The sequence below is a fragment of the Mustela erminea genome, chromosome 13 (genome assembly GCF_009829155.1).
Source record: "Mustela erminea isolate mMusErm1 chromosome 13, mMusErm1.Pri, whole genome shotgun sequence".
In the NCBI taxonomy this organism is placed as follows: domain Eukaryota; kingdom Metazoa; phylum Chordata; class Mammalia; order Carnivora; family Mustelidae; genus Mustela; species Mustela erminea.
Genome location: NC_045626.1, coordinates 2,075,247 through 2,146,538, shown reverse-complemented (window position 1 = coordinate 2,146,538; position 71,292 = coordinate 2,075,247). Strand labels below are relative to the sequence as shown.

General features: G+C 48.5%; 1 protein-coding gene across 2 annotated transcripts; it reads left to right on the top strand.

The window, feature by feature from the left end:
• The first annotated feature begins 22,491 nt into the window (after positions 1-22,491).
• On the top strand, positions 22,492-44,418 carry GALR1 (galanin receptor 1). Of its 2 annotated transcripts, none has more exons than XM_032311089.1 (3): positions 22,492-24,128; positions 28,655-28,720; positions 44,205-44,418. In XM_032311089.1, the coding sequence occupies exons 1-3, from the start codon at positions 22,575-22,577 to the stop codon at positions 44,313-44,315; spliced, it is 1,731 nt and encodes a 576-aa protein (XP_032166980.1). In that variant the 5' UTR covers positions 22,492-22,574; the 3' UTR covers positions 44,316-44,418. The 2 variants fall into 2 exon arrangements, with proteins under 2 accessions (XP_032166980.1, XP_032166979.1); XM_032311088.1 differs by lacking the exon at positions 44,205-44,418 and adding an exon at positions 35,798-36,842 and having other exon boundaries at positions 22,494-24,128.
• Positions 44,419-71,292: the final 26,874 nt, after the last annotated feature.

Genomic DNA, 71,292 nt, shown 5'->3' with positions numbered 1-71,292 from the left:
AGGCTAACCTTCATTAAAATAGCCCCTCCTTTTGTGGTTCTCAAATTTGGCCCTGTGTGGTAATTGTCAGCATGATACAATTTAAAATTTTAGGATATTATATGAGCGTGCAATATGTGTTTATTAACGCTTACTTAAATGCTAACAGCTTTTACTACCCTCTGGATAACACTTATGTATGCATTTTTAATACTTTAATTAAAAAATTAAAATGTGTTAAGATTTTATGTCTGTATTTATCAACAGTTCCTGTTACTCTCCTACTTAGATGTTGACCGAGGATCCCTCTGTAGCCAGAGCGCAGTCTGATGCTTCCCGGGCTTCTGAGCCCCATGGGAACCCCTGGGCTCGCCTCCTCAGTGTCCCTCCCTTCACGTGTCCTGTACTTGGGTTCCCTTCCAGGGTAGATGCTCCGTGTCTTGGACCTGCTGGCTGTGGGTCGGGGCCACGGCTCTTGCTGTCTTCCGCTTCACGTGTTCTTTCCAGACCTTTGTCTGACTGTTCTTTTCTCTGTATGCAGGCTCAGCTTACCTGTCACCCTCTTAGGCAGACTTTCCTGGCTCCTACCTGAGCCAGGATCCTTGCAACCCACTCAGCGACATCCGTGATCACTGTCTGTATGATTGTCTGTCTTCTCCCCTTAGCGTATGAACTCATTCTGGGATGGGCGTTATTACTTTGAATACTGAACTTATAATAATTAGGACACAGACAGACACATAGTAGCACCCAGGAAGTATTTCTTGACCAAGACCCAGGGAGTCTTGAACATGATCTAATTGCCTCTCAGGGCAAGGCTGTGTGAGAAACAAAGTAACCACTTACTAAGAGAACATCTTCACCTTCTTAAACAGCAGCAACAGAGTGTCGAAACTGTGAAGATGGAAGTGATGCCTCTGTCTTGGCACCATGATTATTTAAAAGTTCTCAAAGTAGCGATCATTTGTCCCAGGTTCAGTTGATATATGGACCAGAAATAAGCAATCTGAACATGACCAGACACAGATGAGAGGGGTCTAGTTAAATGAATGATGATAAAGAAGTTGTATAATAAGCAAGGACCCAGGTGATCCGAAGATGAAGGTCGATCGTCATTGGTTGATGGGGAAAGATTTTTAAGAAATAATCCATGAAAGAGAAGCAAAATCCAGATTTTTGTATGTGCCATCTTCCTATTCATGCAAATAAAATACATTTACACTATATATTTATATGTAAGGGTCTATATGCATATACTATTTTCCTCAGAGGACACTTGCCGAACCATTTCAGGTATTGTTTTGGGAAGACAGACATGGGCTAAGGGGAAGCAAGCTTTTATATCCTTTATTTGGTTCTCTTTATGTGTTGCCAATATTTTGAGCTTATATTATTTTGGTTAAGTACACATCAAATGCACCCTTCTGACCATGATAAAAGCACACAATTTCTGGCAGTGTTGTGTAGTCATGACAGCGTCCGTTCCCAGAATGTCCTGGCCTCCCGGACTCAGCTTCTGTCCCACCAGATGCTGGTTAGTCAGCCCTGGCGGACCCGTCTCCACAGATTTGCCAATCTTAGGTGCTGTCCCCTGTATGCCCTTCATTCCTTCTTGAGTTTTCTAGCCCAGGGTTGCCTCCATTTCTTACCAAGTATCTATAGGGGTTGTCAGAGTGAAAGGAGAGAGGCCATGTTTGTTTTCTACTTAGGCTTTCCTGGTTTGTTTTCCTTCAGCAGCATGTTTTTATGGGTTACAAATAACAACAGTCCATCCTGCTACTGAAAAAAATTTAGATGAAATATTAGCAGCACCTAGAAATTTAAAATGAAAATTAAGAATTGGGAGTAAAAACATATCTTATAAAACAATGAATGCTGGAATACTGAAAAGAAATAGAATAAAATAAAATAAAAGCAATAGGATGTAAAGAAAAACACACACACACAAAACAAAGGCTCATCTAGTTTTCACTTGGCAGAAATCTTTTTATGCTTTCAAGTTTTACATCTTCCCAACCAGTGTTCTTTTACATGATCTCATGGAGAGCAAGGCCATGGAATATCCCTGGGCCAGAGAATGAATCCATATACCATTTCTTTCAAAATATAGGAAGATGCTCATCTCTGAATAATTCCCAAGGATATTGTATCTTTACTGACCAGTTTATGGGACGCATTGTGGAAAGGGGTTATTAGTTAAACCACATATATGATGAGTCATTCAGTTGAACTTCATTGTAACAAGCTGGTTGGGATAGTAGGTCATGAAACACGAGACACCTCACATTTTGTGATGAAAGAGTTAAACCACCTTAATGAATAAAAGAGTAGGGATATTAAATTAGCAGAAATTAATTGAACTGGTTTAGTTTTTGATAGCATAATTGCCAGTGGTCTAAGCACCACCTATAAAATCACCACACTCCCAGGTGTCTCTCCTAAGGACGTAAGCCATCACAAGAAATGATTTCTATAAGCACAATTGCTCATTGTGACCTTGTTCCAGGATTTCATCATTATGAGGAATCCACATACTTAATGAAAGGAAGATACTAATACGTCATTATATGCCACTCAGTGGGTTTAAAGCTGTAGCTAAGAGGAACGTAGAGTATGTAAAGTCTTTTAGGGCTGAATAGATAAAGCAGGACGCATACATTTGTGGATGCTCTAGTTGTAATTATTCAAAGAAAACCCACTGGACCTGACCTCTATGTAATCAACAGCTGCTTCGTTGCTGGCTTCAGTAACCTGACTTTCAATCTTCAGTCTTCCTGGCTTGTGGATAACTTTCACAGCATTGCCCGTGGTCCGCGTGTGGAAGTTCTCTCCTCACTGTGTGTGCGTGGCACCTTTCTCTCTCTCTCTCCCTCTCCCTCTCTCTCTCTGTGCCCCGACCATGCTCCTTCTACATCTATGACTCTTCCTTCTCACGTCACTTTTTTGGTCGCTCTGGTTCTTATTCCCTAAACTCCGTATTCTTCCAGGCTTTGGCATTAATCATCGTTCTTGTCACCCTACACACACAGCATGGGCTGACCTGCCCCAGAGTGTTAACTGGGGCTGGCGAATATTTGAGCAGCTCTATCAAATACAGATAGGCTTACTGTTCGTACAACGTTCTGAGTCTCTTCTCCTTGGTGTTGTCAGGGACCAGGCTCTCACTTCCTTGCAGGGAGAGGGCATAGTTCTAATGTGTGACAAACGAGGTTGTGCAGTCCACAGTACTGTGGGAAGTCAGAGAAGGGAGAGAAGTGGGGGGTGGATGGCAGCTTGAAGGGACACAGAATTAAAGGAAAGTTTCTTTCAGGATGACTTGCTCTTGGCCTCTTTGTGGGTCGAGGAAGAGGAGCTAAGTAGGGGTTGGGAGCTCTGAGACCCCTTAACGTACCTGAGACGCCTCAGCTTCTGGGGCGCAGGGCGGATAGGCCCACAGGAATCAGGTTAGCTCGGGAGGGTGCTTGCTGACTTCTCCGACAGAGGAGAGCACACGCACTTCGAAGCGAGGTGGAGGGAGACATGGGAGTCCGTTATGCTCAGGGCAGATGTGCGCTCAATGTTTCTGTCTTATGTCCTGAGCCAGGAGTGAGGATCTGCGCTCAGTGGCTCTTGGAGCTTCCACGCACGTGTTGCCCACAGGCAGAGCCCCACTCTTATAGGGCCAACGCTGAAGTTTTGGTTTGATGACATTTTCTATGACTTTTTGTTTGGATGATTTTGACTTTTTTTCCTTTTTTTCTGGTAGAAGAGGAAACTATTTTTTTTGTAAAAGAGGAAACTCCTACCTTTAGTTTTCAGTTTATTGTGTCCTGCAAAATGAAACAATGGGTCTTTCTTGAGAAAGAACTTTGGAAAATTTCCTTCATTCTTTTAGATGAGAAAGTGTCTATTTACTGTAAGTTTCTGCACCTGTTGGTAGATACCGGGGAGCCCGGTTGCTGCATCGCAGTCAGGTCTGTGTTTAGCTTTATGAGAAACTGTCCACAGCTGTGTGCACAGCGATCGCCCTGTCCTGCGTCCTCGCCGGCTCCACGTCCTCGCCGGCACGTGGTGGTGTCCATGTTCCACATTTTGGAGCGTTGTTTTAACTTCTGGTCCTTGGTGACCTGTGATGGGGGGCGTCTTTCTTACGCATAGTTCCCACCTGTGCTTCCTCTCTGGTGTGTGTGGGGAGGTCCATTCATGTCTTTGGCCCATTTTTCAATTGGGTTGTTTCTTTCTTATTATTGACTCCTAAAATTTCTTTGTGTATTTTAGTTAGATCTTTATCAGATGGATCTTTTGCAAATATTTTTCTCCCAGTCGGTGGCTTGTCTTCTCATTGTCTCGATACTATCTTTCACTGAAGAGTTTTTAATTTTAATAGATTCCAGCTTACCAGTTATTTCTTCCACGGATCATGTCTTTGGTGCTGAATCTAAAAAGGCATCACCACACCCAAGTTTCCTGGTTTTCCCCGGAGTCCTTTCTTGTTTCTCATTCATGTACCAGTCTGTTTGCGGAGCAAAAGTTTTCAATTTTAATAAACCCCGACTTACCAAGTGGAAGTGTCTTCTTTCTTGTATCACCCCTTGGACGGAACCGAACTCAGGCAGATTTTCTTCTGTCTTATAGAAGTTGCCTAGTTTTGTCTCTAACATTTAGATCTGTTGTCCATTTTGAGTTAAGATTCATGCAAAGAGCCATGTTTGTGTCATCTTTTCTGAAATTGCCTTGGTATCTTGTCAAAGACAGGTTGTGTATATTTGTACGGGTCTATTTCTGGGCTCTCTATTCTATTCTACTTATACATGTGTCTATTCTTGTAGTCACACCATGCTGTCTTGTTCCTGTAGTTACAGAGTAAGTCAAGAACTTGGCATTGTGGGTCCTCCCTTCCCGCACAAACAGTGATGTCTGTTCTATGACCTCCGCCTTCCAGACCTGTTTTAAAATCAGGTGCTTGATAACTACAGAAAAGCTTGCTGGGGTTTTGGGCAGCACTGCAGTGACTCTGTCGCGCAGTTTGTAAGAGCAGACATCTTGACAATGTTGAATCTTCCTACTCACGAACATGCGGTATCTTTCCACTGGTTTAAATTTTCTTTGACTTTTTCATTCATGTTTTTATAATTTACAGTTACAGATCCTGCACATATTTTGTTGTATTTGTACTTATATTCCTTAGTTTTCAAGTGTAATTGCAAATGGAATTTTTTTTTTTTTTTTTAGTTTAAAATATTCATTGTTCACCGCTGATACATGGGAAAATGATGGGCTATTGTGTAATTGCTTTGCATTCTGTGATCTGGCTAAACATACTTAGCTCTGGAGATTTCCTGTGGGTTCCTTGGGTGTATAGGGGATTTTCTACATAGACAATCATGTCGTCTGTGAATAAAGTCAGTTTTATTTTTTTTCTTTTAAATCTGTGTGTCTCTGTATCCCATTAGTGCATTTTTCATTCCAGTGATTGTGTTTTCAGGTTCCTGATTTCTGTGTGGTTCCTTTTTATACCTTCTCTGTGTTTACTGATGTCTCTACTTGGGAAGACCTTGCCCTCTTGGTTTCCTCTTACTCTTGGCATAATTAAGAAGTTGATTTAAAGGCATTTTCTGGTGAGTCCAACGTCTTGACTGCCTCAGTGGAGGTTTCCACTAATTGTTTCCTTTCCTATGAATGGACCACACTTTTTGTTTCTTTGCACGTCTTGTGACTTTTTGTTGAAGACTGGACAATGTGAATGTTATAATGAAGTGAGTGTGGAAATGACCCCCTCCCCTCCCCGGAGTTGTTGCTGCTTGCTGCGCATTTTCTGAAGTTGCTTGTTTGCTTAGTAGCTTCTAAAGGAGCTCCGTAAACTCTGTGCATTCTTTATGCATTTGGCCGCTGAAGTCTGAGTTTTGTTAATGAGTGGACAGCTTGTGTTTTGACAGTGACTTCCTTAAACACTTGGCACCCAAAACAAGAAACCAAGCAAAGAAACAAACAAGAAATCTACTCCCCTACTCCTTATAAATCATTCTGGTGGGACAAGCTCCCATGTGTAGCTGGGGTGTTGTCTGTTACTCTGCTGTGGTCTTGCTTTTCTGCAGCCCAGAGCCGAGGTCAGCGCGGGGCTAGAGCTTGGGGTCTTCTCTGTTGTTTCCTGAGTACGTGCCCAGCACCGGACATGCATATGGCCTTGGATGTCCTGATACAGGCGGACATTTCCAAGTCCTTATTCCTCCCATGCATCTTCCTTTTCAGGGGGTTCAGGCTGTCTTTTGCTTGCCTCAATTATTATCCTTGGCCACATGTGGCCATGACTAACACATTTGCCTTCAAATAGTTTCGACAAATACTACCTGGAAACGCACTTTTGCCGTGGGGGACTCCAAGGCAGATGAGACAAGGACAGCCCTTGAGCTGATCCTCAGGGAGCCACAGACCTTGGAACTGCACAACCACTGCGGACTGGGCGGCTTCCTCTGGCCCCAGCCACCTGCGCAGCAGCCGGCCATGGCCTCATAGTTGTCTCACTAAGACTCGGTGGCTTTTCGTCCTGGAGCACACCCTCGTCATTTTAAACTCTTGATTGTATCCGGAGTTCTGAAAACGCTGATTCTGACCATTTTCTATCAGCCGGTCATGGCCTTGGTGGGTGAACGTGGTGTGGCGTTCCTTGCTCCTGGTTTGCTCTGAGACCGCTCCCCGCCTCACTTCTAAGCTCCTCCCCTTCGTGCTACCTTTCAGGACGGTTTCCTCAGCCTCTTTCCTTCCTTTCTCCTTTTCCTCGTTCGAGGCCGGCACTCCCAGGCCTCGGTGTCCTTTCTCACCGCTGCTTATTGTCAAGAGATTTCTCCCTCCCCTCCCCCGCCCCTGCCCCTCCCCCCCCCGCCCTCCCTCCACCCCCCGCCCCAAGAAGGCTGTATTTTAGCATCGATCAAGGCCACACACAAAAAGAGGAGAATCACCCCTGAGACTTTCGGCAGTACCGACAATCCCGAATGGCACGCATGTTCTAGGGGCGAGGAAGCCTGCCTGGCTGGACAGATATTTTGGGAAATGGTGACGGCTGTTCCTATCCTGCATACGGCAGGCGTGCTGAGCTGGAGTTCGGTTTTCCAGGCATTTCTTGCCGGAAGTTGTAGTAACGGTACCGACCCTGTCCGCGGTGAACACCTTCTGGACTTTGTCCTGGGGGCGACGGAGCAGGACGGAGCTGGGGTGGCCGCGGGGGGAGGGCACCTGGGTGGATCCTGAGTCAGGGATTACCCTGCTGAAGTCACAGTTCTGCAGACCCGTGCTCAGTTCAAAGGCTGGCCTGGAACTCCATCTATACTTATTTTCTGGTAATTAACATCATCAAAGGGGCACCTGGCAAAGTAGAACCTGTCTCACCTTGATAACAGGAGTGTGCCTGCATATCCCGGAATCTTGGGTAAAATTATGGCTTTTTACAATACACACAGGTTCTGGTTTGGAAGCAGGAATCTTATATTGAGGTCGCGACACTGAGCTCGTTTCCAGGTGTGCGTCCTCTTTGGGGAGGCTTGGCTGCGAGCTGCGGTGGTTCTGTCTTCCTGCAGTCTGGGTGGGGCTTCTCCTGGGACCTCCCATGGCCTTGACCTCTGCACACCTGTGACTGGCAGGTGCATCCCGGGTGCGGGTGCCTCGTGCCGGAAGGTCACCACAGCGGTTCCTATGGCTGTCGCTGCTACTGCGTTCCAGACAGTGCTTGAAATGCAGCCTCTCTCATAATTTTGAAAGCAAACCTCTTTACAGATTGATTAGCTGAGGCCTCGGGAAACAGTGTTGGTCGCCCTGCCACAGTGAGCCTGGACGCGCTGCAGTTCTGTCTCCTGCCAAATTCATGCCCTTCACCGCCAGGCTGTGGTGCTTTCCTTGTCCTGAAGGTGTGAACCTTCTGCAGGGCTCTTGTTGGCGACTGTTCTGTGTCCGTGCAGTCATCACAGTCACCGTCACAAGCGTGCAAGCAGCGCATTACAGTCGTAATCACACCCCGTGGTGTCCAAGATGGTGGTACGCCTGGGGCTTTCAGCTTTCTCTCTCGCCTCCGCCACCCTAAACAGGGCAGCTTGTGTGCCTCAGGAGCTGCATGGTCGCCCCAAACAGGGGAGGGATGAATCAGCAGTTGGGTGTAAGTCACGATGTCAAATAACGGAAATGGATCCTGTCTTGTGGGCTTCTCACATTCACTGTATCGGCGATATACTCATTGTATCACACTGTATCCACAAGAGCAGCTGTATCCATCCAGCTGCCTCTGTCTCCAGCCTCCATATTTCATGACCGGAGGGACCTGTGGGGGCCTCTTTCTTAGGCAGCAGGTGCTCTCTCTCTCTCTGGTGGGAGCACCCCTTCGCGCAGAGCTCCTGTCCCTGTAGGTTCTTTATGTGACACTTGCAGCAACGTGCCCCGAGCAGACCTCTGTACATGACATCTGCTCGGGTTCGCTGTGCCTCAGGGTCGACCTTGTCCTCTCCTCGTGCAGGGAGGACACTGGGCTCTGAGTGTTCTCCGTCAGGTCCTAGACTGAGGTCATGCAGGGCCAGAACCATCAGAGCAAGCTGATTTTTGAGAAAGATGCACACCTTGCAGAAAGCCTCTGAGCTGTGATGTTTTGTGTGGCCTATGATGGCGGCAGCAAAGTGGCTGGGGGCAAGGTCAGTAGTGCTGTCGGAAAAGCACACACACAAGGGGATGTCACACGTGGTAAGTGAGGCTGGCGAACTGCGTGCGGCTGGGAGTGTCTGGGCGGCTGGAAGGGAGCACTCGGGGGCAGGGCAGGGAAGGAGGGACTCCCGTGGCGTTGGTGGGACCCGGAGCCCCTCCTCTCCTCCCTGTCTCTCGCTGCTCCGTCTCCTCTATCAGTGGCTGGAAAGAGACACCAGGAGCTGGGGGAAGCCAGGGCGGCTGTCCATCATAGCCCGTCCGGGGGAGTATCAGAGCGGTGTCAGGGGTTTGTAACTTTCCTTGGGGTAAGAAAGGACCTGCCTTTTTTTTTTTTTTAAGATTTTATTTATTTATCAGAGAGAGGGGGAGAGAGTGAAGACAGGCAGACAGAATGGCAGGCAGAGGCAGAGGGAGAGGCAGGCTCTCTGCTGAGCAAGGAGCCTGATGTGGGGCTCCATCCCAGGACGCTGGGATCATGACCTGAGCCGAAGGCAGCTGCTTAACCAACTGAGCCGCCCAGGCGTCCCACGGACCTGCTTTTTAATTACCCAGGCATCCCAAGGACCTGGAGAGGTGGGTCTGGGTGGGAAGGGGCTGGAGATCAGAGTCTGGACCTCCCAACAGAAAAGGAGGGAGATGCTAATGATTGCTGACATATGGGACAGGGCTTGGGTCTCTCAAAGACAGGTGTTTCAGAAGCCTTGATACACCGAGCCCTGTGGGTGTGTAGGTGGATGGAGGGGGGCACAGTGGCCAGGTCTCGACCAGTCAGGACCAAAGGAAAGGGGGCAACCTGGAGGCTGTTTGTCACCATCAGTCCCCAACTGAACCCCAGCTTGGATGTTTCTTTGCTGGATGTTGCAGCTACGTTGTCGCAGTAGGAGAAGAGGCGGGGAGGAGGACTTGCTCACGACGGACACAGCCTGTCTGTGCGGGCTGGCAGCTCCCGGAGAGCACGGTCGCTGGCAGCATTAACCCCGAGTTCCTGTCTGAGGCTCGTCCACATCCGTGTCCTCCTGAAGCTCACGTCGGCTGTCGCAGGCCGTGCCACTTGCTGCAGCCGCGCTGCCCTCGAAGGCACCTTCTAAACTCTGGATCACGAGCGGGGCTTCCGGAAAGATGCGATTTTGGAAGAAGTGCGCACACATGTAAAGACCACAGGTCTCACGCTGACACCCCTGATGTTGGATGATCAGGGCTCGGCCACCGGTGCTGGGTTTGGGTGAGTGAAGCCAACCAGCTGACGCACTGTTCCAGCTGACGCGCTGTTCCGCGCGCAGGCTGTGTTCCCCCCGACTGCATTCCCGCGCTGGTCTACCAGCGGTTGTCAGGAGAAGTCCGTGCTAATTTCTACACGCGCCACCGCACAGGCTTTCCCGCCGGCCACGTGGTCAGTCTTCGGTACAGGCGTGTGGTCTCTCGGGCTACTCTCTCCACCTTCTAGACAGAGAAGCCTTAGGGAGACCTCCGTGACTGAAGGAGGAGATTCAAATGACCTCATTAAATTGCTTTGAAGATTGGTAGGATCATGTAGACAAGGTATACGAGGGCTAAAAATGCTCATTTACAGTCCCTACATTTAACATTTGTGTGAATGAACTCACTCAAAGTCACTCAAAGGGTCACAGTATGACCAGATAAATCTACCCCAGACTTGGCTGATTCCATAATTCATAACCTGTTTACTAAGCTGCAGTGTTGTGCGAAATCTCCTAAGTATTTAATTTGACATTTTCATACATCCTTAAGTGTGGCTTAATTAGATCCAAGAAAACATATTTTCAGTGAAATAAATATCTGGTGCTGTAAGAGGCCCCTAGCTTAGGCTTCACTCACCCAGACTTATTATTCAACAAGTTCCATTTAAATCACAGTCCCGTCCAGCTGTAAACGTTTCAGGCTCACTAACTGCCTCTTGGGTTTTTGATGCGGTTGGAACTTAAAGAAACCACAGAGCCAGAGCTGCTGAGAGTGTAGTAAGGACCGAGAATGCGAACCCTGGGGCAGAGGAAGGATTTCCACAATGTGTCTAGACACGAAGGCAAGCCGGGTGAGGTGGCCGAGCGCTCCTGTCCTTCTGTGCACGGATGTGGGCTCCGGACGGGGCCTCTTTGTTGTCCTTATGTTGAGACGCAGCCCGGCAACGGGGGCTCCTGCCTGGTGCAGTGCCTCAGGGGTGCTGTGGGCCCCACCTGGAGTCCTGTGCTGGCACCTGCCACAGGGAGGCCAAGGAAAGGCGCCACATACACCAGCAGGTCCCTGTGCTTAGAGTATGATTTTGAACCTGGAAGGGAACAGCAGGGCCATGAGCTGAGGAACATGTCGTAGATGGAATTGGGCAGGTGCAATGAGCGAAGTTGGAGCCCCCCTGAGGGACAGCCGGGTGGGTGCCCCCTGTGGCTCCTCTGCTCAGAGGTGACCATGGGAGTCGGGACAGCCCCAGCTCACATGGCCCCCCAATGTCTTCCCCACCGCCCAGGGAGTCCCCAGTGCCGAGTGTGAGGCAGAAAGGTGCCCGCAGCCCGTCCAGGGCAATATTGGTCAGGTGCACAGCAGGGCTTGCTTCAAACTCCAAAGGAAATAAGAAAATCGGGGGATGATGGAACTTCTTTATTCCGATGCGGGTGCCACATGATCGGTGGTTCCCTTGTACAAGCACACATGAGGCGAGAGCAACCTTTCTGGGCCAGCCCCTCACCGCCCACCAACGTTTGTGTGCGGTCGTGCGTGCTGGGGAGACTGAGGCAGGACAGAGCGCAGAACGGGGGATGTTCATGAAGTTTCTGCAGCTCTGTTACTCTGCAAGGTTCTAAAAACACAAACACAGGTTTGCTATTCATTTCATTTTGTTGATCCTATATTACACATCACTGTCCTTAAGTAGCATTGTTTCTCCCCGCGGGGAGAGGAGCCCCGTGTGCGGTCCGCATTGCGTCTCCCCGCACGGAGAGGAGCCCCGCGTCCGCACATTTCACTATTTTCATCCTTTCATGCGTGCACTGAGGGTTTTTGTGGGTTAAGTCATAGAATGAGAGACAGACGATCTCAAGGAAACTCAGCCCTGACCTTGTCGTTCTTGTCTCGGGTGAGGAAGTCAAGGCTCACCGGGACGTGCTCTTCCCAGGCTCGTGCCCCTGCTGGCATGGGTGGCCTGTGCCTGGTTCAGAGCTGTCCTTTCGTCCCTGTGCTGTTTGCCGTCTGTCTCTGGTCTGGGACACTGTGCTGGTGCGCAAAGTCCCGCGCAGCGCCACCCCCCCCCCCCCCCCCCCGGCACGCAGGCCACTGCACGGCCCTGCACGGCCCTCCCGTGGGCCAGCCGGCAGTGGTGGAGGGCAAAGGGTGGCCCCGGCCCAGGCCCCAGCCCGGGTTAGGTGTGCGGCTGTCAGGCTGGGACACAGGGTGCGGTGGGCATCCTGGTCGGGGAGGAAGCTTCTCCCCAGTGCTGGGCTGTCCTGCTTCTCCTGATATGAAAGACTGCATTTCCCCCTAATTGTTTTATTGCGAAGCTTAGGAGGGACTTTAGGGGGTTAAGGGAGTAAATATGTGAATAAAACTGGATAGATGGCGTCAATGGCATCTTTTAGATATTGGAATTCAAACCACTTCCAAGAAGGAAATGAAGACGTCAACTATGTGCAGAATGAACAAGGTCGAACATTGTGGAGGCGGAAGATGAGCCAGAAACCACGTGTCGAGCAGGTGATGAGCCGGCGGCCTGTGGTGACCGGCGCGGTCGGAGCTCGGGAGCCGCCCCCGCACGCTCCCAGCGGCGTGACTTAGGGTGACACCACCTTGCTCGGTTCCTAGGAGGTGAGTAAGGGCGTCAGGGGCCGTCATGTCCTCTGCCCGACGTGTTCTTTTCATCACAACGCACAGAAGGGCGACGACTCCGTCTCCGGGCCCTGCTTCTCTTGGGGCGGTTTCTCCCAGCGCCCAGCCCGTGACCTGCATGTTAGGGGAGTGCAGCAAAGCAGCTCCGATGAAGCGCGGACGGACCCCTGAGAATCTGCCCTTCTGTGAGTGATGACCTCCAGGTGTCCCTGTGTATTTATTACAATTCAGCAAGAAATGTGTCTTTAGAAAAAACAGCACAGAGAGTAATCCTTCCTTGGTGCAAATGTCCCAGATTTAATTTCCAGAGGAAGGACTAGCATGACGACAGACAGCACTTCCTCCAAGCAGTGCGTGAATGAATGAATGGGATAAGCAAGCTCACCGCAGGAAGGAAACCCTCGCCGGTAGACGACTTCTCTAACGGGACATGATGTGGCCCCGTGCTAGGCTTTGAACCTTATTTTCTCAGAGATTTTTTTTTTTAACCCACTGAGCCACCCAGGCTCCCACTTCTTAGAGATCTTAAGGGTAAACATAACGATAACCTCAAATGTGCATAAAAAGAAAGAAATAAAAAATTCAAATACTGGAAAATTTTAAACTGGGGGACAGACTAAAATCACTAGTTTCAAGTGTCTATCCATTTAATTTGTAGCATCTTTTATATTTTCTTCTATTTCATATCTATATCATCTCTCAATTGGAGCATGAATACCTAAATAGTTGACAGTTATTATATATGTTACTCTTGAAGCATGCTTAGCTTTTTCCAGTTGCAGAAAGTGAACTAAAATTTACTAAAAAAAAAAAAAAAAAAAAAAAAAGAATGTATTATCTCATATGACTGATAAACCTTCAGGCATGGCTGGATCCAGCAGCTGTAGCTGTTCTCTCTCCATCCCTGGGCTTTGTGTTCCCCTATATTTCTGTGGTCTCAAAGGGTTCACTTTACATGGCAGGAAAGGCAGTTCTCACCTTATGTAGGTCCTGTGGTCCGGAATGCTGCAGGAAGTGGAGCCTCTGGAATCTTCTGATTGGCCAAGCATGGACAGATACTCATTCTAGAGCAGGGTGAGGACAGTGAGGGGTCAATCAGGATTACTGCAGAATGGTCGAGACAGTGTTTCCCTCCCATGCCAGTGACGCTGGGCAGATAAACATGTGTTCACACCACAAAACCTCTCCACGGTGGGACCCCAGTGCTTCCAGTCTAAGGATGTTCCTCCCCACACAGCCAAACCAGCATAGGCAGATCCCAAATGTGTGCTAGGCGGATGAAGATTAAGAAAATCACCACCTGTGCGGTGGGAAACGGTCCGATGGGAGCCCAAGGGGGTGGGCTGGGGCTCCGGAGCAGAGAGGATGGGGCTTTCCCTCAAAGCCCCAGAGGAAATCCTGGCGGACTCTTGTAGCCGAGTGTGGGCTGCTGGGGGAAGTCAGGAAGAGCAGTGCGTGACCCTCCGGGGTCTGGGGAAGGAGTGGAGAGCAGGTTTGCCCGGCTGCCTTACGGCGTCCCAGACTGAGGTCATCCTGAGGATACCCATGGTATGAGCGGAAAGGGTGCCCAGGACACAGGAGAGCAGTGGTCGTGGTTCCAGAGGCTTCTGCGGTGGCCACAGGGGGACGATGGCTGCCTCTCAGCAGAGGAAGCAGGGTGTGGAGCTGACACTCGGACCTTCCAGAAGCTGAGAGTAACTCCATGGGGGAGAGGGGAATCATCTGGAACCGACCTGAATATTCACCCAGAGGAGACTCGGGTTTTCAGCGTGGGGACTCAAGCCCTCGACAGACGAAGTTACTATGCAGTGTGCTGAGTGATTTGAGAGCGCCAACAGGCAGGCTTTCTGTGATTCTAGCAGGAGTGACCTGCCCTAACAGAGAAGCCCAGAAGACCCCAGACATGAGGAAGCATGGTAGCCAGGGCATGAACAACGATTGAGAATTTTCCCCGGGGAACATAAGGAGAAATGATATTCAGATAGATGGACAAAGGCGCACATTTATGGAGAAACACGGTATTGTTGCAAGAGAGCAGCAAACATGGCTGGAGCCGCCCCCAGCGGCAGGGCCAGGTGCTGGGGAGCGAGGAGTTAGGGGTGAATGGCGGCACCGGCGTGCCAGCTGGTGGCTGGGAAGAACCCGGTTCGGAGGTGCACAAGCAGGGAGGGCAGATGGAGCTCCTGCTGGGAGGGACCCCATGGCCTTCCGCAGAACCCAGAGCACGTTCGCTCACCTGCCTTCATGCCCTGCTATGCAAATCCTGCGCCATGATTCTGTGCCTTACTCAGAAATCCAACCCCCCTATATTTTTCAGGGTGGCCCTTGATTTTTCATAAGACAAACAGTGAAAACCCATGGAAATGCACATTAAATTCTAGACATTCCTATCCTGTCCATGTTGCTACAAAAGTTGGGTATTCATCCTTTCTGATGGAGGCATCATACTCCATAGTCAGGTCATGATCTCGGGGTCCTGGGATCGAGCCCCAGATTGGGCTCTCTGCTCAGCGGGGAGCCTGCTTCCTCCTCTCTCTTTCTCTCTGCCTGCCTCTCTGTCTACTTATGATCTCTGTCTGTCAAATAAATAAAATAAAAAAAAAATTCTAGACATTCCCTTAGCAGAGGGAGACGTGTAACAGTATGCAGGCAGATATGGGAACTTTTGTTCATTTATTTGTTTCTTCATGTTCCCATGAAACGTCTCCTTTCTTCAGGGGAGTTTTTCTCATTTTTTCCTCCCCTGATGTATTTATTATACCTGCAGCAGTCAAGTTCACTTTTAAAAATCAGTTTCCAGACATGTCTTTCTATCGGTATCAGAGACTCTGTACTGAAAAGCCTTACTAGGTTTTATTGTTGTTGTTGTTTTAAAGCATCTTGAGCCCATAAATAATCTTTCAATAAAATGGGAAATTTCTTAGGGTCGAAAAATAGAGGAGCTGAGTATTGTAGGCAGATGCTGAAGTCATTCTATCTAGGAGGGTTTTGCTCCACTCAGGAACCGGAATTCGGGGGGCTGCTAAGGATGGGCTATGCTTTGCTGCAGCAAACAAACAATTCTACTACACATGTCGAATACCGTGTTCTGTATAGTGAGATGAATATACTGTTACGTGTCAGTGAGATCTCAGTAATAGAGGAAACCACAGGTTTCCTGTTATTATTTAATTTCTACTAGGATAGACAAGGTCTCAGATTCAAATGAGATGGAGAATTGGAACTGGGACCCTTGCAAAATGCCAGGATGTTTACAGAGCTGCACCTTCCATGAAAGAATCAGCCCTACATCGTCTCCTGCTTAGGCACACATTGGTCAGGCTTGGGCTGGTGAGGCTGGGGCCATCAGTAGCTTACAGCCAGAAAGGTTTATTCCTTCCTTGTGTTACCTGTTGGCAGGGCTCAGCTGAAGTTCTGCCACATGTGATTTTGTCCAGGAGACAGCTTCAGAAGCGGCCTCCGTCTGGGATTGGCCAGCTGAGCCAAGGTTATGACATCCCACGGCGTCTCTGGGTGGGACACAGTCCTGCCGCTGAGACAAGCATGGACAGTCACACACTGAAGGTGGTGGTTAATCTCCAACGGGATGAGTAGAAACAATAAAACAACAACCAAAACTGAGCTTCTAGAAAACTCTGAACCTGCTTCAGATCCTGGTGGAGAAAAAGGATTCTCTGAGAATTTATGCCACTTTGCCTCCCTCATAGAAGCTTTGGAGTCGAATTCATATTCGCATGTCCTGAGACCCATCCAGCAGAGACGGTCATGTGAAAAGTTCTGAAGTGATGGTGGGGATGACCAGCAGACATGGAAAACAGCACCTTGGTAAGAAACAACTCTTAACTCAGATGCCATGAAACCCTCACAGATGTGCCCTGGCCATGTGGAGATCTGAGCAGGGAAATCAAACACAGCAGCAACCTGTGGGCCCAAGCCTCACGTCATAAGAAGAGATCATGGAGAGTGAACAGCATGATCAGGCTGCCAGGAGCTCAGATCAGAGAAGTTCCAGAATAATCTCAGCCCGAGTAAAATCTTTGAGTAAACAAGAGAGAATTTAGAAACATGAGCAACAAGAAAAAAATAAAAAAAGTGAAATTGCAGGGTCATAGGGAAGCCCTATTTTTAATTTCTTGAGGAACCTCCACACTGTTCTCCAAAGAGGCTACACCAACTTGCATTCCCACCAACAGTGTAAGAGGGTTCCCCTTTCTCCACATCCTCTCCAACACATGTTGTTTCCTGTCTTGCTAATTTTGGCCATTCTAACTGGTGTAAGGTGGTATCTTAATGTGGTTTTAATTTGAATCTCCCTGAGGGCTAGTGATGATGAACATTTTTTCATGTGTCTGATAGCCATTTGTATGTCTTCATTGGAGAAGTGTCTGTTCATATCTTCTGCCCATTTTTTGATAGGATTATCTGTTTTGTGTGTGTTGAGTTTGAGGAATTCATTATAGATCCTGGATATCAACCTTTTGTCTGTACTGTCATTTGCAAATATCTTCTCCCATTCCGTGGGTTGCCTCTTTGTTTTCTTGACTGTTTCCTTTGTTGTGCAGAAGCTTTTGATTTTGATGAAGTCCCAAAAGTTCATTTTCACTTTTGTTTCCTTTGCCTCTGGAGACATATCTTGAAAGAAGTTGCTGTGGCTGATATCGAAGAGGTTACTGCCTATTTTCTCCTCTAGGATTCTGATAGATTCCTGTCTCACACTGAGGTCTCTTATCCATTTTGAGTTTATCTTTGTGTATGGTGTAAGAGAATGGTCGAGTTTCATTCTTCTACATATAGCTGTCCAGTTGTCCCAGCACCATTTATTGAAGAGACTGTCTTTTTTCCACTGTATATTTTTCCTGTTTTGTTGAAGATTATTTGACCATAGAGTTGAGGGTCCACATCTGGGCTCTCTACTCTGTTCCACTGGTCTATGTGTCTGTTTTTATGCCAGTACCATGCTGTCTTGGTGATCACAGCTTTGTAGTAAAGCTTGAAATCAGGTAACGTGATGCCCCCAGCTTTATTTTGTTTTTCAACATTTCTTTAGCGATTCGGGGTCTCTCCTGATTCCATACAAATTTTAGGATTATTTGCTCCAGCTCTTTGAAGAATACCGGTGTAATTTTGATCGGAATGGCATTAAAAGTATAGATTGTTCTAGGCAGTATAGACATTTTAACAATGTTTATTCTTCTGATCCAAGAGCATGGAATGGTCTTCCATCTTTTTGTATCTTCTTCAATTTCTTTCATGAGTGTTCTGTAGTTCCTCGAGTACAGACCCTTTACCTCTTTGGTTAGGTTTATTCCCAGGTATCTTATGGCTCTTGGTGCTATAGTAAATGGAATAGATTCTCTAATTTCCCTTTCTGTATTTTCATTGTTAGTGTATAAGAAAACCACTGATTTCTGTACATTGACTTTGTATCCTGCCATGTTGCTGAATTGTTGTATGAGTTCTAGTAGTTTGGGGGTGGAGTCTTTTGGGTTTTCCATATAAAGAATCATGTCATCTGTGAAGAGAGAGAGTTTGACTTCTTCATTGCCAATTTGGATACCTTTTATTTCTCTTTGTTGTCTGATGCTGTTGCTAGGACTTCTAATACTATGTTGAACAAGAGTGGTGAGAGTGGGCATCTTTGTTGTGTTCCTGATCTCAACGGGAAGGCTGCAAACTTTTTCCCATTGAGGATGATATTTGCTGTGGGTCTTTCATTGATAGATTTGATGAAGTTCAGGAATGTTCCCTCTATCCCTATACTTTGAAGCATTTTAATCAGGAATGGGTGCTGGATTTTATCTTACCCCAAAGTTACAGATGTAGTGAAAAGAAGGGCCATCTGTACCCCAATGTTTATAGCAGCAATGGCCACGGTCACCAAACTGTGGAAAGAACCAAGATGTCCTTCATCGGACAAATGGATAAGGAAGATGTGGTCCATATACACTATGGAGTATTATGCCTTCATCAGAAAGGACGAATACCCAACTTTTGTAGCAACATGGACGGGACTGGAAGAGATTATGCTGAGTGAAATAAGTCAAGCAGAGAGAGTCAATTATCATATGGTTTCACTTATTTGTGGAGCATAACAAATAGTATGGAGGACATGGGGTGTTACGAGAAGGGAGTTGGGGGAAATTGGAAGGGGAGGAGAATCATGAAAGACTATGGACTCTGAAAAACAGTCTGAGGGTTTTGAAGAGGCAGGGGGGTGGGAGGTCGGGGTACCAGGTGGTGGGTATTATAGAGGGCACAGATTGCATGGAGCACTGGGTGTGATGCAAAAACAATGAATACGGTTATGCTGAAAATAAATTAGTAAAAAAGATAAGGAATAAAATATAGAGAACAAAAACAAAAAAAATTAAAAATAAAAAAAGTGTCCCGTGAATTTGGAAAGAAAGATCAGAACTCGAGAGAAAATAGTGCAGTGGGAGGTGTAGGGCCCAAGAAAAAACAATCCGTCGGCACGGATGGCGAGCGCGTCAAGCATGCAGGAGCAAGGCCGACGTGCAGAGCAAGAGAGCAAAAAGGCCCCGCTCGCGTGTCTCGGAGTCCTGGAGGAGACGATGTCCCAAATGGGGAAAGCCGATATTTACAAACTAATGGCCAAGAATTCTCCAAGAGTGATGAAACATGAATTTCCAGCCTCAGATGTTCAGCAAGTGCCAAGAAGAAGGAACAGTGACAACCATCACTGAAATGACCAAAAACTAATGATAAGAAGGTATCACAAATTGAGAAAAAAGTCACATTGTCCACAGAAGAGCCACAAAGTAGCTGAATTCTCCGGAGCAGAAACAAAGCCACACGGAGATGGATGAAACCTTCCGTGGGCTGGGACCCCGGGGCTGTCTACCGGCCAGCTGCCCTTGAGCGACAGGGCCCGTAACACACAGCACGAGGAGCGATGGCCACGTCTTACCGTTGGACCTCGCTCAAGGAGACTTTGAAATATATTCCTCAAGAAGGAGGAAAATGATCTCCCAAGAGGCCTAAGATGCACCCAGGACGGTGAAAGAAACAGACACTGCTGTGTGGTCCGACAGTGGTCATCGTGCCTACGAGGGGAGCGCCCAGGGAGTGACACTGGACGGGAGAACCAGGCAGAACAAGCAAGGGCGGCCGGAGTCACAAAGACGTTCAAGACCTTGTCTTGCTCAGGAGGAGGGTAATAAGAGTGGTTGATTTTAAATTCTCTTAGCGGGCACGATTTTAGTCATTTCTGGACCCATGAGCCAGCCCTCCCCCTCCCATGAACTCAATAATCCTGTCTAATAAACACCTCAGGTTGTAAATGAGCTCCCCCCAACGCACTCTGTCTACACTTGGCCTCAGTGCAGTAGCGGTGGCCGCCGCAGGCTGTCAGGCTCAGACCCTGGGAGCCCGCCCGCCCTCCTCCTCCTCCCCTCCCCCCCCCCCCCGCCCCCCCCCCCCCCCCCCCCCCCGCTCCCTCTCACTCCCTTCCAGCTCCTCTCTCTCCCCCATCTGCACGCCGCCCCGCCCGCCCGGGACTCTCTGGCACCCACATTCCTGCCGACTTTCTTGCCGCTCTTCTCCTCTTTCCTTCGCCCTCCTTCTGGCCTGTCGCAGCGAGCAAAGCGATCTTCGGAAAACACACGGTGAGGTCCCCTCGTGGTCGCCACTGTGCGCAAGTAGAGCCGAGTTCTGCCCTCGCCTCCCGGTCCGCGTCCCCCAGTCCCCTCGCCCCGCCCATCCCTTCTGAACTTACAACAGACTCTCCGCAGCTCTTAACACCCCAGCAGTGCAGGCCTCCTTGCTCTTCCAAAGACAAGCGCGTCTGAAGGCAGGTCTTTCTCGTGAGAATGTTCTAAATGCAGTATTTAAAACGTGTTATGGACTGAATGTTGGTGTCCCCCCGAAACTCATATACTGAACGCTAACCCCCACTGTGAGGGCAGGGGTTGGTGGGCCCTTGGGAGGTGATTAGCTCATGAGGGTGGAGCCCCAGGGACAGGATCCGGGCCCTTGTAAGCGGCCCCAGAGAGCACCCTTGCCCTTTCTGCCCAGAGGGCAGAGTGAGAAGGTGCCAGAAGGCGGCCCTCACGGGACACCAAATGTGCAGGTGGCTTGCTCGGACGCCAGCTCCCACAGCCGAAAAAGAAATACCTGCTGTTTGCAAGTTCCCTGGTCGAGAGCATTTCGGGACAGCGTCCTGCACCGGCGGGGACACAGGCTTTCTGCTTTACTTCCTCTCAGCTCCCGCCGATATGTCGGTTTCTCAGAGACTCGTCTCCTGATTGTCCTCTACGATCCCACACTCCGACCACTCTCTTTCCTGTACTCCGTTTTTTAATCCTTCAGAGTATTTACCATACGGCACATTACAGTTTCGTATCTTTTTTAATGCCCTGTCTCCATAAGAAGACAAAAATCCATGAAAGAAGGGGTTTGGCTTTGTTCATTGCTCTGTCTCCAGAACATAAAATAGTTCCTGGCATGTGGGAGGCACTCAAGGGTGACCAGCAAAAGGATAAAATGGATCGTATCGCTTCCCCCCGTTTTGAGATGGAAAAAAAAGACAGGTTAGAATGCAATCCCAAAGTTGTCAAGACATGGGGGAGAAGCAGAAACATGGAAACAGAAAACAAAAAATAAGTCCACAGAGATCAGTAATAACAATAAAAGTAAACAGGCCAAACTCACTGGTTGAAAAACAGAGATTGCCAAGTTGGATTTTAAAACAATCCAGTTATGTGTTGTTTCTGAGAGATACCCCCTAAATCATAGGACCTGAGAAGATTGAAAAAAATACAGCAGATCAGTAAGTAGCAAAGACTGTTGGTGTATCTAGAGTGATACCAGACAATTTACAGGGAAAAATCAGGGTTACCACACAACCATATAACATTAAAAGAAACCAAAACCTCACAGTCTGTTATTTAAGAACCTATACATATGCCATAAATATGTAAAGAAATGATCAACAGACAAGATATTTAGGTTACCCGGAGGTAGGGGTGGGTGGGTGAAAGGTTGTGATTTGCAAAGTAGGTAAAAGCTATTGATTTTTTTTTTTAATTATTCTAATTGGATGGATGGTAGGCACATAAGTATTCAATATAATTTCATCTTTATTTGCTCCATGTTGAAAATAGTTCATAGCAATTAGAAACATCCCTTTCCCAAATATGATTACAAACGACTTCCAGTGTAAGGGAGCTGTCCAACATGGGGTCCCAGGACCGTGTAGGGCCCACAACCCCTTGGGGAGAAAAGCAACGGACGGGCAAGGTTTGGAGCCAGCTTCCAGGGAAGGGAAGGGGATTCTTGATTTAGCAGCATACTCTGCTACGTACGTTATTAAACACAACTGCGTCCTCTGGGAGATGCATGCAGATGCTAGAAGGAACACTGGGTTCGGGCACTTGCTGTATGGCGGATGGTCAGTGAGCAGCCTCAGGGTCTTCCCGGAAATGAGGCAGAGGGAACAGGTGAGGCCCAGGAGAGGGGATTCCCTGCCACCTGCTTCCCCCACTCTCCAAGCCTCAGCCTTGTGCCTGCACTTGTTCTCCAAGTAATCTTTGTGTCACACTGCAGGGCTGTGACCTGTGTCTGGCACGTAACAGACCCTCAGTCATCATTTGGAGAGTGCTGGCAGCATACCGGGGTCTTGGGGGGGGAACAGAGACACATTATACCAATACTGCAAATAAACAAATCCATTTCAGCTCTCCAGTTGGGAAGGGGCAAGATGGCACACCAGGGGCACGCTGACTCACGGCTCCTCCCCTCTCGGGCTGTGGTGTAAACGTGTGCTTTCCACCTCACAGATATGTTGTGTCAGTACGTCTGCTTATGTCACTCAGATAAGAAACACTGAGCAAAACTGACTGAAAGCTGGCTGGTGTGCACAGGACTCCTGTAATATTTTAGACGTTTATAATGACAAGGCAAAGAGACCATTCATGTTTTTTCTTAGTTCCTCCCTAGCGGTGGGGAGGGTGAGGGCGGGTTAGAGGTTTTACTAAACTCCAGGCTGCAGCGCCAATCACTGATTTCTAGGGGATGCAATTCCTGGGGCGGAGAGCGCTTTCAGGGACAGCGTCCCCAGAAGTGAGAAAGATGAGCGGCGCTGGTGGATGAGGAGGCTGCGCGCCCCACTGCCTCCCCGCCCCGCGCGCGCTAGAGCGCGCTCCGCTCCGCTGGGCACCCCTGGCTGTGCTGCACCCGGCAGCCGCCGCCTCCGCCGGACCCACGCAGGTCCGCACCCTGCAGAGGCTAGCGCGCGTCTGATTCCAGCCAGGCGGTGGGCGGCGACCCAGCCCTTTAGGACTCCTGCAGCCTCTGCGCGCGCTGGGACTTCTGGGGGGACAGGAGAGGCCCCCAGAGGCTCGGATTTCAGCCGGCTGTTTTCTACGCCTCAGCTGCGACTCAGAGGTTCTGGAGCAACCCCTCGGTCAGCCCTCAGGAAAGCGCCTGGAGAGCGATCACTTGGAATCCCTGCAAAAACTGCGCGGGGAGAGCAGGCGCCGCCGGCTTGTAGTGGCGGGCAGCCCTCTCCGCGAGCTGTGCGGAGCGCTGCATCGCGCGGACTGTGCCCGGGGAGCGCCGCGGGAAGGGAGAGGTCGCAGCAACAGGTGCAGGCGAAAGCCACTCCCGGCCCGGGGGAAGCGGCCGGCAGGGACCAGGGAGCGGTAAGGCGCAGAGGGGTCCCTCCACCTCTGCAGCTGCCCTGGCGGGTCTCTCTTCCCCGTCTTGGCGGCCACGCAGAAGGTAGCGGCGCCCGGGCAGAGGGAACCCCGCGCTCCCGGGACTGTCACCCCCTCCCGGGAAGGTACGGATCTGGGCTCCTCGCGGGCGGCCCCGCGCAAAGACGGTGGCAGGAGGTTCAGCCGCAGGGTGCGTGCCCATCCCGGAGCCTCAGGATCGGAAACTCGCCCTCTGCGTGCTGGGATCGGGACCCCCGGCGTCCTCCGGAGTCTTCCTTAGCAGGCACCGTCGCCGGCGCGCCTGGGCGCCCGCGCACCATGGAGCTCGCGGCCGGGAACCTCAGCGAGGGGAACGCAAGCGGGCCCGAGCCCCCCGCCGCGGAGCCCAGGCCGCTCTTCGGCGTCGGCGTGGAGAACTTCGTCACGCTGGTGCTGTTCGGCCTGATCTTCGCGTTCGGCGTGCTGGGCAACAGCCTGGTGATCACCGTGCTGGCGCGCAGCAAGCCGGGCAAGCCGCGCAGCACCACCAACCTGTTCATCCTCAACCTGAGCATCGCCGACCTGGCCTACCTGCTCTTCTGTATCCCCTTCCAGGCCACGGTGTACGCGCTGCCCACCTGGGTGCTGGGCGCCTTCATCTGCAGGTTCATCCACTACTTCTTCACCGTCTCCATGCTGGTCAGCATCTTCACCCTGGCCGCGATGTCGGTGGACCGCTATGTGGCCATCGTGCACTCTCGGCGCTCCTCCTCCCTGCGGGTGTCCCGCAACGCGCTGCTGGGCCTGGGCTTCATCTGGGCGCTGTCCATCGCGATGGCCTTGCCCGTGGCCTACCACCACCGCCTCTTCCACTGGGAAGTCAGCAACCAGACCTTCTGCTGGGAGCAGTGGCCCAACCAGGGCCACAAGAAGGCCTACGTGGTGTGCACGTTTGTCTTCGGTTACCTGCTGCCGCTTCTGCTCATTTGCTTCTGCTATGCTAAGGTGGGCACACAGGTGGCGGGCAGGGGCAGGGGCAGGAGCAGGGGCATGGGCAAGGGCGGGGGGCGGGGCAGGGCTCGGGGCCTGGGGTAGCTCCTGTGTCGCTGCGCCCCTCTAGGAGCCCCTTTGCCCTCGCCTGCTCCAGTTTTCGGGGCACCTCGGGTGAGAACACTCCCCTTTGCCCTCTCCGCAGCAGCGGCCACCACCGCTGGGGTGGACGGTGTTTGAGAGGAGGCTTGAGAAAGTCACGTGGCCTCTGGAAACCACCGCGGAAAGCTGGCAGGTCACTTCCCTGAAGTCCCGCCTCCCCTTGCCCTCCTGCCAGCCCAGCCCTGGATCCTGAGTTTGTCCCTTGAGGGACCGGCTCCCTGCAGAGGGATGTCCCCCAGTTTTAGCCACTCACACCCAGGACCGCAGGATCCAATCTGCGCCACTTGCTGCAGAGCCTCAGGAGCAAGCGAGGTGAGCTCCGCCAGGTGCCCCGTCCCCCACGATCCCCTCTGGTGCTCAGGGGTCTCCCAGGTCCCTTTCCCAGGCTGCAGAGCTGCTCTCCTGGCAACAGAGAGCAAACTGTATTTTACTGGAGGCTTAAGCTTGATAAACCCCAGTGCTAAAAGACTATTCTTCACAATATCTTGACCTTCGTCTCCAGAGACTTGGATGGACAGGTTTCAGTTTTATTAAGAAGGGTTGTGTAGACAACATGATGTGATTCAGGACTAAATCCCTAACTCCCCTCAGGAGTCCCCTTAGTGACGCCTCTGGTCCAGCTACCTCTCCATCCTTACCAGGAAAATTGTTCCACCCTCCCTTCACATAGCATGGCAGAGCTCATCAAATTTAATAACACTGGGGTTTGAAGATTATCATGCTGATCAGTCTTCAACTTTCTGGATACACTTGTTTGTGCTTGAGGAAGAATATACATTTAATCACGTGATAGCAGTTCCTGGGGGTAAACCCCAGCCCCCCAACATATTCTGGGAGTGTCATCACCAGACAACATCCTAGCCAACTTCTGAATTTCCCAGGGTTTTATTTTCATCTTTCTCTGCCTCTCTTTCTGTCCCTGATAAGGCAGTGACTCTGGGTCCATGAGTAAGCAGATCACAGAGGCAACACTTACTTACATTCAATTCATAAAGTATTTTTCTCAGCAAGAGTGTTCACTCTAAGCTCCCTGGTTTCTGTTTTCCTCTGCCCCATATCATCTATGTAGAGTTATGTCTGTTTGAATGCTTAGAGTTTTGGATATTTGAAAGGACAGCCAGCATCAAAGGGTTATATATAAAGAAACATGGAGGAGATGGCGCAAGATGGGGCATTTGGAAGATAGCTGTGGCTTAGCTCTTTGTGGAACTAGCTGGTGTATTCACTTAACCTTCTCCAAAAGAAAAAGAAAAAGAAAAAAAAATGTGGTTCTACTAGTGCAGTGCTCAGCCTGAGCAACTGTCTCACTCGGTCTGCACAAGCCTGTCAGGGGGAGCATCAAGGAAAGGGTTTGGGAGGAGCAAAGCAACTGACCCATGTTATGAAGCTGATAGATGGTTCAGGAAGGGTTTTAAGGCAGTTTCCAGTCTCTGAGGGAGGACCTTGGCGGCATGAAGCTCAGGACTAGAAGTGTTCTTAGAATATTTGGTGGTGGATTCATAATCACCTGAAGCAGAGCTGAAGCGTACTCTTCTTTCACTTCTCCAAAGTTTCCGGATCTTCTTCTTTTTTTAAAAATTTATTTTCAGTATAACAGTATTCATTATTTATGCACCACACCCATGCTCCATGCAATCCGTGCCCTCTCTAATACCCACCACCTGGTACCCCAACCTCCCACCCCCCCACCACTTCAAACCCCTCAGACTGTTTTTCAGAGTCCATAGTCTCGCATGGTTCACCCCCCCTTCTTGATGAAAATGACTGGGCAAACTTTTAAGAAAAATTAGGCTACATTTCTGTCATCTGAGAAGTTATAAAAGTCACACATAGGGCAAAGTTTCAAAATAGTTTTAAAAATTTCAACAAATGCAATGCATTGGGGCACTTTTTACATGGAAATAGTTTGCTGTTAAGCATAACTAGAAATTTCTTTTAAATTCAAGATAATATTTGCGGATTCATTCCAGGGCTTGAAGAAGAGCTTACGTGTTGCTTTCTAGCTGCTTCTCTTTGCCTCCATCATCAAGGAACTCTGTCTGGTCAGCAATTCTTCTTCCTGAATGTTAGGTTCGGGGTTAGCTGTTTCTCCGGGGCCCAGGACTGATGACCACCGCGAAAATCACAATTGACTGAAGAGTCACCTGAGATTACACTCCCCCCCCCTTTTTTTAACTTGACAAGGAAATCGCATTCTAGCATTGCTGTCTACTCCCCAAAACTTACGACTTTGTATAGAACAGTTTGTGCCTAATTGTCCCTGAGAAACACACAGAATGCCCAGGCTGGCGTGTGCTTGCGGTGCTCCCTTTTGCACGGGCTGACCCCCCTTCTCTTCCCTTGGAGGGAATTCTTGTTCAGGACATTTGCCACCTGACATGGGGTCAGGCACTCTTCACGTGCCTACCTGCCAAATTTTCTTACATCCCCAGAGATATCTGGTGCCCAAGGTGACCTTGGCTCAGGTTTGAATGTGTGCCCCCTACACACACTGTTAAACATATAGAATCACAGAGTGATACCATCATGACATCGCCATCTTTTAAAGAAATGCAATTAGAACCCATCCTGCTACCTTTGATGACAAGACCTCATCAAATGTATACATCAATATATGCATTCTAACATATCAGTGTGTGCTCACAGTATGGGCTATTGAAGGGAAACTCTGAAGAAAACTATTAGGGTATTTTCTCCATTGGCCATTCAACAACATTCCGCAGATGGCTGGAAGCCGCTGAGATGGATGCAATGAATTTGTTGGAGGAGGGAACAGACCCTCAGGCAGCATTATGAAGCAGATGACATTTCACTTTTCTGTTTGGCCACCCCTCTAGGTGCCCCTTTCTGGTTTTGTTTTGTTGCCTGTCCCCTGTTCTCCCTTCTTGCCTCTCATCCTTAATGACCAGTGTCTTCCTGTGGTCTCTTGCTGGGAAGACTGCCAACAAGGAAACTCACTAGGCCCATCCTCTCCAGACAAGATCCTGCAAAAGCTCTTACGTTCGGTCCCTGGAGCCCCAGTTTCTGCTGGCAGAACCGTTACGTAATCTATCATCAATGTATTGAAAGTGACCCTAAATGTTACTGCACCAAGTGAAAGGCTCATTTTGTTGGAGGTGACGCTAAGCCACTGCAGGGCGTGAGAAGTGACTCAGTAGGGCTGAGAATTTGGAGTCAGAAATTCGCACCACAGCAATGTCTGCTTAACTACCTTAGAACTCATGACGTTGGTAGATAAATCCTGTAGTTTCTTAATTAGGGCATCACTGGTCACTCTAGAAATCCCATGTCTAGCTGAATGCAGCAGACTTCTGCAGTAAGTCCAAATTGATCGCATTATTTCCATGCCGAGGTGCTGGAGGGAAACAAGAAAGGGTCTGGAACATAGTTTCTACTTCTCTCCAAGCCTCAGTTGGCAAACTACGAATGACCCAAAGCCCTCAGCCATCCACAGGTTAGTTTTTCCTTAGATGTTCACTCAGATGGTGTATAACAATGAACCCCATATGAGTCTGCAAGGTTGATTTGTTGTGTAAGACCGAGCTTATGTTGTAAATTCCTGTATAACCCGAGTGTTACACATCATTTCTCCTGAGTATGACACTGGCAAGAAAAGGCAAAAACAGTTCCCCTGATGAACAAAACCAGTATCTCTCAGGAGATCCTTGGACAGGGAAGTTAACTGTGAAACTTTGCTAAACCCTCTACAAATCCCCGGAGAGGCTGAGTCCCCCACATGTGATCTGTCCAAATGCATGGCATGGTGGGCAGAATTAGAATAAAGAACTCAAGGGAAGCAGGTGGGTGGGAATTTGCTGTAAGGGGCCCACGACAGGAACACAGAAGGAATCAGTGGACGCAAGCATCGGCCTCATGGGAAAACTCTCAGATTACATCACCTTGCTTTGCTCACTTGCCTGCTTTCCCCGTTGGATGGTGCAGTGGACAGAGCTCTCTGGTCTTTCCACATATCTGGGATTGGCACCGCTCTCGACAGACAGCAGGGACAAGATGATGGTTGAGATGGAGAATATTGAGGAAACCGAGGTGGAGGATAGACCAGTGAGGACGTGTACATAGGAGCAGTTTGGCACTTTGTGGACAAAACCCCGGAGCCACATGAGCCCAGAGTTTCTCTGCAAACAGATGCTGTGACCACAGACTGTCCCTGGATCCTCCTGAATCTTAGAGAAATGGTGGCAGGTGCCAGGTGGCACGCATTGCTACTTTGGCACCTTTTGCGCCTTTCGATTCGAGTGGGTTTATAAGATTTTATAAGCAATGTGATCGCTAGGTCAGAATGGCAAGAATTGTCCATGCAAAACAGACAAGGAAGTGTGGGCACGAGGCCAAAGGTTTTATTAATCTGTGTTTTCCAGGTCCTGAATCACTTGCATAAGAAGTTGAAGAACATGTCGAAGAAGTCGGAAGCATCAAAGAAAAAGGTACCTCTGTATTCTGTATGTCACATTCCAGAGCTCAGTTCATTTTCATTCCTAATTATCCTTCTACCCACCCCTGCCTGTGACACTTAGGTTCCTTGGTACAGACGTTTGAAAGGAGCCTCCGACCCTGAGGCACAGGGTAGGGATGGAAAGTCAGCCGGGGAGGGCATCGCAGGGGACCAGATGCTGCATGCAAACGTAGAGGGAGGTTTGGAGAGGTGAGGAAACAGGTGGTTTCTTTGGATTCTCTTTAGGAGGTGTGTTCTGGGTTGATTGGGACAGAGGGTAGAGTTGCTGACATCCATAATTTGCCCCAAACCATTTTACTGTGTATTCACCATTGGTGACGTGATTCCAGGAGGCTCTGGCTTACTGTCTTTTCAGAGAATGTTACTTGAATCTCTTTCCTAAGACCCAAATTCAGACACGTTGCCCTCTCTTCCTTCTGGACTGATGCTGACACTCTTCCTCAGGGGAGATGGGGGAGGGGCCCCAAGGGGACTTCTGCCCACTTTTGGCTTTCTCATCTCTGCATCCTGATGTAAATAAGCTTCTCCTGAGTCATAGTAAAGCATCTAACATCCTGGTATTTATCACAGCTCCCATTCTGAGAGAAAACTACGTCACAAGTCAGGATTAATCTAACTCTTACACAGTATCTGTAGAACCTCTGATGTTACAAAGTACAAGAAGAGTATCGGACAAGATGCTTAGGCAGGAGATTATCGGCAGGCATTTTACCCACAAGTATTAGTCCTAACACTGCAAAGCACCTTGTTTGTCCTTCTAAATATGGACGTTGATCAAGGGTGCATAATTGGCAGAAATAATAGTTTAATTATATTTATATTTAAGAATTCTACTTAGAGCACCACTCTTCCTGACTTGCCTTGTTTACAATATGGTTGCAAACATGCTGCTCTCAGACTTGGTGAGAAGCAGTGGTAGGAACCGGGCGAAAAGGCGGCCATGTAGCCTGCCTTCCAGATATGGTCATGGAGTGTTTACGTGATGCTAACTGCTGAGGAACAGAGACCGCAGCCTAAGGCAGCAGACTCCCTTCTCTTTCATCCGCTGATCCGTCCTACGTCTTCAGGGTCATGTAGGTTTTATTTGATGTTATCGACAGAGCGTTCCCTTGTGTGAATGGAGTCATGGCTAAAGCTGGTGCTTTCCTTCTGTCTTCAGGGATGTTGTTGTGCTGGGCTATTTCCATCGTTTTAGTCTCCCTTTTAGTTTGTCCTCTGAGCCATGCGTCTCCAAGAAAATGATTCATTACAAACAATTAAGAATTGTTTGTCATCTCCCCTGGGATAGTTATTTATAGAGGCCCTGGCCTCTGGGGGACGGAGCTGACCCGGGACTGGAAGGGGGTGGGGTCCTCTGCAGTAGCCCTGCAGGGGCACAGCCGGGCTGAGCTCAGGGGAGGCCAGGGAGCCTCAGCGGGAGGACCTGGCCTGCCGAACTCCCGCCAAGTGATGCCACTGGGTCATGCCGCGGGCTTATTAGTGTGGCAATCAGACCCTTCCTTCGTACTGGCTGCCCCTTCTCTGTGGGCAGTGGCTACTGTCAGTCCCTGTATTTGGGAAGTGTTGCAGAGAAATGGTGGAAATCCCAACGAGGAACCAGGCCATGGAAAGAATGAAAATAGATGGTGTAGGAAATAATTGGAAAAGCTTGTGCATTACAGAGAAAATCTCTACAGACTAGTGGAACAGTTTCTGTGTTCAGTTTTGTAGATTCACGTGTGTATGGGATGGATGTACATACGCGTGTGTATACGCTTGTGTGTGTTTGTAGGTTAGATATGTGTGTGTATGTGTTATGTCTATTTTCTGTGTGTACATAAAATGTGTGTATGTACGTGTAAACATACGATTATATGTGCACATGTCCACCGCACACGTATGTCGTATGTATTGTAGATCACATGTAAGTGCACATGTGCGTACGTGTGTACAGATGCGTACAGAAAATAACTGTTATGTATGTGTGTACATACACACACGTACACATGCACACACGCGTACATATACACATATACACGCCTTTATTTTACGTTTACATGTATGCGGGCCTGTCACATGCACGTGTAAATATTGTTGTTCTCCTAGGAGGCGCAGTGTCCGGAGGCGGGAAGGAGGCGTTCTCGTCCCTTCTCAGAGCCTCTGACCCTAACAGCCCTGAGCAGATGTCAGATCTCTTTTGATCCTTTTGATTGTCTCCTTGTTTGTGGAGAACAGATACGGTGTGGGGCCGGCGGTGCTGCGCGTGCCCGTGTCCGAGCCCGAGGTGGTGCGCGTGCCCGTGTCCGAGCCCGAGGTGGTGCGCGTGCCCGTGTCCGAGCCCGAGGTGGTGCGCGTGCCCGTGTCAGGGACGGGTAGGAAGAGGGCACAGGGCGGGGAGGTGGGGGAGGGGAGGGCGAGTCTGCGAGAGACGCTGGAGCAGATGTTCCCGGGGTCTTGGCGCCGGGCACTGCCCGAGACAGATGTTCCCGGGGTCTTGGCGCCGGGCACTGCCCGAGACAGATGTTCCCGGGGTCTTGGCGCCGGGCACTGCCCGAGACAGATGTTCCCGGGGTCTTGGCGCCGGGCACTGCCCGAGACAGGCGCTCTGGGTCCCTCCGCTCGGGTGCGCGGTTCGCAGACCTGCTTCTCCAGGTGGGGGCAGCCCCGGGCCTCCGGCCGCCTCCGGCCTCGCCAGGGCGCTGCGCGCAGGTGCAGGTGGTCGGTGGGGCGGAGGGCGAGGCCCTCCCGGACGCACACGCGGAATGGCTACTCCGCATGTCTGCGGGACCCCCGGGAAGGACGAGACCCCCCGCAGAAACAGCGTGTGGAGCCTGCGGTGGTGGGAGGCTCGGCCGCACGAGCCGGGTGGACGCGGAGGCCGGAGTCGGAGGGAGGCCGCAGGCCGGGCGCGGCCCCGTGTGCGCGGTCACAGGGGAGACGAGAGGCTCCTGCACACCCGTCCCAGGGGGTCGTCCGGCACCTGCCCCCCCCCCCCCCCCCAAGGAACTCCGCAAGCGCTTGGTCGCCGTTTATCCGTGTAGGAAATGCTTTCCGTGTCGTCTTCTTTTGGCCGCGGCTTTCTTCCCGGCTAAGCCCCGTTCGACGCGTCGGGAGTAAGATTCTGGGAAGAAGAACAGACGCCTTTGACCAGGCATTTCTCTCAGGAGGAACAGGGAGTAATAGTTTTTTAGATACTGTTGGTAGAAAGAGCAAAAGAAAAAAAAAAAGCAGGAAACAAAAAACCAAAACCAAACAAAAAACAAAAAACAAAAACCAAGGTTATGAATACCCAGTCTCAAGGGTAACGAGTCAGTACAGAGTGTTTTGTGTATGGCGTTAAGGGAGGCCTTTCTCTGTATGAGCAGTTAGCGCTGGGATTCGATCTGCTCCCGGAGAACCCAGGGCAGTCGCAGAGGCGCCGCGCGGAGCCCCATCTCTGACGAAGGCAGTGACGCTCCAAGAAATGAAATCACGTAAGAGAGGAAAACCAGTCAGCCTCATTCTCCACAGACGGGAATTCTCTCGCAACACGCGGACGTTTCAAAGAGCAGAACAAGGAGCTTCCCCCAGTCCTTCTGAGGAAAAAGCAAGGTTCAGCCTGAGGCCGTCCACACGGAGCAAACAGGGTTCCCTTTAATCTGAGACGGGGAAGATAATGGGCTTTTGTTGCCGCTTTTATGGGCTTCACCACTGGTTCCTCAAACCCACTGAGCGTTGAGGAAAGGCGGGTTCCTGGTACATTCCTGCTGGGGAGGTGTCTGGTGCCCTCACCATCCGCACCGCACTGTGGTGGGGACTCAGAGGCCTGGGTTTTCACAGGCAGTGTCCGGGGTGATGATGGACATGTGAGGTGTCTCGGGTCTGGGATTGTCCGGTGCGTTATTCTGACCAGAGCTGCTGCTGCCGCCCGGGTTCAGAGTTGGACGCCACCGGTAGTGACGGAGGCCACCGTTCTGCCGTGGGGTCCCCTTTCCGGCAGCCACATCCCCTCAGCTGGGCCGGGGTCCGCAGGCACCTGCACGAGGGAGACCGAGGAAGACAAGCTCGTGGCTGCAGTGACACCGGGACGCACGAGCCCGACTGTCGCTGGGGCCCAGGACCGGGGACCCGGCCCACGTGCAGGGCGCCGTGTGGATGGCCGCTGCGACGGCGTCAGCTCTGCGAGGGCAGATGCTCCGCGGGCAGGGAGAACCCGGGACGTCTGTGAGGGGCAGCCTGAGCGCGGTGCGTGCGGACGAGCGCCCTCTCTCCTTCTGGGAACAGCCTTCCATAGTGCGTAGACTTTATGTTCGTGCCCAGTAAGTCTTCCCTGAGACCTACTGTAAATTGTAATCCTCTCGGACTCAGGGCTGTGGGGAGACCAAGAGAAGAGCCTCGTTCACGGTTCCGGGAAGATGAAGGGAATCACCTGACATTAAAAGGTAACTTTGGAAGGAACCGCAAACACACATACACGTAAAACACGCCATATCCACGCACATTACCTCGGTCCTAGCGACTGTGACACGTTACGATCTTATCAAGAAGCCGCCGGGTCTGCTTCTGTCCTGAGCTTGGCCCTTGGTAGAAACGTCCTGAACGAAGCAATGAAACGGGATACGCAGCGGGTGTTCATTTGGTGAAGGAGAGAGATGTCCTCGTTGTCTTAGAAAGAGACAATGTGTTCTGTTCTATTTATAGGTATAATTATGTCTCGATTGTTTTTGATTAAATCATCTGGGAATGGAATCTCTCATACGCTAATGGATACGTGCTCTGATAGCTGACGATCTGCTAATGTATGGGAACAGGTTTCTTGTTTGCTTTGCGTGTCCTGCAGTAGAGCGGCTTCGATACGTAATCCTGCTGTCCTATGCAAACAGGCTGTCGGAGCTCACCAAGTTGTTTGAAGTGTTCGAACGGACGAGGCACAGTGAGAATCATTTCCTCGGGGCAGAATGTCGAGGCCCAGGGCGGTTACGTCATTTCCCTAAGGAAGCACAGCCAGATTACGGCCAGCAGGAGTGCCAGGCTTCCACACCCTCCACAGGGCCTTGAGAAGATGAGCAGTCCTGCCCCTCCTGACGCGCCTGCCCTGAAATCCCACCCTCCTCCAGCGTCTCTGCCTCCACCTGGTCACCGAGGGCCTGTCCGCCAGCCCGTGTCTCTAAGGGACGTGTGCTGCCTGTGGGTTTGCTGCTGGCAAGGGTCCTGTGGGCATGGGCGGCTCGCTGCTGCCCTCCTGGGGGGTCTGGCCTCTAAGGTGGGGCGGGGGAGGGGGTCGTGGGACAGGGCTCGAGGCAGCATGTCCATTTGTGGTGGGACAGGGATGTCCTAGGATGGAGCCGCCTCCTGCGTCCTGCCCTTGCTCTCTGTGAGAACGTGGCAATGAGCGTCCCCACACTCTTAAACCTTCCTTCTGTCTCTGCCTGTCTTCCCAACACTCCTTCGCCTTATCCGCGCATTCCGGCTGGTCGCCTTTCTCTCTGTGCACAAGGGGAGGCTCTGGGGAGGTCAGCGAGAGGTGCCTCCTTACCTTTGCCTGTCGGGGCCGCTGCGGTGACCGGTGCTCCAGACGTACATGTTTCCAATCCACACATTCAAGCAACCGGGGCTCAGGCTGAAAGGGAAGATTGTAACCGTCAAGCAAGGGGCTGAGAGCCTGTGTCTCTCATGTCCTCCAGATCCCCTTCCCTGCTGGTGGTGACCTGGGGGCTGGGGCAGCCAAACCCGGGGGGGGGGACACATCCGTGCTTGGTTCCTTGGCCTTCCTTGAAGGCCAGGTGACCAGTGTCTTCTGAGGCTTTGATTGTCTGCTCATGTGCCCTGATGCTCTGCTTTCCCAGCAGCCGGGTGGAGGGGGGGCGGCGTGGTGGCGCAGAGAGGGAGCTGGGGTTGACCGCGATGTGGCAGGCGGCAGGCGATTCTCTCCCGTCTCAGTGGTAGAACGTGGGTTTGGGACCACGTGACTGGGCTTCCCACTCTAACCTGGCGCTGGGCTCTGGAACACCAGGCACCTGTCTTGACCATTCTGAATCTCAGTGTTCTTATCCCAGACCTGTGATCCTGACGGGCTCTGCTTCCTGCTATGGCCAGCGGTCAGGCAGTGACATTCCCAGTTGCCCATGCCTCTCCCGGTGCCCCTGTGACCATTAGCAGGCAGGACCCTGCTTGGCTCCTGAGCCACCCTGTTGCAGGAGGGGCAAATTTTTCAGGAAGGAGCCAGATGATTGTGTTGCATTTTAGTTTAAGAAATATTAAGAGACCCCATTTTCGTTTGAAGCCATAGATAGAGTGTTTCCAACCAATCACAGCATTACTATGTCGTTGTTGCCTTTCAAACATGTACCAAATGGGCTGCCGTGAAAGACAGGAAAGGCGGTCCTGAGGCTCAACCCAGCCCACTGAGGAGGTAAAGCGCACACACGAAGCGGGAGCAGAGGGGAAGCTGGAGGCAAGGCTCTCTTGTGCCGAGGTCTGTAGTCAGGTGCGGTCTTCTTCCATCCCGTTTGGTCCAAATCTCAGAGGAAACACGTGGGTCCTGCCTCTGCCTCCAGCTGTTTTCTGATTTAGGGGCAGCAAGGGAAGGGTTTTACGCAAGCCAAAAAACGGGGCTAGTTGACCCCCAGACAAAAACTAAGACGTGTCTGGAAGGCATCCGTGTGTTGGGGATTCTCACTGTAGAACGAAGAGAGATAAAGAAACAGGCGGTCTGACGAAGTCGCCATTCAGAGAGGGTTCGAGCGCTCACCCGAGCTGCCTCTCAGTGACTCTGCATCAGCGTGTGCCCTGCTCAGAGCTTTGTCGGTCTAAAAGTCACAGTGTTTAATCTCTGCACAGTTAGAGTCCCACGGCCCAGCATACCCTTCCGGCAATCCACACGCGTCTCCCATACGTGACGGTCATTCCCGCAGAGGTCCTGGACAAGTCCTGGACAAAACCGTGGTGCGAAGTCACGGCCCGCACGGAGGCACTCGGCGTCTGACTCCAGGGCGGAGCAGAGGAAGTGCCCTTAGAGCGCGTGGGGAGCTCGGGGTCCTCCTCCCGCGGTAACTGACGCATGTGCCGTGTCTCCCTCTTCTTCCTCTAGACCGCGCAGACCGTTCTGGTGGTGGTCGTGGTTTTCGGGATATCCTGGCTGCCGCACCACGTCATCAATCTCTGGGCTGAGTTCGGGGTTTTCCCGCTGACCCCCGCCTCCTTCCTCTTCAGAATCGCCGCCCACTGCCTGGCCTACAGCAATTCCTCGGTGAACCCCATCATATACGCTTTTCTGTCTGAGAATTTCAGGAAGGCCTACAAGCAGGTGTTCCACTGCCACGTTCGTGGCACCTCGCCTCTTAGTGACGGTAAAGAGAACAGGAGTCGGGTGGACAACCCACCGTCCACCAACTGCACCCACGTGTGACAAGGGTGCTGGTGACGCTCGTGGGCTTCCGTGCACGTCACCATACAGCGATGGCGAGCAAGCGGGCAACTCCCGATGCTCACAATGACCCATCCATTTTAATGCGATTCCCACTTGGTTTAAAAAAAAAAAAGTGCTTTGGTCCATTTAGGAAATCTCTTGGTCTAGTAAAGATTACTTCTATATTTTATTTCAAAAACAAAAGAAAATACCAACTAGTTTTATGTCTCTACAGAAAGGAAAGTTCAACAGAGTTCCCTAGACACATTCAAGTCTTCACAGGATAAAGGATCAGGACCGCTAAATACAGGCAATCTGCATTATGAACCAAATTTATTTAGAAAAAAACATGTATGTGTTTATTCTTCGATTTTAAGAAAAGAAGTAATGTTCTAAGCTGCGTGTTTTAAGATATGATCATGGACACATGATGGAAGTTTTACCTGAATTTAATTTTTGTGGCCATTTGCACAGAGACACGTCTCTTAAATGGAAGCGAGACTTTGCCGAGTTTCTTTGCTCAGGCTGTGTTCATTCCCACCTTTAAACAGGGAACAGGGTTTCTGGGGCCCAGTTGCAACCGCGTGTGATCATGAGGTCCGTTAACTATCCCCGGAGGCCAGCAGGGCAATACCCTGCGACTCGGGGTGGCAGCTGTGGGCACCGTCCTTTAAACTATCCTGTGATGTACACTTTGTAGAGTTAACCAAAAAAAAAAAAAAAAAAAGAAAGAAAAAAAAAGAAAAATCAGGGGAAAATGCCAAATGCAAGTATTCTAACAGTGGAAGCTTCAGGTAAGATTTGAAAAGGAAACTGGTCACTGCAGTTTCATAAATCTTCTTGCCGGGGTGGTCGTTATGCCTTGAATGGAACTGAACCAGAGTTAAAAAATCAGTCGGCGAGGATGCGGTGTAGGTACTTTCTCTGGGGCTGGAGAGAAGTCAGGATTGGTAAGCCGCGTGCAGCAGGCGCTCGCCACGCCTGGAGAGAATATTTGACGTTGATTCAGGTGACATTTCGGGGCTGGTATACCCAGGGACACATGCTGTACAAACAGATGCTTTTCTCATTAAATTCTTCGTAATGTTAAATGCACATTTTCCCCAAGTATTGCCTTCTCCAGAAGTGTTAATTTGAGGATAAAATGATCACTAGCTGAATTTCAAATAGTTTTCATGACAGCTTCATATTTGTTTATGTTTACAATGAAAAAGTGGGATGAAAAGATTAAATTATCCCACCTTAGAAGAGTAGTTTTCAGACGGCAGGACTTGGACAGGTTTTAGGAGAATACAAAAACAAGAAGACTTTTTTTTTTTTTAAAGGGTTTAGCATAACGTACACCTGTGTAAAATCAAGATTCCATATGAAATCTCATATTTTAGGAAAAAAACTCGATATATGTGTTTGCATGTTAACTTCCTTAGCTTGTGAATTGATCGTCAGTAATCATACCCCTCCAGCAAACAGAGTTTATGCCCGCGATGGGACAACTGACTCTCCAGCCAGAAGAGGGAAAGTTCTTTGACAGGACGGGCAATCACGAGCGACCTGTTTAACGGCTGGGAAAGCCGTTGCGTGTCTGCATGTGAGTGTTTTAAAGAACAGCTTAAGTCGTTGGCGAGTGGACATTGTTTGCACTTTATTAAATACAGCAGCGGAAACATTGTGTCCTGACGGAGATACCTCATGTGCTTTGTGGGACTTGAAGCTGCCGTTGCAAACGCCGAACCGGTTGTGTGTCGACTCACACAGCCGCAGGAGAAGTGCCAGAGGTCCTGGCTGCCTGTGACCTTGCCCGGCTGACCGAGACTTCCCACACCACTGCCGTTCCTCGGTTTTCCTCCTCTGATTCCTCCACACAGACCTGGAAGCGCAGAAAGAATACAGGGCCCGGGGCTGCGTTTTGCAAGCAGCCTGTGGACGTCGTGCTGCCCCGTGACGTGTTTACTGACCCACACTGATTCTTTGGATCCTTCCCACGTGCTGTTGGCAGGACACAAGCGAGAGGCATCCTTGGCGTCATCACTGGTCCCTGGGAAGCCCCTCAGGTGCCGAGGGTAGATGCAAATCCCTTCCTCTTGGGGTCGGAGCGGGCGTTTCTCCTGCCGTCGACACTCGTCGACTTCGGAGCACCCGTGACCGCGGTGCGGCAAATGTTGATGCTGGTGATCACGCACGCCCCGCAAAGATCTGCCGCTCTGTCAAGCTGTCCGCCTGGGGAGTCCCAGAAGGACGGTAACAGACTGCAGTCGCCCGGAGAAGTGTCCGAGCGTCTCCTTCCTAGGGGGCGGTTCTTCTAACGTATCATCCATGTGAGCAGATCAGAAGCCCCTTTGCTTGCTTCCCACGGACACACTTTCTCTTGCGACAGCCGGACTCCAGGCGAAATGCTCTATTTGCCTTTGAAGTCGGGCTGCTTGGAAACCAGGTTTTTCAGGGGGACTTCAAAGAAAATTGATGTTTTCTCCTTTAGATTTGGTGCCTCAGCATCCCAAGATGGTGGTTATTTTTCTGGGCATTCGCTTTCCCATTTGCAGACTGGCTCTGGGAGGTTAATTAGCCAAATTGCTGGCAGCTCCTTACGTACATGCCCCGGTGTCACTCTTCTGAGAACAGCGCCGTGGTTGGGAAGCCTTTCCCGCGCTGCCTTCCCAGGAGATCTCGTCGGTGGACGCTCTCTGCCGCTCTGACCGTGTGCGTTGCTCACAGGCCGCTCTCTGAACATCTGAGGCACATAGTTTCGCGTTTAATGCCATTGTTCGATGCGCACACGGAGCGTGAAACAGTCCTCTCCTGCTCTTCCTCCGCCCACGCCGTCTCGTGCTGCTCTCCACCCTGGCGCGCGTCCCGAGTTTCTCCCTGTGATGTTGACGTCGTGCGGTCCCTCCTTGGACTCCATCACACCGAGTGACGGTGAAGACGGAGGCGTGCAGAGGGAGCTGCAGGAACCCCTCGGGCTACGAGCTGCTTGCGAGTCAGCTGTCACCTGGGGCCCGGCAGGGGACGGCACTGACCCAGCGCCTCGGACGTGTGGAGACGGCGCGGTTCGGAGTGCCCAAGTGTTAGCTGAAAGCCCCCCTCGGGCTTCTCGGGAGCCGGGAGAGGAGCCCCCTGGGCCTCCGTCTCCTTCTGCAGATGCCCCGATGCTGGTGAGTCCCAAAACGCTCCTGCCGAGCCCACCCTGCATTAAATATGGTGACGGATGGCTTCACCATGTTCTTGCTTGAAGGGAATTCTTAAAAGCATGTCCTTAAACCACAGAGTCATGTAATTTGTGTAAATAATCAATGTGGCTACTTCCTCTGGAAACTTGTCATCTAAAATGTATAAATCTGATCTACACTGACCGCAGATGTCTCCCAGGTTTTAGATTTGTGAGTGGCTTTCTAGATAAGGCAGTCATGTTCTTCTTGACCACGAAGAAATGTTGTGTATTAGGTTATTTGTCAGGTGGATGTTAATGACTCGTTTACATCAAAAAGCCATAGAGAGCACAAGTGACCTAAAACGCTGATGGTTACTGACTGGGAAGAAACAATTACAGGATGCAATTATGCCTGATTTGATACAGTTTCTAGGTTTTTTTCCTTCACAAGTGGAGAACGTGAGCCTGAGGAACAAGTTCGCACACAGACGTCTTTGACGCGGGCTGTGTCCAAGGAGGGCGGGCCGCGTCCTGTGACACATCACCCAGGGAGCTTCGTTTGCTTTTCTTAGCCGGACAGGTTCACTCACAGCTCTTTAACGTGGCCGCCCTTCTGGGATTCAGAGGCGGGCAGATTGCTTTGATTTGGCAAGAGCTTTAGAAACAGTGGCAGGCCCTGCGCGTGCGCTTCCCCGAATGCTAGATGCTGCTCACCGCCGGCTCCCGGCACACGCTCCGCGTGCCCGGCCTCCAGCCCCTGTTCACGTGCATCTGAGGACTCGGGTGCTGTCCTGGGTGCAGCTGCACCAGGAAGGGTCATCCTGGCAGGTGGAGAGGATGCTCTTAGCGCTTCTGTACGTTGTGGAAATCACCACAGCTGGGCTGCCTCTGTCTGCTCCAACACTGGCTACGTTTCCCATGTTTAAACAATTGTATGGAGAACTGGTCCTATGGTTAAAGGTTTTGATGTCACTTTTGAGGTGGAAAGCCTTGTCCTTTCTGGTGGCAAATACGATTTCTGCATATCTCTGGGTATGTTGTGTGAATCCGAATTTCCAGCATTAGAGAGGTCTCACCACCAGCTGCTGGAAGAGATTGGAGCTGGGACCCAGCATTTAAATCCCTTACTCTCCGGCAGTGGTAACCTATCAACTAGGGCAAATCTTGGGGTCCACTACGGGCTTCTACGGAACACCATGCACTATAGCACCTTATTTCAAAAGATTGAGTATTGACTGTTAGAGCCGAACGGTTTCTGTGTCTTTGTCCTGAAGACCACGGAGGATCTGTGAAGCTCTCTCTCCCCCTTTGGCGAGCTTGTTTTGGGTCATCAAGGTAACCTGCCATCCAGCGGGTAAAAACGGGCTGGTGCTGGGGCTGGTGCTGGTGAGGAGTGGATTGTCTGGGAGCCCTTTACAGCGTGTCAGCTTCAGAGCTGGCGTGAGGCACTGTCCAGGCATGGGAAAGGTTGTGTCTGTGTGGCCAGGTGCACCTGTCACCGGCACTGCTGACGTGGCAGTCGATGTAACGTGTTTTGTGGTGACGGGATGAGTGTCAGCCCCTAGGACAAATTTGTGAAGAACCCGCCTATGGAGCTTAGGTAGTGGGGTCCCAAAGGTGACACGGGAGGCTCCACGATGTAACAGGCGGGGCTAGTACCTAAAGGATCCCTGGAGGTTCCAGAATTTGGAGAACGTCCCCCAGATGTTGGGTGCTGAGCCTGCTCCTTGGGGACCTCAGGCTCCATAGATCCTCAGGGCTGAGCACGGAGGAGGGAGCGGGGCTGGGCGAGCAGATGCCAGGCTCCGCTGTGGTTCCGCCAGAGCCCACCTGCCTCAGGCCGGCTCTGGATTTACATCCCGCAGGTGGAGACTTAGATACAACTAAAGCAATGCAATTTGTGATCTTCCAAATTTGTCATTGTTGAGGGATCCCTGAATGGCCAACGCTTTTCATATCTTTGGGTTTCTTTGTTGTTGTTGTTGTTGTTGTTTTGCTGGATTCATGACTTTCTCCCGGTTACCCTATGAGTATTTCTCCCTTTAACAGTGGAATGTCAGAAACAGAAGCCTTTTTTTTTTCTTTTAGAGATTATTTATTTATTTATTTATTTGACAGAGAGAGAGAGAGAGAGAATGAATGAGAGAGAAGCAGACTCCCCACTGAGCAGGGAGCCTGATGCAAGGCTTGTTCCCAGGACCCTGAGATCATGACCTGAGTCGAAGGCAGAGGCTTACCCCACTGAGCCACCCAGGCACAGAAGCCACGCAGAAACAGAAGCTTTAAGAGAAAATGACTTTTGTAAGGATCACAGATGACCATTTTTTTCAGAGAACTCATGCTGAGGTCCTCTGTGGTGCTGATTCTGGTGATGTCACAGCACAGGAGCTCCCGTCACAGCAGAGAGGGGTCAGAAACAGGCAACTGGCCGCAGCCACGGCAGCTCTCCTGGGCCCCTCCCTCTTGTTGTGCAGGACGAGTCTTCCCACCCTGCTCTGCAGCCCCCGCATCTGCTTCGCTAAGAGACCGGAGCAGGGGAACGGCCTTTTCATGAGCCCCAGGTTAGCAAGAGCGCTTTCTGATTGGCCATGACTGAAGATGAAATTTAGCTGAGCTCCTTGGGGCACAGAACCACCAAAGTGAAAGGGTCAGAATCCAATTATAAATGGCTGTCTCGCCAATTAACCTGCTAGTGCGGGCGCTGCTCGTTAAACTGTCTCCTTTCAGAAACGACCAAGTCCGAGAAAGCAGAAGTGCGGGTGTGTGCGTGTGTGTGTGTGTGTGGTCTATGCTGATTTTCACTGGAAACGTTCCCATCTTGTTAGGAAAGAAATATCATTGTGAACACGTAGATGCGACCCATTTTGTCCAGCTTTGGCTAAGAGAAACTACTGCTTCCTATGGAAGGCACATCGTTTTTCCGCTCAAGGGACTGTTGCTGTTGTGTAAACGTAAGGTAGTGACGTGGATTGCAGGGGTGCAGCTCAGGGCAGGAACCTTATCCTACTTACTTATCCCTGTAGCCTCAAGGTCCTTGGGAAGCCTCACAGGGAAGATATTACTGAGTGAGAGCAGATGCCTCATGGGTGATATTTTCAAAACAGGGCTAATGTGGACAAAGAATTAAATCTCACAATCCTCTTTATATTAAATCAGTTTATAATTTAGGAATATTTGCAACCTGAAATGGACACATAAGTATTATTTTCCATACATTGAGTTTTCCAAGTGTCATGTTTTATTGCCATGTATTTCATAAAGATTGAAGATTTGACACTGAGGGTTAGAAATGCAACATCTCCTTAAACGTGGTTGGGAAATCTTTTAATTTCTCAATTTCTATCTGCCTGTGTGTGGAGGAGAGCTGTGCCTTGTACAAAAGGTCATGGACATTAGGGTCCTTCAGGGAAGGTTTGGTTTAATTAACCCTGCTGGTCAGCTGCTGTTGGAAACGCAGTCTTTGGAGAGCCTCACGTGTAAAAGAAGACTTGAAAGGGATGAACATTGCTCAAAATGGAAATACGTTGGAATAAACTGGGAATTCTGCCAAAGGTATTTATTCCTGATGCTCTGGGCTCTCCCTAGAGTTGTGGTTCTCAAACTTTACCAAGTATCAGAATCTTGTGGAAAGTTTAAAATAGATTACTGGACCCTACCTCCAGAATTTCTGATTTGGTTGCATTTGGGGTAGAGTCCCAAGATTTGCCTTTCTAACAAGCTTTTTGGTGCAGGTCCAATGACCGCATTCTCAGACCTCGTTCCTGATTTGATTGGGTTGGAGTTGGAGCACAGGCGTCTTTGTAAGGCCACAGGCAGCAGCCAGAGTTCAGAACCGTTCAAGTGGAGTGGATGACTCGTTGTGTGTCTGAACCTCTGTGGTTCCATGAGAAGGAAATTGCTTATGTGGGGCCTAAATCATTCGGATTTTATTGTTTACATGGATCAGATTAATGAAATATCCATTCAACTATCATACTAGCCTATCTGCAGAAACTTAAAAATTTTAAAAATGTGAAGGAGTTTGATAACTTACATGTAAGGATTTCAAAGATTATAATATATTTTCTCTTCCAAAACATAGCTTGGTGGAAAGGAACACCTGTACTTTAATTTTGTCCCCTCCCCCCAAAAGAGAGGAGTGAATATAGCATTCCAACTGTTACATGTGAATTTTTGAACTAAATGTTTAAACTAAATAAATGTGTGTCTGTGCAGCTGCTAATTTTTAACTACATTATTATCTCTAAGAGATAAATGTAACTTCTCTGTCTTTCAAGTTTTTCAATTGTCTCCTGATAACATTGTGGTGTGGATAAGGAAGAAAACCCGTGTGTATTGACTTTTTCTTTTTTATTTCACTGGTTTGTTTGCTTGCACACTGCTGTGCACATAATGAGAGCGTGGGTCTTCTTACAGCAGACGCTGTTACCGCAATTCTCGGACTTTGTTTCTCTAAAGTATGTCTCGTCGCCTGTACAGCCAGCATGAACATAAAGTGTCAGTTGAGCATGAACACCCATAAACTTCCCAAGCCAAACCCAAAATGGAGCTCACGTTAATGCGCTTGGTACCCGAGGTAGCGCTCCCAAATCACTCAGTGTTCTGCATGGTGTCTGGGTGGAGTTTGTGGTTGGAATCAATTTCATGAATTGAAAATAAAATTTGTTCCTCAAAGTAGTCTTCCTTGCGAGTATGCTATTTTCCAACACAGTAATTAGCCCGTTTTGTCAGGCATTTCCCTAAGGACAGAAATGTAATACAAAGTGGTTCAATTGTCTTAGTTTCCCTCCCACGGGGCGCGGTTGTGGAAGATGCGCAGGAATCGTGTTGGCCGAAGACGGACAACTATGTCGGTGAAAGCTTTCTCCCTTCCCCTCCGCTTCCTCCGGCCTCTCTTTCTTCCTCTTCTTCCTCTCTTTTCCTTTCTCTGTTTTTAAAAAGCTGCTGTCCATTGTGTTTGAAAACGGCACAAGATTACAGCCAGAAATTGTCAAGAAGAAGGAGCCGCCATCAACATCGTCCGGACATCCCCTCGGCGAACAGACACCGTAACGGGGGATGGAAGAACAGGATGGGGGGGAGGAGCTTCAGGAAAATTGGTTTCAATATGCATTCTGCCTATAAAAAGAATTATTAGCTTAAAAGTTGCTTGAGTTTAATTGGCAAAATACAGAATGAAGTAAAATAGGGGGAATCGCTTACTTTCAAAGAGTTGATCCCTTGAAGTCAAAAACTGAGATCATGTAAGGTTGATGGGAATTAGACCACGTGGGAACTACAAATACATGTAGATTTAGACAGTGTCTAATTACCTGTCTCATACAAAATTATTTTTTAAAAAATCTGATTCTTTATTTCAGTTGGTATACTGTTTACCAGTTGGGTTTTTTGATAAGATCTCTTATGAACTCTTCATTCGGATTCATCTTGTCAAGTAATATTTTTCTCCTCAGAAGTTCTCAAAGGTGCTGTATTCCAGAATTATTACATGTTGGAGAAGATTCATTTCTTATCTTAGTACCTGGAAAAAAGTCAAATATGAACTTATTTCATTGTAACTTAATTTTCATATGTATCTTTAGACCCAGGTCAAAATTTTGATGTTACTGAGAAGAAGTCGGAAGGCAAACTGATTTTCACCATTTTAGATAAATTTTTCCCCCATTTGGATGCCCATTGCTTTTTAAAATGATTGCTGTCTGGTATTTTCACCAGGGTGTGTGTTCTCATCACACTCTCATGCCTGAGTGTTCTTCACAAACTGAATTACGACTCCACAAAAGTGGAAAGGATATTCATACTTTCCTAGCCAGATGATTTCCAGCCTTTTGGAGTGTAAGGATTACTTTTGAAACATAAACAACTACCAGACTTTTATTATGGTAATTGTGTTTTCAGTGTATATTGATAGAGAAAAGGCAAAATGAAAAAAAAAAAACGGAGAGCAAATTACAGGCTAATATCTCTCATGAATACAGACATGAAATCCTCAATAAAACATTGGCAAATAGTATCCAACAATGTTTAAAAAGAGTTACACACCATGACCACATGGGACTTATTCCAGAAATGCAAGCCTGGATCAGCATTCAAAAATTAATCAGTGTAATCTACCACATTAGCAGGCTAGTCAAAAAAATACTGCAGGATCATAACCGACATAGAAAAAGCATTTGACAACATCTAACACCCATCTATAATTAAAAGTTCTTAGCAAACTAAGAACAGAAGGGAACATCCTCAGCTTGGTCAATAATATTTACATTAAGCCTTACAGCTTACATCAGAGTTAATAGTGAGAGGCTGAAAACTTCCCCCCTTAGATCAGAAAAAAAAGGATATTTGTTCTTATTCAACAAAGCATGGAAATCCTAGCCACTGCAGTAGAATGAGAAAGAGAAAGAAAAGGCATACGACCGGAAGGGAAGCATCAAACTGTATTTGCAGCCGATACGATTGTCCACGTAGAAAATCCCAAAGAATGTACCGGAAACCATTTGACCTACGAGTGACTTCAGCAAGGTCATGGGATACAAGATAATACACAAAGTAGAAATGAGAAAACCACTACAGGGAATCAGTGATATATTTAAGTGACTTATATTTTGTCAATCCCAGTACGACTTACCTGCGTTTACGCGCATCCCGTGCATCCGCGCTCCACAGACGGACATGTAACCTGTTCAGCGTGCTGACGGCGCCCTTTCAGACTGTCTTGACCACTGGGGAAACTCAGAGCTCCCTACATCAAATTATGAGACTTGTTCGTGCTCCTAAAATGAGGGTCTTGGCCATGGTTAGGCGTTTAAATATCTGAGCTCGGTCCCTGGATTTGTCCAGTCGGGTCTCCCCTTCCCATCATCTTCCCTTTGCACTTTTTTGTCATGATTATAATTTTGAGGGACAATGAAGTGAAATCTATCCCGAGTCCAATAATGCTTTTTAATACTGTTTGCTCTGTAGTGGTCCTTATGGCCAAATCTGTGGTGCTATGGAGGGGTGCATAGTACCTTCACTTTCCTTTCTACTTGATAAATGTTTATTATTTTAGTTAGTAAGAGGACACTCCACATTTCCCTTTGGGTTACATACACACATTTGATAAGATTTTCTGTACAATGTAAGAGAACGGTCTTTATTCTTTATTCTTAGGAATTGTGTCCAAGGTTAAGATAATTAAAAAAACCCACAAAAATTATTGTAATCACGATACATGATATCAACAACATTAGTGGGTCATTTATTCTTCTTTTAAGTGAAAAATATTGTACAATTAATAGTCTTGGGAATTAAGAGAAAAGTGACCTCAATAAAAAACATTTTTAAATGGATATCCCAATGACCATTTTGCCCAGGCATAGGTACAGCTTTATGACATAGTAGAATATCTTTTAAACATGGAAAAAATCCAGTGCTAGTGGTATCCTGTAAAGACTTACGTTGAGACACAGGCATTGCAGTAGTGCACCGAGACCCCTCAGTGAGAGCGCGTCCCAGCAGGGCATCTTCTCTGTTCTGCTGTTTTGGCATCACAACCTTTCACCCCACTCGGCGGTACCGCTGTGTCTGCCAGGACTTAGCAGTCCCGGCAGTCCTGTCTTGGGCCGTTCACCCAGCTGTGATAGAAAACCACCGCCAGGATGGCTGCTAAACAGAAGAAGTTCATTTCTCCAAGTTCTGGAGGATGGAAGTCCAAGACCAAGTCCCTGGTTGCTTTGGTGTCTCCTGAGGACCCACTTCCGGTTCACAGACTGCCATCTTCTTGCTCAGTCCTCGTGTGGCAGAAGGGGCAAGGGAGCTGTCTGGAGTCTCTTCGATAGGATGCTAATCCCTTAAATGTGGGCTCCATCCTCATGACTCAGCCACCTCTCTGATGCCCCACCTGCTAACACCATCACGTTGGGGATTAGATTTCAACAAATCAATTGGCAAAGGGGCACAAATGTTCCGTCTATAACATCCTCCTTGATGGTCAGGGCCTGACCTGCCATGGTTCCGTGTTCTCCTCCTTAACAGCATTTTCCTCCTCCTCTTTCCTGCACCCCCACCTTGCAGCCCAACCCAGCATCTGGGTGATTTCAGAACCACCACTGTGCTCATCTAAGACCCTGCTGGATGTGTTCATGAGTCAAGGGAGAAGGCAATCCCTGCCTATCCCTCCCACCCTTGACATCTACAACCTCTCTTATGTAAATGGTGGGTTTTGGATGGATTCAGGAGACTAGCACTGCTCTCTTCCCTCCTTACCCATAAGTAACCACAACACCAGGGTTTCCTGGTGGCAGTGAAGGGGAGGTAAGTTCTCTCATCTGGGAACCCTTGAGTCTAGGACATTGTTCCTGCAGAGATGCTAGAGCTCATGCCTGCTAAATTGACTTTCAGATCTAAGATTATAATTGTAATTTCTGACATCCAGACTAGAGATATATCCACAGATAATCTTTTGCAGGTGGTTATCTTTTTTATGGCTCTGTTTCCCCTGAGGAGTACATTATTTTTAAAGTTCTCATTGTATAGACTTATAGTAGTAAGCTTAAACTTCTCATTTTTTACACTATTATATAAAATGATTTAAGTGTTTTTGGGCAGTAATTGTGAGAAGAGAAAATGTTTGTTGACCCTTGCAATAAAGGTGTTACTTCATGCACGTGCCTCTCTAGCATCTAAAGCCTAACTTAGGGGGTATGTGCCACAGTGTCTAATCTAGATGTCATGTGTGACATCATTGAAAATGGCAGTCAGGACCTCCAAAAAGCCACCCCTCCTTAAAAGCAAAGAAAGCCCTGACAAAAATGGTCAGAATCAAGTTTTTTGGAACCAAAGTGTTGAAAGCCAAAACAAAGAGATACTCTTTGAAGCCACAAGAGAGATGTAACTTACCAGACACCACAGATCCTCAGTATGGTTTGGAGCTAGTTTCTCATCCAAACCATCAAAGTCAGGAGGCAGTGTGATGCCATGTTCAAAGTGTTGACATTTAAAAAATCCTGTAAACCAAGAGTTCTATACCTGGCTAAACTATACTTTAAAAATGAAGGGGAAATTAAGACATTCACAGATTAAAAAACAAAAAACAAAAAAACGTAGGGGAACCCTCTTGCACTGTTGGTGGGAATGCTGGGTGGTGCAGCCACTCTGGAAAACAGTGTGGAGTTTCCTCAAAAAATTAAAAATAGAGCTTCCCTATGACCCTGCAATTGCACTACTGGGTATTTACTCCAAAGATACAGATGAAGTGAAGAGAAGGGCCATCTGTACCCCAATGTTCATAGCAGCAATGTCCACAATAGCCAAATTGTGGAAAGAGCCAAGATGTCCTTCAACAGATGAATGGATAAAGAATATATGATCCATATATACAATGGAGTATTATGCCTCCGTCAGAAAGGATAAATACCCAACTTTTGTATCAACATGGACGGGACTGGAGGAGATTATGCTGAGTGAAATAAATCAAGCAGAGAGAGTCAATTATCATATGGTTTCGCTCACTTGTGGAGCATAAGGAATAACATGGGGGATATTAGGAGAAGGAAAGGAGAAGTGAATTGGGGAAATCAGAGGGGGAGATGAACCATGAGAGACTGTGGACTCTGGGAAACAAACTGAAGGTTTTAGAGGGGAGGGGGATTGGGAGTTAGGTAAGTTAGGTGATTCTGGTGGTGGGTATTAAGGAGGGCATGGATTGCATGGAGCACTGGGTATGGTGCATAAATAATGGAGCACTGAAAAAATAAAATTAAATTTAAAAAAGCCTGGTATAGTTTTTTTTGCCAACAGAACTGTCCCACAGAAATAGTAAATAAAGTTCCTTGGGCTGAAATGGGGGGACACTAAAAAGTAACTCAAAGCTGGGTCAGGACGTTTGCCAGGCATCTCCTGTGGGTTAGGCAAGATCTGAAAGACGTTTCAGGAGTGTTCATGAGTATTTCCAGGGAAAGACAGAGTGGTTCCAGGCGGCAATGCTCTGTGGCATGATTTGAATGTTCTCAACTTAAAGTTCCTTTCCCCAAAGTGTGTCCTCCACTCTCCCAAAGGCAATTCAAAGCAGTCAAAATTCCACACTGCAGGCCATTCCTTTGGGGTCCACAGAACCAGCATTTATTGAACACTGTTTTACTGAAAACACAGTATTGGCCAGGGTTCTCATGAGAAACAGAACCATATGCGTGCATGAAGGGATTTATTATTGGGTGGCAGCCCTCATGATCATGGAGGCTGACAAGTCCAGACCCAGGAGAGCCAGTGACAGCTTCAGCCTGAGTCCATAGGCCTGAGAGTCAGTAGAGAATGGTGTGGGATCCAGGCCGAGGCCTTTGTCCCAGCTGGAAGACATTCGGGTAGAGAGGGAATTTTCTTATGTAGCTTCTTTTGGGCCCTCAGTGGACTGGATAAAATGCAGCCGCACAGCAAGGCCATGTGCTTTACTTGGTCTACAAAGGCGAGCATAATCTTTAACTCACTGAGCCACCCAGGTGCCCCAAAGGCGAGTGTAATCTTATCCAGACGTTCCCAGATAATGTTTAACCAAATATCTGGACATCCAGTGGCACAGTCAGGTGGACACATAAAATCAACCATCACAATCACCCAAGATAATTATTGTTCCAGATTCTTTGCATCGATTATTAGAGAGCACAGTGAATCTATGCAATAAGTTTCACTTATCACTTACGGTTTCACTTATCACTTATGGGTGTTCAGAGATAAGGTAACACGTTCATTCGCCGGGGGAAGTGAGAAGCAGAATTAGGCCTGAATCTCAGGATGTGTGATGTCGTGATTTCCCAGGATGCCCGTGGTTCGTGTGCAGCTCCTCGTGTGCAGCTCCTCCTCGCCCAGGGCTGACCCATTATGAACCAGTCTGGCCAAGTCTGGGGTAGGGCAGGGCGCGTGAGGGTAAGTACAGGAGATGGAGCCATCAAGGGCCTTTGAACGTGGGAAGGTAGATGGGACACACGTTCTCAGGGGAGACAAGCTGGTAGGGCTGGTGTTCCTGGAGGGCTCCAGGGATCGGAGGCTAGAGTCAGAAGGCTCCTCTGAGATGAACGTGCTGTGGGAAGGCAGACCAGAGGAGGGAGTGACAGAGGGACGGACTTCAGAGGAAGGGCAGGGCTCTCTGGAACCCTGGAGCTAACCTGCCCGTGGTGCACGCTGGCCTGTTTATCAGATCAGCGCTCACACTGCATGGCGGGGCGGGAAATCCTCGTCCCGGCAGCCCTCACTGTGGTGCAGGAGGGGGCAGGAAGGTGCCCAGCATTGGTTTAGGAAGGGGGCACACTTTCCACATGGTCAAGGCCTTGGCAGTGGATGGCCTTCCGTGAGTGAGCAGGAAGCCCCAGCACCAAACTCACCGGGGCAGACCCTAGTCCTGGGATTAGTCCTTGTTTCCGCCCAGAAGAAGCTGTGCTTCTGGGGAGGTATCTTTCTGTCTGAGAAGGTCATTAGCACCTAGAGTGCAATTTTCTAAGAACAAAACATTTACAAGGAAAGACCTTGGAATTTATGGATTTTTTTGTTTAGTTTTTTGTTTTGTTTTGTTCTTTCCCTGAATACTGTCAGATAGTTTTATCTGTTTTTGAAAACAATGCTTTCAAACCAGGTCAGAAGCCCGTACGCTCAGTCGATAACAAAATTCCAATGTGCCGAGCACACCCTCGGGCTCCGGGCCGCTCTTGCTCCATTCGGACCCTGAACGTGAGGCCGTGCTTCGCTCTGCACGGCGGCCCGAGAGGATGAGGCGAGGCCTGCCTCTGGCCAGGCTCGTGTGGAGTCGCCGTGTGTGCACAGTGGTGAGTGTTTCTGTTCAGTGCGCGTAGAGCGTCAGGCTGCAGAATGTGTCGGGACGGCCGCGAGGAGCCCAGGAGCGAATGGGCGGCCGGAGGAGCTTGGCCAAGAGTGAAACGCTGGTGCTAGGAACAGGGCTTCGATCGTGTCATCCCCCTCGGAATCCTTTTAGGAGAAAGCCCCGCCTTCCTGGTCCTGGGATCTGCCCGGGGGGGACTGTGTGATGCGTAAGCGCGAGTTGGGGCGAGTTCAAGACCTCCCCCTGCAGCCCTTCGTTACTCCTCACAACAGTCCAGCTGCTTCTCTTGGTGGGCATCCGGGGACCTGGCCTGGTGACACTATCTTGCTGGCCGCTGCCCTCCTCCCTGGCGTGCCGGCCAGCCACAGTGACACCTCCAGGCCTGTGGTGGTTGGAGTGCCGTGGGCCGCTGGCTCCCAACACACCCTCCATCCCCAGTGGTCCTGAGTTTTCTTCTCTGATACCCGTGGGAAGATGCAACCTCATCCTCAAGCTTTAGTTCTCAGTGTATCCATGGTGGAGGGTGGTCATGGTTGGTGGCTGTGAGCAGACTTCTGTCTTGTGCACTAGGTCGTAGAACATCTTTATTTTAATTGCATTTAGAGGCTGTAAGTACAAGACATATACATTTGTTAATTCACTGGAGTTGTTTATATTGGCTATAATAAATAGTTCTTCTATGACTTCTTCCAAAAAACGTCATTGATTTTACATCTAAAACAGTGAAGAACACAAGAGAAACACATCTGGAAAGTCGTAGGGTACAGGATTGTCACCAAAGGGTGCCACGGTCAATATCCTGTTATTTGAGGGAAGAGTCATACTCTCTTTTATTGTGTTATTTCGTTCCAAACCTGCATTCAGCTCATTAGGTATCATAGATTTACTTGATACTGTAAGTTCTTCCAAGGATTTGTGACTTTTATTTTGAAGACTTTTTCAAAGTCATGTTTTCGTTACTTTTAAATGGAAAAATCCATGCATTTTCATCAGCTGGGAGCAATCACAACTGGTTGCCCCTCCAGGCTCCAGGAGCTTAAAAATCAATGGTTCTCTTACTAACTTGTGTTGCACACAGTTCTTTCTGGCCATAGACTTGACTTCCACTGTGTCTGATGTTGGTAAGTTTGAAGGGCCATCTGACCCTTTCAAAAGCTTCTGTTCACAATCCTGGCTGACAGTTGCCATGCAAGTTTAGACACTCTCTTGGGTCATGCTTGGAGGTTGGAACTTTTATGGGTCATGCCTGGAGGTTAGAACAAACTCTGGGTCATGCCTGGAGGTTAGGACACTGTTGTGGGATGTGCCTGGGGATTTTGACCCTTCTGTAGGTCATGTGTGGAGGTTAGGACAGTCTTATGGGTCATGGTTGGAGGTTAAGACACTCATGGGTCACACCTAGAAGTTAGGGCATACTTGTGGGTCATGCTGAGGATTAGGACACTCATGGGTCATGCTTGGAGGTTAGGATACTCTTGTGGGTCATGTGCAGAGGTTAGGACATGCTCATGGGTCATGCTTGGAGGTTGGAACTCTTGTGGGTCATGCCTGGATGTTAGAACAAACTCTCGGTCATGCCTGGAGGTTAAGACACTGTTGTGGGATGTGCCTGGGGATTTTGACACTTCCGTAGGTCATGTGTGGAGGTTAGGACAGTCTTATGGGTCATGTATAGAGTTTAGGACACTCGTGGGTTGTTGTGGAGTTTAGGACAGTCTCTTAGATCATGCTTGGAGGTTAGGACACTCATGGATCATGCTGGAGGTTAGGTGACTCTTGGGTCATCCCTGGAGGTTAGGACACTTGTAGGTCATGTGTGGAGGTTGGGACACTCTCATGGGTTATGTTTTGATTTGTGGCATAGAGCTCACTGCTATGTATTATTTGTTATTGCAAGTGGCAATAGCAAATTGCCACTTTGCAATCGCAATTTGTGGTTCCTTGATGGAGTCTGTAGTCCTCAGTCACAGCCGCTCTGAGGAGCTGGTGTTGGGGCTGGTTCACAAGGGAGAACCAGTGCTCTGGTGTGCCACGGGGAGAGCAAGCGCCATAGACTCAGACCCTGGGCTTTCCTTCCAGTGCATGGTGGTCCCTGTGAGTTCAGCCTTCCTTGTGTGTGATGTGGGGATGTCAGTGCCTACACTGCATGGTGGTCATAGGGAACGCATGACAGATAGATGGGGCCCCCCAAAGCTGTGCAGTCGATGCCAGGTTTGAGTGAGTCTGTGTGAGAAGGTTGCAGGTAGCGTCCATGCCTGGGCTGCATTGTTGGCCCCTCCTTTAATTCAGAGAACAAACAATGTCAGTGACTCTGCCAAGACAGTGAAGAGAGTGACGGGCCCAGAGCTGTGTTCCAGGTCCCCTGGTTCTTGTACCAGACCAGTGGTTAATCAGCAGTGCTCACCTCCATGGGCGGCATAGCAGAGAGCAGAGCACGCAGCTACAGGAAGTGAGAGCAATGGGACACACGCAACTCAACCCATGTCACCTAGCGGATTCTTTAATTTCCAGAGCTAGAAACCCAACTCATCTTCCCGAATCCGAAGATGCTGATGATGACAGTAATGACATAATGACATAATGACAAGCATCTGAAATACAGATGTTTGTCCACCAGGTAACAGGGGGGGTCCCGGCTCGGAGTGGCTGCCCGCGCAGGGTTGCAGATGGTCTCGCCTGGTCTGTCCTCCCCCCGTTCCTCTTTCTTCCCTGCTTCGCTTCCTCCTTGGGGGCTCCCGTCTCTGTGATGAGCTAGAGGGCTGCTATTGGTCTTAGATGGGTACACCCCGAATTTAATCAACAGCCAGGCAGATCCGTCCTGGAGAAGACATGCATGGTGGCCCAGTTTGGGGCACGTGTTCAGGGGTGTGGGTGCTGGGAGCCCCCGCAGCCCAGGGACATCATGAGGCATTTCCCGCTGGAAACACGGGAGATGGGGAGGCGTGCTCCCCGGGGAACGCTGGGCACGAAGATCAGAACACAACTAGGGAGAATGTGACATAAGCATTTTGTCAGGGCGTTTCCCCTTCTTACTGAATAAATGGATTTAGCAAGCAATAGCACATCTTTTCAACACCCCACTAAGATATGTTCTTAAAATCAATAAAGCAGATTTGGAACCCAAATAACCCCAGTCTGGAAGGTGGGAAGCAGACATCCTCCTGCTTTGCCAAACTAAAGAAAGTGGCTGAAAAAACAAAACAAAACACAACACAACACAACACAACACTGAGAACTATTTTATGCTAGTCTCTATTTCCTAGCTAGACCATTTAAGGCAGATGAAATTTCCTCTAACTGTAAACTCCCTAAGATTTTGGGGTTGGACATGAGGAAAGTCTGGTCAAGTTTCCTCGTATCTTAGAATTAGAATATTGAAACACTGAGGATCAAATACTTTGTTCAAAGAAACCAGCTGGTTTGTTTCCAGCGTTTCTGAAGCTGTCATCCAAACGCTGGTTGCAGCGGGTAGAGAGATGAATGAGCCCATGTGAAATCTGTCCTCAGGGACTTGGAGCCCAGCAGGGTCACCAGGTGCTGGGGCCATCATGGGTGCTGGAAAGACAGGGGCGCCCTGGACCCCAAACACCAGAGAGCCGAGGCCAGGGACAGCTTGAGAGGAAGCGTGTGCAGGGCATGAGCTCCTGGCTCTGGGGCAAGAACTCATTGATTCTTGTCTGTTTGTGAGCACGTCACATGAGAGAGAATGCATTTTCAGTTCATCAGCAGCAATAAAGGGTATAGAGAAATCACAGTAATGCTCCTTGTGTGTGTGTGTGTGTGTGTGTGTGTGTAAGATTTTATCTATTTATTTGACAGAGAGATAGAAGGAGAGAATAAGTGAGCAGAGAGGCAGGCAGAGGGAGAGGGAGAAGCAGGCTCTCCACTGAGTAGGAGCCTGATGTGGGGCTGGATCCCAAGACCCTGGGATCATGACAGCTGAAGGCAGATGCTTAAGCAACTGAGCCACCCAGGTGCCCCAATGCTGTGCCTTTAATGTTAGCAAGAACTAACAGCTTCTGGCTCCCACGTAGTATAAGCTTACTGGGAAAGATGTTGTGGGACAGATGCCCAGTAAGATCTTCCCACTGACTAAACGTAATCAGTAAGGCAAAGGGCAAAGATTACCTGCAATCTCAGGGCAAAGGTGAGAATACGGGTGTCAGGATAAGGCTTCCTCCAGGAGCCAGGCAGCCTCAGCCCAACAAGGGATGGCTCTGAGGTCAGCCAAAGAAGACTGGACACTGAAGATGCTGGTGATGGTCCCGGCACACGGTACTGATGGGATGAAGCAGGGAGAAGCCTACAGTGGTTTCAAGGGGCTGCCCTGCCTAAGGGGGTGAAAGCCACGACAGGAAATTTTGTGAGTCTGCCGACCCTCCAATGACGCCGGGGCTGCGATGCCGTGAAGCCGGGAATGGACGGAGGAAGCTGTGATCTTGGAGGAGGGTCCAGGAGAAGAATGGTGTTGTGGGTCCGAGTCACTGTGATGCTGGGTGGTCTGCTGCCGTGTCACCCACAGATCTCACCCAGGTGGGCACAATGCTGTTGCGATCAGCTGAAGGAAACAATATTTCAGTGGGAAGAGGCTTAGGTAAGCCCACTGCAGAGCAGAAGAAATCTCTGGGCTGTGCTCAGGTTTGATCGCAAGGAGGAAGGCGCTGTGCTAAATGAAGCCAAGAGGGAAGTTGGAGCTGGATGGCCGTGGTGACTCTGGGACAGGATACACGTCAGGAGAATATTTCTAGCCGTTCAGACCATCCTGAGCGATGTTATTTTCACCACAAAGCTCAGAGTATTCACTAAATAAAAATTTCAGTATGGTCTCTGCAGTGAGAGTTCTTATGGAAGCTGGAACACGTGCATCCAGAAATTGGCTCCTTGTTGCTCCCCGGGCATGTTGCAGGAACGTGCACTGCAGCATCAGCTTGCCCTGTCTGCTGTGGACCGGTGCTTGCAAGAGAGCACTTGCGGTAAGTCAACGACTCTTTCCAGCTCGTTTTCATTTTATCTGCTTGGAGGTACGTGAAAAGCACAGACGGTGATTTTCACAATTCTGGTGTTCCTGTTTCGAACGTCTAGAATGAACCATGCTGTGTTTTGATGTATATTTTCAGAAGTATTTCTAAGAAGGAAAAACTTAGGGACTGGATTCAGGATGAGCACTCAGCACAGACGCCTCCTCTCCGTTCCCACTTTGCACAGAGGTGTGGAAGTCTGCCTTGGCAACGCTGATTTTCATTGTTCCGAAGGGAAACAAATTATATTTTAAAATGAGTTTTGAAACCATTGAAATTTACAATGACAACAGGATCTATTTTCAGATGGCTAGATGATTAAGGATAATTTTTAAAATCCCAGTTTTTGCTCGAATCTTAATTAGAAAGCTCACATTTCCCAAAACAAACTGACAAAATAAACCGTCATGAGCTGTTTAGGTATCTTTTGCTCAGGAGAAGTGTCTGCCTGTCTGTGTCCCTGCGCATGGGGCACCGGGCTACGTGCTGGGAATAATGGAGGGAAATAGTAAATCCCGGCTGTTTGGATTACCTTACTGACCATTACCTTTCATTATAATGCTTTAAAAGAAAAAGCACTCCTTGGGGCACGTGGGTGGCTCAGTCAGATGGGCGTCGGACTCTTGATCTTGGCTCAGGTTTGGATCTCAGGATCCTGGGTTCAAGCCCCCTCCTGGGCTCCACGCTGGGCACCTGGCTTGGAGCCTACTTAAAAAAGAAAAACAACTGGTCAAAAGTCTAACTTGGACTTTAAAAAACGGCCAGGATCACAAGCACCATTAAGATGTTGACTTACAGCAGCCTTGGGGCACTAAAATGGAAATACGCCTTTTCAAAAACAGTCTGAAGGAAAGGATGCCCTCCCAGTTCCTTTGGTAACCATTGTCCACACAGTAAATCATCATAATCGTCGCCAGTCATACAATCTTTGAAGAGATCAGTTCTCCGTGCGCGCGGATGATGAAGAAAAGGTGCGCGCGGACCAACCCGGGGTGCTCAGACCAGGCTCCCTGCCTTCCTGGAGCCGCAGGAGGACCCTGAGGGGAGCCCTGGTGTGTCCGGGTGTTGAGACACCTGAACTAACTTGGTGAAAAGAGGTGCCGTTCGTTCCAAGTGTTACTTTTTAATAAGCCATTTAGGAATGATAGCAAAGAAATCAATGGAAACCTGTGAGATCACGTTCCCTCCCCATCTCTGTGTGCGTGTGTACCTGCAGATGCGTGTACATGCATGTATGTGTGTGCATCTCCTCCATGGAATTAGCATTGAGGTGATCAATGAGACGGGAGTGCTCCCATGTGGGTGATGTTAGGCATGTATGCAGATTTCTGGGCAATGCCAAGAGATTTCCAGTTTGCACCGTGAAGAAGAGGGTCTGAAGGCATCCCAGGGAGATGCTGCTGCTTGGGAAACAGGAGAAAACATGGCGTGGTGTGGACACGAGTGCGTGGCTGGCGTGGTTTCAGGTCTTCTAGAGCCTGCGTCGTCCCTGTCTGGGGCTGAGCCTCCCTCTCCCTGCTGATGTCAATGTGTGTCTGTGCTCTGCTTCAGTACCTGTCCATTTTTAGTTGACTTACGTTCCATTAATAATTTTATTCTTCTTTAACCATATTTATTGAGATGCAATTGACACATAACATTACATTCATTTCATGTGTACGACATAGCAATATTTGTGTATATTGGGAAATGATCACCTCACTAAGTCTAGTTAATGTCATCACCAGGAAGTTACAACATTTTTGCTTTGCTAACTTTTATTTTTTTAAGAGAGAAACAGAAAGAGAGCTGAAAGGGGAGGCAGAGAGAGAGACAGAGAAGAATCTTAGGCAGGCTCCATGCTGAGTATAGAGCCCAATGCAGGGCTCATTCCCACAGCCCTGGGCTCATGGCCTTAGCCGAAATCAGGAACTGGATGCTTAACCAACAGAGCCACTCAGGTGCCCCTTATGATGAAAACTTTCAAGAACCACTCTCTTAAAAAATTTCAGATATGCAAAACAATATTATTAACTGCAAAATTTTAGTATTTTTGAATTTATTTTAATAATGACACATAGTAATGTCACTTAATAACTTTTAAAATTGTTGCCCAATATTATTTGCTAACCAATCTACCACCAGCGGTTTGTAATGAAACATTCGCCTTATAAACATTTCCTGGTCCTCTGCGATTTAAGGTGCTCACTTAGGTGGCTTGTCTGCTGTAGGTAATCAGGTCATAGTATTTGAAGCATGAAGCTTGGCATGGGAGCTTTAAACCAAGAGGAGGATGTCACACAGGCCCACCCATTCAGGCAATGTGACAAGTGCAGTGACTCCATTCCCCTCCTCTCCATCAAATTTGCACCCATGCAATTCCCATGCCCTATCCCTCAGCTCCTTTGTTGGAACCTAATCCAACACCTGGGTTCCATGTTTGCATTTGTAAATCACTTTGAGTAGGATCTTTACTCTGAAAACTGTAAGACACTCATAAAAGGAATTGAAGACACAAAGAAATGGAAAAACATTCCATGTTTGTGGATTGGAGAAACAAATATTGTTAAAATGTCTATGCTACCCAGAGCATTCTACACATTCAATGCAATCCCAATCAAAATACCATCAAATTTTTTCATAGAGCTGGAGCAAATCAACCTAAAATTCGTATGGAACCAGAAAAGACTCCCAACAGCCAGAAGAATATTGAAGAAGAAAAGCAAAGCTGGAGGCATCACAATGTTGGACTTCAAGCTCTATTACAAAGCCATAGTTATCAAGACAGTGCGGTATTGGTACAAAAACAGACACATAGACAAATGGAACAGAATAGAGAACCCATAAATGGACCCTCAACTCTATGGCCAACTAATCTTCAACAAATCAGGAAAGAATGTCCAATGGAAAAAAAACAGTCTCTTCAACAAATGGTGTTGGGAAATTGGACAGCCACATGCAGAAGAATGACACTGGGCCATTTTCTTAGATCATACACAAACTCAAAAATGGATGAAAGCCCTAAATGTGAGACAAGAATCCATCAAAATACCAGAGGAGAACACAGGCAGCAACCTCTCTGACCTCAGCTACAATGAGTTCTTGCTAGGCATGTCTCCAAAGGCAAGGGAACCAAGGGCAAAAATGAGCTATTGGGATTTCATCAAGATAAAAAAACTTTTGCACAGCAAAGGAAACAGTTGACAAAACCAGAGGATAACCAACAGAGTGGGAGAAGATATTTGCAAATATCTTTTCAGAAAAAGGACTAGTATCCACAATGTATAAATAACTTATCAAACTCAACAACCAAAGAACAAATAATCCAGTGAAGATATAGGAAGAAGACATGACCAAAGATTTTTCCAAAGAAGACATCCAAATAGCCAATGACACATGAAAAAATGCTCCATATCACTTGGCATCAGGGAAATACAAATCAAAACCACAATGAGATACCACCTCACACCAGTCAGAATGGCTAAAATTAACCAGTCAGGAAACGACAGGTGCTGGTGAGGATGCGGAGAAAGGGGAACCCTCCTACACTGTTGGTGGGAATGCAAGCTGGTGCAGCCACTCTGGAAAACAGCATTTCAAAAAATTGAAAATAGAGCTACCCTGTCACCCAACAATAGCTCTACTGGGTTTTTACCACAAAAATACAAATGTAGTGGTCCGAAGGGGCACCTGCATCCCAAAGCTTATAGCAGCAACGTCCACAATAGCCAAACTATGAAAGAACCCAGATGTCCATCCACAGATGAACGGATAAAGAAGGTGTGGTCTATACACACAATGGAATACTATGCAGCCATCAAAAAGAATGAAATCTTACCATTTGGAATGACATGAAAGGACCTAGAGGGTGTTATGTTAAGCAAAATAAGTCAGTCAGAGAAAGACCATTATCATATGATCTCACTCATATGTGGAGTTTCAGAAACAAGACAGAGGATCATGGGGGACAAGATCATCATAAGACAAGATGAAATCAGAGAGGGAGACAAACCATAAGAGGTTCCTAATCATAGGAAGCAGAGTGAGGGTTGCTGGAGGGGGGATGGGGTAACTGGGGGCCGGGCATTAAGGAGGGTGCGTGACGGAATGAGCACTGGGTGTTGTTCACAACGGATGGATCACTGACCTCTACCCCGAAACTAAAAAATAGAGCATATGTTGATTATTTGCATTTAAATACAAAATAAAATAAAATAATCCGTTTGAATTTCCAGCTAATTTTCTTTTTTAAAAAAGATTTCATTTATTTATTTGTCCGAGAGAGAGAGCACGAACGGGGGAACAGCAGGCAGAGGGAGAAGCAGGCTCTCTGCTGAGCAGGAGCCTGACATGGGACTTGATCCCTGGACCCTGGGATCATGACCTGACCCGAAGGCAGAGGTTTCACCAACAGAGCCACCCGAGTATCCCTCCAGCTAACTTTTCATATACACTTGTCTTTATATTCTCCAAGTATATAATCATTTGTATCTCGTCCTCTGGTTGAGCCATCGGCAGTTCGGAGGTTTTAGAGAAGGAAACATCAAGAGCAGGTAGAACTGAGGAAGAACATGACTGTAATCCCCGAGGTTCTGTCAACATGCTGTAACTTTGACAAAACTGGAATATTCGAGCCTCGTGTGCACGTCTTAAATTGGCTCCTGTCTCTGGTTGTCATGCGTGTGGGATTTCTCTGTGTACTTGTGTGCTCCAGAAAATACCGCAGCTGCAACCCTGTTCGGCAAACATGAAAGAGTCCCGAGCGAGCTCCCAGGTGTTCCCTATGTGGCCCTCCCCTTACTTTGCATTCCTTCGTCGTTCAGCAGTTCTGGGGACACTTCTATGTGCCTGAAGCAGCGATGCTCATTGAAGAGACGAGGGTGAGTAGCCGGGCTTATGGGTTTATGCCCTCACGACAGAGACGGGCACGTAAGTAAGCAGACACAGCTCTGTCTGAGAAGTAGGTAATTGGAGCTCGAGGACCTGAAGCACTGGTACGATCTTACAATGTTCCCCGTACGTCATTAAGAATCGACTGAAATGAGGTCATTTGCTTCTTTATAATCTACTTGGGTTCTCAAGGGCGGTTTTTCATAAGGTTTGAATTAAATTTTATAATTCCAAGTGGAGTGCTTGGAAAGATTTTTTCTTATTACGTTGGTACATTTTTGTTATTTCTCGTGTGACTTTCTCTCAGAGTTAGTGGAGAGAGAAAGTTCTTGAAAACTCTCCAGTGTCATGGAGCTCATTCATCGCCGTGTGCAATGGTACGAATACAATCTCACTAACTATGCGAGGAAGGCTGAGTATGAGGTGTATTTCCCAAAAATAAGGGAAAGTTGCTACCACTCTACCTTAATCATCTCTTTCGTGTGGTAAGCCTTGGTCCAGCCTCTGTGGTGGGCTGAGTTGGAGCCCCAGCTGTCCCGGGACCCCGAGGAGAGAAGCTCTCCAGGTGCCAGACCAGGGAAGGAGCGTGGGGTGGGGGTTAGGGGTCGCCAGGAACAAGTTTCCCGTGAAATTGTTCCAGCCACACCCAAACAGCATTGCTGTGGATGAACCTGAAAGTGACCCTCACCATGTTTGAGTCCAAAACTGGTTTCCTGAAAAACAAAAATGTTCTCTTGTGTGGCTTTGAATTAAAACAGAGTAGATCGGAGACTATTTTTACAGCAGATGTTGCTCATTATAGATATTTGATTGTTTGAAGAAATAAAGTGATAAAAATGTGGGGAATAATTGTGGGAGATTAGCCAAATAGAACTTTGGAGAACAGTTAAAGATCTCTGTGTTTTAAGATGAAGAAAACAGGGCTTCAGGTTAGGAAAGTTGCCTAGGGCCATCTAGGCTCAGAGCTCATTGACTGAGCTAGACTCGCTCTGTTCCACACTGTTTCTCCACAGGATATTTTGGGTGAAAATCAGCTCACCGAAGTCTACTAACCGAGGGAGAAATGAACTTCCCCACTGATATCATATTCACTCTCAATGAATGTAACCAACACCATTGATAAAATCGGAGTGTCAATAAATCCATCTTCAACAGAGTATCGTTCATTCTGAGGTGAGTTATGTAACTATTTTAAATTATCTGCAGTATAACATATTGCACTAAATCAGGTAAACTGGACAATCTAAAAAGTAGAATTACCGCTTGAGAGTCAATTCTGATTATGATTTCTTTCATTTTCTTGTGAAACAATATTGCTTCACAGAAAAAGCTGGAAAATTACAATGCTACTAAAAGCTAATAGACATCCTAGTGTGTGGGTCTAGGAGGACACTCACTGTCTAAAAGCAGCTAGATTGGTAAGAGATGTCCAGGGGCTTTCATGTATTGCATTGTCCTGGGTTTGCATCATGACATACAGACTGTTTGATCATCAAAATCAAAAGCTTCTGCACAGCAAAGGAAACAGTCACCAAAACAAAGAGGCAACCCACGGAATGGGGGGTTTGCAAATGACAAATATCATTTTGTGATTTTGTTAACAATTTAGTATTACATAAAGGAGAATGTCAGACTTGTTAGAAAAATGATTGATTTCTCAATAATTGTTATTGGCAAAATTGGCATAACATTTGAAACATCAGACAAAGGTCGTAACATTTGAAACATCAGACAAAGGTCAGTCCCTTGTTCACATCACAAAATGAAATTAATTTTGGGTGGATGGGCTTAAATGAAGTCGTAGCATGAGAAAATAGACAAGCTTTGACCTTGAGGCATTGGAATACACAGAAAAAGAATAATGGATTTAATCACATGAACATTTGCAAATTAAAGACATCCGGCGCCCTAAAACCACACATAAAAAGGCAGGAGTTGTCCTTGAAAAATCAACTGCGGAGCCTCTGACAATGTGTCTGGGTCCCTATCTGTGTGTGCCGTGCTGACCAGCCATAGTGAAGTCACACAGATTTGGGGGAGGAAATGATCCATAAATATAGAAGAATCCTTAATCTCAGAATCTCAATTTCAAAATAGAATTAAAATAAGAATTTTTCACCCATCAAATTTAACGTCCTAGAACTGGGGATGCTTAATTGGTTGAGTGAACTGTAGCCCTCAGAGAGAGCTGTGGCAACAGGGAATGGCCTTTCTGGAAATCACCGCCCGTATCAGAAGGTCGTTGTCTTGTTCCCTGTTAACCTTTCCTGTATTCTAAAGACGTGGCCGTGGATATGGACAAGCGTCCTGCTACCGTGCGTCTATTTACAGCAAAACTTAGAAACTATCTAGGTGTCCCGCATCACGGAACGGGAATGCCAGTTATGATACGTCTATAAAATGAGGTGATTTTCAAGCATTCTCTAGCAAAAGAATACTTCAGAACAGAAAATTGCTGGTGACAGTGTTAGTACGGACGTACTTTTTAGGCCTGTGAAGGAGGCAGACGGTGCACACAGCCTCCACCGACCCCAGCTTGCAAGCGGTCCCTTGCACAAGAGCTATTTTGCACAAAACAGAAAGTTGAAAAAGTACATCTCTGTGCTTTTTTAACTACACCTTTATTATGTACATATCCTAGAGACCTATCTTTAAAAGACCAGTTGGCAGGAATTAGGGTCATTTTTATGTTTTTCTTTGTGCTTTAATGTACTTTCCAAATTAATTAAGCTAATAAGGAATAATTTTCTAAAAAGAAAAGCATCATATGAGTTCCTCTTTAAAAACAGAAAGCTAGGGGCGCCTGGATGGCTCAGTGGGTTAAGCCGCTGCCTTCGGCTCAGGTCATGATCTCAGGGTCCTGGGATCGAGTCCCGCATTGGGCTCTCTGCTCAGCGGGGAGCCTGTTTCCCTCTCTCTCTCTGGCTGCCTCTCCGTCTACTTGTGATTTCTCTCTGTCAAATTAATAAATAAAATCTTTAAAAAAAGAAACAAACAAATAAACAAAAAAACAGAAAGCTAATTTGGAAACAGAATTTCATGCTGCTGCATGGTGTTATCTCACATTTTATTTATTTATCTATAAATCCTTTGCCTACATATTAAATTTTAGAAACATGAAAAAGAAATATATATTGATGTACGTTAATTTGTAACCCAGGTGCATAAAGATACCATATGTCTCGTTGGTGGACAAATCGTAATACCACGAGCCTTTCCCTGCCGGACCCTAGGATGCCCAGGCTCCTCCCTCCTGCCCTCTTTTGCTTTCTAACTCAGTTTCTCTCAGCGAGTAATTCCGGGAATTTCCCAAGACAGTCTTAAATGCCCCACAGACCTGCCTTTGTTACCCTGTGTCCCCTCAGGCACCTGACACGGGATTCCAGCTGTCTTTGACCAGACCCCACTTGCCCAGACTGGTCCCTCTCCTCCCGCCCTCCGGCGCAGATCTCACCCAGAGAACGCAGAGACTCCTGAGCCCCTGAGGTCAGAGCACAGCACTCCCAGCCTGTGCCGTCTAGTGGCTCTTGACTAAAGGCCGGGGTGCAGGAAGAGTGCGGGGCAGAACGCGAGAGCGGATGCTAGAGGACAGGTCGATCTGGGATCCCTTTCTTGCCCCTAGGCCCTAGCCCTGCTGAGAAATTGCCTCCTGGCCCCGGTATCTGGAGTGAGGTGCACCGAGCGGAAACCAAATCACCCCTCCTAGCAGAAGCGAATCCATAGCGACACAGCGTCCCCCACAATGAAGGCGGCGTCTGTCCACTTGTCTGCCCCGGTTAGCACCTCCTGACCTTCGCGAAACCAACTTCATTCCCAGAGTGGTTTTAGGTTGACGGCAAAATTGAGTGGAAAGTAGAGGCTTCCAGCAAGACCCCCGAATCCACCCTTGCACAAGCTCCGCCGCCATCCCCTTCCCCACCGGGTTGCGCAGCTCTCACTACGAGGACCTCCGCTGACACATCATCACTGTTGCCCGCAGTCCGTACTGGACACTGGAGTTCACACTCGGTGCTCTACAATCTACGGGTTTAGACAAATGCATGATGTCATGTGTCCACGGTTACTGTCACGCAGTGTTGTGTCCCCTGCTGAGAATCCTCTGTGCTCTGCCTGCTCATCCCTCCTTCTCTCTATACCCAACAACCCCTGCTGGTTCGACTGTCTCTGGTTTTGTTCTTTCTAGAATGTCATAGAGTTGGAATCATAAAATATGTTGTTTTCCCAGAATTGCTTTCTTCACTTAGTAATGTTCAATTAAGGCTCTTTTACATCTTTTCACGGCTTCATAGTTCATTTCTTTTTCATGTTGAATAATAGTTTATTGTTTGGACGGACCAGTTTATTTATCCCTCACCCACTGAAGGGCATCTTGGTTGCTTCCAAGTTTTGGTCACTGTGAGTAAAGCTGCTATAAACGCTCACATGCAGATTTTTGTGTGGACATATTTTCAGCTCATTTGGGTAAATACCAAGGAGTGGGATTGCTGGATGGTATGGCAAGATGTTTCATTGTGGAAAAAACCACTGAGCTGTCCTCCGAAGTGGCGGCACCCCCTTCCCCCAGCAGGAAAAGGGCGGCAGCTCTGCGCCTTCTCCAGGGAGGGTTGTTGTCCATCTTCTTGACTCTGGCCGCTCTGGTGGGGTCGTGGGGGTCGGAGGCATCTCGTTGTTGTGGCTCCTCATGACTTTAACTCTCTTTATTCCGAAGGACACTCTTTATTTATCCTGTATTGCAAAGGAACCATCCAAATATACCGCCCTAGAGGAAGGAAGTAGTTGTTAGTAAGGAGCTGTGTTGAGCCTCCATAACTATAAAAATGGAAACATTGGTTGAAGGTGTCAGTGGCTCTCCTCCAATGTTAACCATCAAGATTTTCAAAACAATATTGGGGTTTGGTCCCTGGCTGAGTCTGAGTCTGGAACACCAAATCCATCCTTCGCGGCTGTTGGTCCCGCTGCAGACCAGGAGTGGGGAAGATCTGGAACACTTTCTCTCTGCACCCTGTCCCTCGGGTGTGTGCGTCTTTGCAAACATTCTCTGGTTTCGCCCAAGTTTTTCCCAGGAGGTATGGCTCCCTGTGACTGCCAGGACGATGCTGACGGACTTATCTGCCTTCTTTTGTATGAGCCTCCCTGCAACTGTCGGCAGTAGATGCCCAGAGAAGGTGCCCGGAAGGCTTTAGAAACAGTGAAGCAATGTGTCCCAGTTTCACCGCTGGTAAGTGACTGGTGACTTCACTGTAATGCTGTGGGGATGTTTTAAATTTCAAGAAGGTTGGGAGGGACAGGCCAACGCCCACATCTTAAAGGAGATTTTCAGCATTTCTGTCTGTCTGCCTGCATTCAAGTTTCTCTGGCTCCCAAACATGTTTCTAGCCTAGTGCTTAGGATACTTTATTTCATTTTTTAAAAGATTCGGGCGGAGAGAGAGAGAGAGAGAGAGACTCTCAAACAGACTCCATGGAGCCTGATGCAGGGCTCGATCTCACGACCCTGAGCCGAAACCAAGAGTGGGGACGCTCACCTGACAGAGCCGCCCAGGTGTCCCCTCTGACTTCACTTTTTAAATCGGGGGCTGGAAAACCTGGCATGTCAGCCACGTCCTACCTGCTACCTCTTTTTTTTTTTTTTTAAATAAACTTTTCATTTTTAGATTTAAAGAAAATTTGCAAATAGAGCAGAGTGGCCCTTCCCCACGGTACGCCTGTCACAAGGAAGAAACAGCAGTGGTTGATCACTGCTTGCTGAAGTGCACACCCTCACTGGCGGTGCGGGTTTCCCATGAACGTCGCCTCGCCGTCCCGCGGTCCCGCCACGCTGGGCTGTTGCCTCTCCTCCCGCTCCTCCGCTCTGGGGCTGGGTCTCAGCTCGTCCTTGCTTTCATGACCCCAACAGTTTCTACTGCCCGGGTTTGTAAATCAAGTTTTGGTGGGGAAGGGAGCATCATTACTGATGTGTCCGCTGTGACTGCTTTCACGCGACAGCGGCAGGCTGGCACGGGGTTGCGGCAGAGTCCCCAGTGGGCACAGACTCCCGTCCGTCCCTGCCCCACAGGCCTTCACAGAGGAGCGTGCTCATCTCTGCTCTAAGTCGTGCGGCCGCCTCCCCCCAGAGCTGGCGTCTCCTTCAGCAAGGGCTTCACCTCTTATCTCAAGAGCCGATCACGTTCCGGCACGCCGCCTGGGTTTCATAAAGGTTGGGTCACTAAGTGAAGAAAGACTACCAGTGTGTCCAGAGATGAGAGGTACCTGATAACTGGATCATTTTAATGAATTATTTCCAGCTTATTTTCTAATTGCATGACCTCTAAGGTTCGTTCTTTTATAACCGGATGGCTACCCTTTACACGTTTTTGTCAAGGAGATGGGAGAACTTTTTCCTTATGGAGACTCTTAAATACCTTAATATTTGTGATTAATTAGTTCATGCAGAATCTCTCCTTGGAAGATAAAGGGTTCATTCCTTAGAAGATATGAATTTCAAGAAATGAGGCAGTTTGGTGGGTTTGGAAAATCATACTTAAGCTTTGAATTATAGTTGGGAAAACTTCCAAATCTCTAGACGCATCCTTTAAAATCTAGTAATTCTGCTACTTCAACAGAGCAGCTTGTACTGGAAGCTCATTTTCTGGGTTGCGTTGCGTAGGATTCTAATTCCCTCAGCCAAGGGTCCTGCTCTGATGTGGACCGAAGGACCCTTCGTGGTGGCTTCTCGAGTTTGTGGCCTCATGATGGGCAGTAGCAACACTGCCCCATGAGGAAGTTCCTGGGGGATGTCCGGAGAGCTGAGGCCGGAGGTTCTGCCCTAGTCATGGAAGACTTAGGAAAGGCAACCCCGTTTCGGGAGCTCTCCCAGGGTGCTTCTTGGGGGTGGAGAGGGAAAGGCAGGAGGACAGGGAGAGAGTCCGGGGGTCTCTGCAGCCACCCCCCGTGACGTGGGCCTGTCACAGAGCACGTCACTTGAGAAATGAGGCTATTCCGTAAATTCTCTTCAACTTAACATTGGAAGGTTTTATTTTTGTTTTGTTTTGTTTTGTTTCTGTTGTTTTACTGAAATACAAGTTAAATTCTCAGAAGAGTTCCCTAAATATTGTTTTATTATGTTATTCATTTTCTGACAATTGCATTTTAACATTTAAATGTGCTCTATTAACAGATATAATCATTATTTGGAGGTCCAAGACCCGGAGGAAGGCCTAGTTTCTACTGAGAGGACAAGCCATAACTGGGCTTCTAGATGGCCTTCCCAAAGCACTCAGCATTATTAGATCTTTTAAAAAATTGATAGCAGCCCCTGTTTAGTATCTGTATTTTTTATTATTTCCTTATTCATTTAAGAACTTTTTCCTGTACCCATAAGGCATATACCTACCTGATTACTTTATGAATAAAAACAAAATTAAAATGCAAATAAACCGCAGCCAGATCCCCTTGGATATGTTAGTTTGCATAATTGTGAAATTCTAATATATTTTTCCAATTTTTATATGTTGTTTTACTGTTGCTTTGGGTGAACATTACTTCTCTGTGTCTGATAGTTCTCAGAATTTTGAATATTGTAACATATTAGCTTCATTTTGTGCACAGTAATACAGGTGATTCTCACAGACAGGTTTGTGAGTAAAGTGCCAGTTTGTCCCCGGTAGATTTTTAGAGGGTTTTAATTTTCTCTGGATGTTTTTGACCATGTGTGTCATGACTGAGAGTCTTCTCACCCGGTGTCTCTCACCGTCTGGGCGACACGCTCAGTTTCCAGCTGTCCCGGCGGAGGCAGACCCACTCCTTCCGTCGCACAGATCTGTGTCCTCTAAAAGGGTAAAGAGACGATGACGGGCGAAGATTCCCGTCCGTTCACCGCGTTCCTTCCCTCCCACGCCGCCTGCTCCCTCTGCTCTCCTGTACGCTTGTAAAATTTAACCAGACCTGTGTTTCCTTAAATGTGCGTCTGTCTGGGTGCCTGGCTGTTTCAGTCGGAAGATCAGGCAACCCTATATCTCAGGATTGAGAGTTTGAGCCCCATATTGGGTGTAGAAATTGTTTGAAAGAGAAACAAAAAATCTCGGGGCGCCTGGGTGGCTCAGTGGGTTAAAGCCTCTGCCTTTGGCTCAGGTCAGGATCTCAGGGTCCTGGGATTGAGTCCCGCATCGGGCTGTCTGCTCGGCGGGGAGCCTGCTTCCCTTTCTCTCTCTCTGCCTGCCTCTCTGCCTGCTTGTCATCTCTCTCTGTCAAATAAATAAATAAAATCTTTAAATAAAAGATTTTTAAAAAATCTTAAAATAAAGAAGTGTGTCTGTCACTTAATCACCCAAAGAATTTCATTTCTTGGTATGAGATGGAGAAAACATGGAGATGTGCAAGCATATTTAATTAGAGAAATAATTCAAACTTTTATCGCCCATTGAGGTTGTGAACGTCTGTGCACACGGTTACATGGCTTTGGGGATGCCTCTTTCTGGCCGGTCCCACAAACAGCCCATACTAAGCAAAACCCAGGACACAGTCTGGGATGGTGCTTCCTTCTTGTGTGCCGAACCAAGGATTCTGGCCAGTGTGAGATTAGTGTGGGCACCAGCCTGACTCGATAGGATACAGCCAATAGCAAGAAAACGAGCATCACAGACCCGTGCAGCCGCCACAGATCCCACAGGATTGTCAGGGAGCTGGAGCAGCGGGCGGGCAGCTGATCCACAAGGATCCCGTGTTCGGAGCTCCAGGCATGGGACGGTGCTCCACTTTGGTCGTTTCATTTCTACGACTCCCCGAGACACGTGTTTCCCTGAGACACACTTGTTTCCACACTTGAGACTTCCTCTCTTGGACGTCCTTGTAGGAGGTAGAAACTGCAACTGTGACAGTGCTGAGGGAAACTTGAAAAGACCAGAACATCGGGACATGATTGCAGCAGAAAGACGATGAACTTCTGTAGAATGCTGCTAGGAGACATTTCAAAGGGAACCTTACGAAAATCTAATTGTTCAATCTTTAAACATCAAAAAACACAACATACTTATATTTAGTATATGTTTAAGTATACATTTAATATAGTAAGTATGCATTACCTATCAAATATACGTTATTATAATTTAAACACAAAAATATTTAGCATCTCAATTTATTACATATTAGTATAATAGATTAAAGACATTTACTGCGTGAATTGTTCAATATATTAAATATTGATTATTGGTATATAATTATTAATATTTAATGATGCATATGTTAAGCACATTTTAGCGTGTACACACGTGTATTTCTATGCACACATAGATAGTGTGGATAATGTAGATGCACAATGACATATATGTGTGTTGTGTGTATGTGTATACATATGTGTGTGTATGGACACACACAGGTTTCGTTGCCCCCTGCGCGTGCTGTGGTCCGTCCTTTCTGAGCTATCCCCCCACCTTCTGGCAGTGCTGACTGCCCCAAGTCTGTGGCCCCCTTGGCCAGAAGCCTGCACTCCATCCCGGCTGCCTCGCACACCGCGGGGGAGCACCTACGGAGGGAGGCCGTGCAAAGATCCTTCCCTGAGCTCTGTCCACTTTCCACCCGCCTCTCATTGCTCCCGCGCCTTCAAAGAATCTCTCTTACTCCATTCCGAGGCCCCAGATGGGCTCTGCAGAAGGCCTGCCGAGTACAGGCAGAGGACGGTGTGCCTGCTACATAGGGAAGGAAGTCACGGGCACGGACATCTGGAGGCGTCTAGGAAAGGGCAGGGGGATGGGAGGGGCTCTTCATGGAGGAAGCCTGCGGGGTTTCTCGGGGTGATGGGCAGGGGACGGCCAAAGGCAAACCCCGCATTTGAGGATGGCGAGGTCTGGACGCAGCAGGAAGGCTGAGCCGAACGAGGCTGGTGTCACAGTCCGTGGGCCACCCAGGGGGGCTGGCTGCTGCCCCAAGGCTGCGCACTGAGGGTCGGCGCCATCCCAGGACACCCGGCACCCCGGGCAGCTTTTGGGTGGGGGGTGGTGGGAGGACTGGGGATTTACACGGAAGTTCCAAGGTTCTTTCTGCGGGAGGGAGGCCTTTGGTTCCCAAACCCCAGGGCCCTGGGAGTCCCGTCTTCCCAGGAAAAACTCACAAGCGTTTGTCTGTATCGTCTGCAGCTCTGCCAACTGCTGCGGGACTTGGATGAAATCAGAGATGGTTTAAGTAAATAAACGGAAAGCGCCTGCAAAGAAGCTGTGCTAAATTGGAAGATACGGAGTACGAAAGTGCTGACGTCCACACCCATTCACGCCGCCAGGACTCGCGCTGAGGGTGGAACCCACGACGGCTGAGACTGTGGTGAAGCCCCGGACACTGGAGCCGTCTAACAGCACGAGATGATGCGC

Coding starts and splice junctions, on each gene's coding strand:
- GALR1 (XM_032311088.1), top strand. CDS start 22,575: ATGAGGAGGCTGCGCGCCCCACTGCCTCCCCGCCCCGCGCGCGCTAGA. Junction 24,129..28,654: donor TTTGCTTCTGCTATGCTAAG/GTGGGCACACAG, acceptor TGTGTTTTCCAG/GTCCTGAATCACTTGCATAA. Junction 28,721..35,797: donor CGGAAGCATCAAAGAAAAAG/GTACCTCTGTAT, acceptor TTCTTCCTCTAG/ACCGCGCAGACCGTTCTGGT.